Genomic DNA, 72,089 nt, shown 5'->3' with positions numbered 1-72,089 from the left:
AGCACTTGCTTGTGGTGTGGGAGAACCAAGTTCACCTCCCTTGTCTGAATCAGGAAAAGTGAGGATTGGAACCTTGGTTTCCCACCAGCCACATAAGTGCCCTAACCACAAGAGAGCATCCCCATAGTCATCTCCTCAGCTTTGGGAATGATGTTTTCAAATGTCCTTTGCTTTTAATTTAAAAAGTGGTTACAAATGCCCAAAATCAAAATGAAAGTTTCATTTCAGGCCTAACACAATGTTTTGTTCAATCCAAAACAATCCCCCCTCCCCCCCAGTTTTTAGTTTCTTCAAGAAAACAAAAAAACCCTTCATTTTTCAAAGAGTGGCCTAGTATTATTCCCATGCATTTGATTACTATAAACTGTTTTGTGATATTGATGTCAATGGGAGTTCACTTAAAAGTGGCACAATATGGCTTTACATAAGGCCTTTGAGTCAGTGATTTTTTTTCTTTTCTCTTGCTGATGCCAGTCACTGCTTCTACTCTCATTGCAGGTCAAGACAAAAAAGTTGTCTATTCCCCTCTGCTTGATTTGTTACTTCTTGAGGCTGCCTAAGAACACAGTTATCACAGTCTGGCGCCTTATAGCCCAGAGGAGAAAGGACAATTTCAGTGAAAAATACCCTGAACCTCTGCTGCAAAAAAATACCAGACACAACACTCTTCTGCTTTAGACTTGTCTGAAAGGAAATCCTGCTAGGAACTCTGAGCATGTAGAATTCTAAGTCTTTCAGACACCACTTCACAAAAACAACAAGATCTTGGTGGGGAGAGGATCAATCTATCATTTTAATATTTAAGAGCCACCTCAGGCAACAATGTTGTTAGGGCACAAACGCCACCACGAGGACCTGGGCAGTTAAAGACACACACACACAGTGTAGTAGGCCACAGTCTAGGAATATCCCTTTAGACTTCTAAGCAGCACAAGACCAAGAAGACTGTAAAATACTAGTTCTAGCAAAAGGTAACCTGGGTCCTAATCCTACAATAACACCCGGACAGGCCCAAGGGCTGCTGTTGACTTTAATGAGGCTCTGCATGGGTCCAACAGCAGGATTGGGGCAAGAGAAAGGTCATTCTGTTGCAAGGCTACCTCTTCCTCCAAAAAAAATGCAGTCCTCTGCACCAAGGCATTAAACAAATTGAGGAGAGGGGGAAAGAACACCATGGGCCTGATGCTTATTTACCTTAAGGCCACTTTATGTCATCCTGGTTCAAGTTATATTTACAGCTACTTTAAAGCTCCTTTATATAACTAAAACAGCGTAAAGGCGTCTTAGTATACATGAGAATCTGGACCCATAGTATGTTATCGCCTCACTTTCTGTGCTATTCTTGTCCCTATCCTGGATCCATCCCTATCCTCATTTTAGGGGCATGCCAGAGAAAGTCCCTGTGTGAAGGCTCATAAACTGGGGAAGACCAGCTGCTGTCTGAAAATGGGTTCTATTCAAAAACATATCTGTTCCATGTGCCACCTAGCCATCTATTAATATTTTCTGCTAGATTTGGGTCTCTTACTCAGACATAAGGGCCATTCTTTTTCTCTATATATTGTTTTTCAGAGATAAGTAAATTGAGGTGAAATTCAGCATCCACGCAGAACTACTGCTAATTAAGAAGTGCAGTTGTGACTGGGTGGAAACCATCATTTCAGCCACCGAGTAGAATACATTTATTACGAGAGGAAGAAACAAAAATAATCAGAAGTTCTTGTTTTAGATACGGGCAAGAGAAACAATTAGCATTTATGCTAGGAAAGGCATATGTTACTGTAAAAATAACAACAGCTTGACTGCAGTGCTACAGATTAGCTGAGGTTTGCAAAAGAAGTTTGAATAGTCATCATCTAATGTATTCTAATGCACAAATGAAGCAGATGGTGTGGTTTGTGCAGTGTATATTAGTGGTTATACAAGTCAGAAATAGGTACCAGCCATGTACTGGAAAAATCTCTCCTCTCCTGCTATTGACTGCTGCATAGTGCTGTGCAAGACTATAATCCTGACACCAGGAGACATGTAAGCATAATAAAATGGGATCCTCCCTTAGACTATGACTTTTATTACCTCTATGCCTCTCCCTATCCAACATATGACCATTACCCCCAAGAAGCCCACTCTCTCACTCTTTAACCAGTGCTGTTTTATGGGCCAGTTTGAAGGGCTTCCACTCCTTTTCAAATGACTTCAGAGGGTTCCTGGCTGGCCTGCTATCTCTATTCAGATCCTCTGGGAAGGAAGGGACATGAGGGGTTAGGTCCATTCCTTCGTACATCTAATACGTCTTCTTGGGGTATCCAGCCTATATTCCCTGCCCTTTCTTACCATGGCTTGTCCAGGAAATGCTTTTCTGGTACTACAGTTGTTGCTGCTGCTACAGGCCTTTAACTCATTTTAGGGATGAGCCGCCCTGGAGTGCCCCTTGTACAAATACAGTGCTCCATCACATTCCCCTTTAGCATGCGGAACGTTCTGGGACATCCCAACCCTAGAATGAGACCTTAAAGCAGAGAGGAAGTGGTCCTCCAGTCCTATACCTGTGAAACAGAAAGTGACAATGGACTGGTGGGCTGAGGGAATTGTGGGCCACCTTCCCTATCGCTGGAATACTTGGGATGTCAGGAATGGGCCAGGTGCTCACTCCCTTCCCAAGATCTGAGACTGGGCAGAGAGCCAGTTGGCAACCCCTGAAGATTTCAGGTTTGGATGCAGGCAGCTAAGCTGCTTGCTGAAGACAATACCAGATAAGGGAGAATAGAGGAAGTCAGGTTCTATTGGAGTCAAGGATGGAGGGGAACTGAAAAAAACTCTGTTGGTGTTATTCTGACCCCAAGAAAATCCACTTATGTCTGTTGCTTTAGGCAGACATTTTCAAAGGCATAAATGAGAGTTTGGATACCTAACGGCTCTTTGCACTTTGAAACTCCCTACCTTTAATTTTGAGTTTCATCCCTTTCAACCATGAGCACCCCACCACTTTCCCTGCAAATTTCTAGGATACAAATCACAGTATTGGAGTGATCTGTCTTCATTCTACGAGTGCAGCAATAAACACAAATGAAAGAAGAGGAGACACAAGCTGTAACAACATCCACAATAATTACAACTTACAAGACCCTAGGGTTTTACAGCATCGTGCCAGACAGTACTGCTGAATAAGTCAGTCAATAATGAGTCTTCTCATGAAAGGAAAGAGGATATAGATCACAGAAAGAGATGTGCTGGTCAAAGGGCATATACATCTTTTGCAAAATGACTTATGTTGTGTGACCTAATATCAACCATCACAAAACCAGCAGCAAAGTCATAAAAGTAGAAATATAACAGGAGTGAGAGCAAGGATGCTTACTCACATCCTTTTGAACCGTCTCCTCCCTCTTGCTGAAGATGTCCTTCCAGAATCCCAGTGTGGTTTCATACCATCTCGGAGCACCGCCAACAAGAGAAGTGTAGAGAACAGCACCGGTCATTGTTTACGGCCTTTCATTTCATCAGTTGTGAAGTGTTATGGAAAGTTCTGTCTAGGTTTGGTTATCCACTGAATTTCATTTGCACTCTCAGGCTACTTCATGATGAGATGACTGCCACCATCTTCTGTAATGGATTGGAGATGGACCCATTCACCATCCATACTGGTGTTAAGCTGGGCTGTGTTATTGCCCCTAATCCTTTTTTCCATCTATCTTGCCGTGATCTTGATTCTTATTCATGCCTGCTTTTCTTCTGGAATTGTGATTGAGTATCACATTGATGGCCAGCTCTTCAACCTGCAACATCTTCATCTAAAACTTCATTATGCTGACAACTGTGCTATCCTTGTGCTATCCACCCTAGATATTTTCTCAGGCACCTATCATAGCCTGGGAATTTCCCTCAATATTGGGAAAATTAAGATGCTCCACCAGCCTGCCCCAGCACAAGTTGCCCCCCTTGTCCCACAAATTGTCACCAGTGGTGAACTCCTGGAAAATGTTGAGCATTTCCTTTACCTTGGTAGCCACCTCTTCCAGACAGACAATCTTGATGGGGAGATCAAACATAGGATCTGTTGTACCAGAGCATCCTTTGGAAAGTTGCTTCAACGTGTCTTTATTGACAGAGACCTGTGAATGGAAACAAAGATCCTAGTCTACAATACAGTAGTCATCCCTGCTCTTCTTTATGGATGAGAGACAGGGGTGACATACCATAGCCATCTTAAGTGTTTGCAGTGCTACCACCACTGCTGCCTTAGGAAGATTATCTGTATCAGATGGAAGACCATTGCACGAATGCCAGTGTTCTCTCTGCAGCAAACATCACCAGTGTTGAAGTGAAGATTATGAAACATCACCTTTGCTGGGCTGGCCATTGTGTGAAGATGTCTGATAATCGTCTTCCAAAGCAAGTCCTATTTTCTCAACTTAGTCATGGTAAGAGGACTCGTGGGGGACAGAGGAAATGCTACAAGGACACCCTTAAAGTGTGGACATCCCTCTTAAGAATGGAGGCATTGACCACATGAATTGGGAAGAGCTGGCTGGCAATAGACTGCAATGGCATTGCATCGTACATCATGCCTCAGCCAGTTTTGAAGAGAATCGCCTTGCTCAAGAGGCTGAGAAATGGCAGAGGAGGAAGGAAAGTGTACAGCATCCTGGCCAGCAGTTGTTCTCTCTCCAAGCAACTCCCTGTCATATATGTGGAGAAAACCATAGAGCACCGATTAGACTCCTCAGCCACCTTAAGCCTCATCAATGACTTTTTTCCCCCCAGCGGACATCCTCCTCATATCAAGGAATAGTCGCTACCACCACATGGAGTCTTCACCTACACTTGAGGCCATGTATTGGCAGCTTTCATATAATTCTAGACAGTGTGAGGTACCAAACTAGCCCCTAGAACCAAACACACCTCCTGACTTTAGTGTTTTCATTTTTATTTTTTGTCTCAACAATAAATAGATTGTGAAATGAATTAGAATAATCCTTTTCCAAGCTACAATTGGCAGTAGGCTAAAACCCAATAAACACTGCTGAGGGAGATACTTTCTTTACTTTTAACAAAATGTACATCACTTCATTAGCACCAAGCTTCACTCCCTTCTAAAGGATGTTTGCTAAATACATTAACGAGCACATCAGTGACATCAGAAGAGAAGGTGACTTAGAGGACATAAGAAATGTTGGTAAAAGGATCTGTCTGTCAGCCAGTCACTAGCTGCAGAGTGGGTGAGAAGTTCCTACCTACACTATTGCTGTAAATTCCACTGCCACGATTGCTCCAGTTTGGGAGTTAAAATCAGCCTGGGAGAGGTGAAGTGAGTTAAATGGAAGTTACACACTTGCATCAATTCTAAATTTGATCTTGCATATCTAATCCACCTCTCAACTCCATCGGATGACTTTTAGGCTCTGGCTAGTGTCTATAGAGGTGGCAATTTTGTGTTCAGTTGTGGCCTTGCTTCTTATGCTGATGCTTTGCTGATACTTGTTTTGGGTGAGTTTTATCTGCTTGCGAAGAATTCTGGAGATGTTCCTGTGATTGTCCCTCAGGCCATTCTGATGCATCTGTTGTCATATTCTAAATAGGGTGATATATACCCCTTAAGCAAATTACACCCATTGGTCCCAAATTATTCCCTGGTATAATTCCTATGAAATGAATCTTATAGAGTGAACTTGGTTTACTAAGGCTGAAATTGTTCAACCTGGTTGAGCAAAAGGCAACTTTCACTCACAATCAGAAACTAACCAAAAAAAAAAAAATGGATTTGTTTCTTTCCTCCCCCCGCCCCGCCAAGATCATAAAAAAATGAAAAGTTCTGCCCATTTTGCATGTGACTATGTATTTACAAAGCTCCTGGCCTTTTGAAACCAAATTCACTCTAGGCAGTTTATTCATTTCATGCCTTTGTTGTAGATATTTTCATATCTTTGAACCCATAAAACTGTGACTTAAAAGTCTCCTGTGATCTGCTTTTAAGTAGACTCAGTCACTAACACTATAAAAGACACAGTGCTGTGAGGGGTTCAGGAAAAAGATTATATGTCTTAATTCTAAAGGCAACGTTGACCAGAGTCTATTACCTTGAGATTTTATGTCAAAGGAAGAACTAAGAGCTGTTGAACCTAAATATAGATGAAAAGCAGATAGTGAAGGATATTAATTTTGCACAGAAATGTAAGATATACAGCTTTGCTATTCTGTTCCAACTAGCAACAGTATTCTGCTTGTGTATATATTACTTTTACTCTGGTTATGTGATTTCACAGGCTACAGTAAAATGATTTTTTTCTGGTCTCCGACTTCTTTAATGTTACAGGAGCATCCAAAAATGGTGTGTGCTGAATCCACATTCCTAGTCACTCAGTTGACATTTTGTTGAAAAGCCTGGTGAGAACTGAAGTGGTTAAGTGGAAGATTCTCCTGCATGTTTTTTTATCTAGCCTTGTGCTGTATAAACATACTGCACTAGCTTTGAACCTGTCGATTTCTCGCACTGTAAATACAATGATAACAAGATACCATCGGACAACTTAGACCTGGTGAATGGAGACAGATTTTTGGGGGGAGGTGTCAGGGCAGTTCTAACTGCACAATGCATTAATCGCAAAGTACATTTGTGCAGAAATCATGTCTTCTGCTATTTTTGACTTACAGTTCCAGAAGAAAATGAAATTGGAGAGTTTGTGTTCTTAAGGACAGGAATAATAATGGAAATATTGCCAGAAATCTGCAAGATGGTGTGATAATGATAATAATGAGATGTTTGTTTTAAATAAAAGTGGAGATTTGTGTTTGATTTATTGTATATCTTCTGGGAAAGAAATAAGGGGGTGTCAGATCCTTGCCCCAATTCCCTGGCCTGGGTTACTGCATCACCAGTCTGTCTGCTGACAACAAGTAATCTGATGTCTTTGATCAATGGGAGGGGTGGTGAGATAGCTCCTCAAATGGGTTCTGTCATTTTCTGTCCCTGTGTTTCAGCCTGTGTAGTTTTCACAACAGCAGATGCTCACCGGAAGCCAAATCCCAGCTGATTTACTGAGGAATGTAATCCCAATGATTTCAATGGTACATCTTGTGAGAGGAAGAAAAGCAGGATTTGATTACGGATCACATGGAAGAGGAGTTAACAGCTTTTTCATGCCTGTTTGCATATGTAGGTGGGAACCTGCTATTAAAAGAGCTGGAATGATGGAGAGGCTTCAGAATTTCAATGCTGACAATCACAAACAAGCCTAATTTTCTATCTCGCTTTTTCCAAGCAATTCCAAAGACTTTACAAGAACGCATTCCAGACAACTTGATGCAGCCATATTACTTCTATGCTCTGCAGCAGAACACCCTACAGCAACAAGGGGCATTAATTTATCAAGCACAGATGACATGATTCATCTTATCAAGGATATTGAAAATACTTTATCTTTGCTCTGGAGTGTGTTCGCCAGTTCAGTGACATATTATACATTATATATTATATTATATACTACACACACACACACACACACACACACCATACAATCCTTTTGTTTCCCATCAGATGAACTTCCTGTGTGTTGTCAGAGCTGCCTCTTTTGGTAAAGTAAGAGATACACCTGCACTCTGCTCATATTCTCCTGGCTTCTTGAGCTATGCCTGAGCACATCACAGTCAAAATTCTCTTATGGACCCTCTTCTCCTAGTAGCCCCAGTCAGTCATCTGGTCTGTGATAATAAGTGAGGCAGTGGGGGAGGAAAAGCATGAGAGGGAGAGAGAGGCTAAAGGGAACATGGGTGGGTGGGGGGGGGGTTATGATGTCTTCCTTAGGGGGGCTGGGAGCTGCCAGGAGCAGAAGTGTCAGAGGAAGAAGGAAAGGGGGAGCCCCCAAGTTTCCTTTTCTCCTCAGTCCCATGTTATGACTCTTTAAGTATCTAAGAAAATTCAAACACACACTTTGTTCAGGGGAGGTTAAGGCTGCAGGTTCAGGTCAGTGGTCCAAGCACAGAATACCTTTAAAAAATGTGAATTACAAACTCCCTTAGACTTCAGAAAACCCAAAATGTAGCGAGTAGGATATTAACCTCTAACATAGCTTTGTTCGTTGGTATTTAACATTATCCTATTGGTCTACGACATTCACCAGTATAGGCTGCTGCATAACAACAGCATCATATCCAGTACAATAGGGCTACATTTTGCTCTTGCATACCTGGGTGTAAATCTGGAATAATTACATTGACTTCAGTGGAGTGACATGTTTTCAGCCAGTATAAATAAGAAGAAAAGGAACCTTAATTAATGTTGACTTAGCATTTTCAGTCTCAGTGCCGCTTACTGGGTTACACAAGTATAAAATTTGGTCTGGACTCTACCTTGGTAGCTTGGTAAAATCTTATATTATTTTAATAATAATTTCCAAATTGTGTGGGCTGCTTTTATATGAAAGAAAAGAGAAATCTGCTAGTATTTCTACAGGTTTGAGATTATCTGCCCTGTGCTGATTCGCTGTTTGTTCCTACCCCTTGCCTCACAATCTCTTCACCATAGCCTCATTCCACATCTTCCTTTTATACCCTCCTCCATCCTCTCCTGTCCTGTGCCTCATTCCCTTCTCAGTGTCTCCACTCCATTCCCTTGCCCTTCCCTACTAGCCCTGACCCTCCTCCCCACTTCCTGAAAAAAAGTAGTGGCACTCACGTGAGGTTTGCCACTATCACATAATTCACTCTGCTTGTATATTATACCTCTTTCCCCTACTCTAGGTCTGTTCTGTCTATTTAGCTCTTCATGGCAAGGACTTTATACTATAATTGTGTTTCTACAGTACCTAGCCCAATGGAATGCTGGTCTTGGTGGGACACTCGGCAGAACTATAATAAACATGATCGATAATAAGACTTTTTTTATTCTTTTTACTCAAAATGAATTTTGATTTAAGAAAATTATTTGGAGAAAAGATATTTGACCCTAATAATGTCCAAATTCCTTGGCATTAGAATATTTCTTTTATTATTTTATCTCCATTCTCAAGTGATGATGCCGGCTGAAGTATGTGAACGCTTATGAGGAAATGCTTAAGGTATGTTAGTAGAAATAAAGATGCTACAAATAAAAGAGAAATTGGACTCTTTCCAAACAACTCTCACTAGTTTGAAAAATGAAAATGGAGGCACCCGAGTATCATCTGTTGGGAACGCAGTTTTGAAATTAAGTAATACATAAGAGGTCCAAGGTGACCTAGTTGTTACATTAATGCAAGGAAATAAATCACTAAGAGTTAAACTAGATGATTTTGATAATAAAATGTGAGAGCACGAATGATACATGGGTTAGGGGTCTTCCAGAATTGCCAAAACACAGGCTTCACTCTCTAAGGAATTGGAGTCTGAGTGTATTTTCTTGAGATTTTTTCCATGAATCTACTCACTTTGAATTCATTTGCTGCTGTTGGTTTAGGTACTGACAAAAGACATGATATGGAAACTGGAATTAAGCTAACATCTTGTTAACATTAAGGGGAAAGGATCTGATTCAACTACACATATTTATGGGACAGATTCTGTCACCCTTACTCATGCTAAGTAGGATCTTAATCTATGGGTATAGTCCCATTGACATCAATAGTACTACTCATGGAGTGTGGTTCTACTCATATCAATATGAATAAGTGCATCAGAACCTGTGGGTAAGTGGGTAAGGGTAGCAGATTCTTTTATCAGAGTATTCCCATTGAAGCCAAGATCAAACTCGAACATTTTTTTTAAGTGGCAAAAGTATTTTTTCAGGCTGCTTAGAGGCAGGGACACTCTCTGTTTTTCTCAGTCTGTACAGTGCTTAGTACAATGGAGTCTTGGTCAATTATTAGGGCTTCTAGAGACTATGATAATACAAATAGTTAATACAAATAATATTATTCAAATCCAGGGAATGAGCAGACATTGTACTTTACCAGTTTACTCTCTCCTCCTCCAGCACAGCCATGTTCCTTGCCAAACAAGTCCCACTTCTCCTCCTTTATTGAATATAGTGCCCACACAACACCATCATCCATTTGTCAGACTTGACACCCTCATGAGCCCTCCTTGCTGTTCCTTCTTGTCCTCCCCTCTTGCCCAAGTGCTTGGGATTTCTACACCTTGAAAAATCTGATGATTATCTAATTTTGTCAGATATGTATTGTAACAGGATGCAAAACAATTCACTAAATCAAGAGAAACGAGAAGAAACAGGTATGATGGGAGACACTTGGTAGCCGTGGCTGTCTTGTTTGATAATTATTAGCATTATAATGATTTGTGGCTTTCTGGACATAGAGATTAGCAAATAGGGGCCAGTCAGAGAAGGAAACCTCTGTCATCTGTTTTTATTTGGTTGGTTTGGGTTATTTTAACGCTGGTTTTTAAACATTTGATTTTCATGAAATATGAAACCTTTGGCAGAACTGTTTTCAATGTCTGATTGGAAATGCTATCCTAAAGGCATGACCCGGCATGGGTCCTCAGCCTAGACTAGCATGTTGTGCATGCTGTTATGCTCACGCAAATGCTATTTGTTCAGACAGCTGACAGTAAACTCCCGACCAGGTGGCACATTGGTGTACACACCATTGGGCAATCTACACTAGCAATCCCAGGAACACTAGCAATGATGGGAGTACCTGGGAAAACCTGAGAAAGTTTTGATGTAGACAAGGGCAAGGACTTAAAACATCGGGCAACCCTGTGAGGTGTACAGACACATGCAACAGCTCTATTACACTATGGATAACCCCGTATTAGGTGTGGCAAGTGAGTGTGAACATGTTGGGGCCAATTCTCTATTTGGTTACACCACTGTGATCACACATGTACAGCTCAATGGGACACCGTTTAAAACATAGCTCTCAGTTGCTTATTACATATTTTTTCAGGGCTTTGGAGCTGTGTTCCGGCTCTGCTCCAGCTCCAGGCAAAAACCTGCAGCTCCACTGCTCCGGAGCTGCTCCGCGCTCCAGCTCCAGGCTCCGCTCCAAAGCCCTGATTTTTTTTTTCAATATACATAAGCGGAAATAGAGTGCATGCCAAAGAAAGAAAGGGGAAGATGTTATCATAAGAGTGAAAAAAAATTAATGTTAGTGAACATTTTCTACTTGTGAATAATGTAGGTAACATACTGGCCCTTAGACCATCATGCAGATATTTACAGTAACTCACAAGTTGTTTACGGTGTGTTTGCTACCAGATTTTATGATCCCACTTGCTTAATCATGAGTCACAGTGGAGGAGTATAATATTAGGCTATTTTCTAGCTTCTGTTTGAGGAAAGGGAGAGACACAATCTTTTCTGCTATAAATAACTGCAAGGTGGCAGCTGTGTTATTGGCTGGGAAGCTAACGGTTCTTCACTTGGACTTATATAATTCATTTCACAAAATGTTCTTCATAAAATGTGTCTGAGGGCAGGGTTTAAGAGGAGAAAATGTATAGGTACAAGCATTTCATGGAGTATGATCTATAATGATCAATCAACTGCACCATGACCTCCAGTTGGGTGAAGGACATTCAGTGTGCTCATTTAAGGTGCTCCTTCTATGGCCTGATACAGAAGTAGATTTTGCATCAGAGTTCCTTTGTTCCTCTCTTTACCAATGACCCCAGGATTTCTTTTGATAGCCCTGGCACTGATCCAAGGAACCACACAGAATTCTTACTTCTTTTGACGCTTACTCAAAACTTGGTTTGAGAGATCTCACCTCTACCTACAATTTCTACCACAGGAATGTGTCACAAGAAAAATGGACAAACTGCAAAACATCTTATAATTTCACAACATTGTATGCCAGAGCTGGATAACCTAACTCCTGCTGAGTAGTATCATCCTCTGCAAGGAAGCCTATTGAAACCAATGGGGCCGCTTTTGAAGTAAGGTGCTTCTTGGCATTAGTAAAGGGTTCAGGATCTTTCCCTATGTGAGGTGAAATAATGCTGTTTTATCCAGTAGAAGTAAAATGTAAGTTACTGAAACAATTATAATGGAATACCTGAGCTTAGTTGTCTTTTGAAATCTATTTTTAGATCAATACTCAAAAATCAGCCTTCAGTAGCTGGAAACATGACAGACGGGCATCTGTGATGGGGTCGGCTTACCCTGCACTAGCTCAGACAGGGTTAAGCCTCAGGTGTTGACAGCGGAAGTCCCGCCTCCCTGGCAAGACTGGGCATGCTCCAAGTACTCTAGTAGTATAAAGGGAGGGAGACAGGCTCATTCTGGGTGGGAGGCCGCAGGGGAAGGACCTGCCTGGGAAGCTCCTGTGGCGGGCCAGCCACAGCCTCTGACTACGCAGGGAATCGCAGCCGTCCATGGCCCGCCTGCACCCCGGTGACTGGAGGAGACCCTGGAGATGACTGGACCTGCCAAACACAGGGGAGTAGATGTCTCATGGGAAACCCCATCACAGACTCTGGTAGGAAGTGAGCCAGGGAGGGTGTCAGAGTGGTACCTTCCACCCAGGGAAACTCAGCGTGTTTCAGTAGGACCCTCCCACTGAGTCAGTGGTAAGCTGCTACGCCACTGCTAGGGCCACCGGGGCCCGGTGGAGTTGGGTGGGCCCGGGCCCCCCTTCCAGGGCAGCCACACCCCAATGCTATAGACTCTGGCCACTAAGCCATGCTACCCTGTGCCAAGGGTCGCTTTATGGACTCCGGACATTAGGCCCCACTGCCCTGCAGCAAAGGGTGGTGCTATAGACTCTGGTCACTAGGCCACGCTGCCCTACACCAAATGGAGCTCTATAGACTCTGACCGCTGGGCCACGCTGCCCGGTGCTGAAGGGCTGTTTTACGGATTCTGACTGATAGTCCATACTGCCCTGACCCCAGGAGCATGGACCGTCACAGCATCATTTCATCAAATAAGAGCATAATTTTCTCCATCAAGTTATTATTGCGTATGCAGTTGTATTACTCACAAGCTAAGTGTCATTTTTCCTTCAGGAAGCCTGAGCGTTGTGGTGGATTTGGGAGTCATGGTAGACAATCAGCTGAACATGAGCTCCCAATGTGATGTGGCCAAAAGAGAAAATGTGATCCTGGTATGCATAAACAGGGGAATCTTCAATAGGAGTTGAGAGCTTATTTTACCTCTATATTTGGCACTGGTAGAATTGCTGTTGGAATACTGTGTTCAGTTCTGTGTCCATAATTCAAGGAGGATGTTTATAAATTGCAGATGGTTCAGAGAAGAGTCACAATAATGATTAAAGGATTAGAAAATATGGTAAAAGATTCAAGGAGCTCAATCTATTTACTTAAAGGGAAGGCTAAGGGGTGACTTGATTACAGTCTATAATATCTATATGGGGATTATTTAATAATGGGCTCTTCAGTCTAGCAGGAAAAGGTACAATACTATCCAATAGCAGGAAGTTGCAGCTAGACACATTCAGAATGGAAATAAGGTGTCAATTTTTTGGCCATGAGGGTAACTAACCATTGGAACAATTTACCAAGTGTTGTTGTGGAGGCTCCATCACTGACAATTTTAAAATCAGGACAGGATGTTTTTTTCTAAAAGATCTGCTCTAGAAATTATTTTGGGGAAGTTCTATGGCCTGTGTTATACGGGGCTGGGAGCAACATTCAGAACAATATGACAAATCTAATGCTGTACTCAAGCAAAGATCTCATGAGGACAAACTTACTAGCGTTCTACTACATCTGGGTACAATTTTTCCACCAAAACTTTTTTTCTGAAAAAAAAAATATAGTGGCAACACCAAAACCTTTGCAAACTCTGGGTAATTTCACTGAATTGTTCCAGTTAAAAAAAAAAATCCAATTGTTTTATTTCAACTTTTTTAAAATGAAATTTCATTTTTTTCAATTCAAAACAACTTTGTTTTGAAAATTTTATTTTTAAAGTTAAATACAAAACAGTGCTTGAAATTGAATGAAGCATTTCGTTTCAGGTCAAACAAAATGTTTTAGTCAATGTAAATGTTTTTTTTTGGTTAGCCAAAAATTTCATTTTTGGTTTGACCCATACATAATTTTTTTTTAAAAAAGCCAGAAAAAACAAAAAAAATCATTATTCAGCCACCTGTAATCAGGTGTCCTACTGTAGTCAATGGAACTTCTTGCATGAGTTTGGGCAAACAAAATTTGGCAAACTTATTTCAATGGGGATTTTGCCTCCATAAGGACTGGACCTGATCCTGCTAGGTGCTGAGCACCTCTTGCATGGTACCCAATGCTTTCACCGCTCATTGACTTCAATCACAGTGGCACTGAAGTCAATGGCAAAGCTCCTACTGACTTTAATAATACAGGACCAGACCCTCTGTAGCTCTCAAGACGTATATAACACCTTGTCCATGAGTGCTAACAAATTCAAGAGTAAGCAGCTCTGTAATAGAGTATATTGGAGCAAAGGACCTGTCTGGCTTTAAGATTAAGCTAGATAAGTTTATGGAGGGAATGGTTTAATGGGATAACATGATTTTAGTCAAATGAACAGCGTGCCATTGCTGGTAAATAGTATCAATGGCCAATGAGGGTCTGGCTGGAGAATCTTGCCTACATGCTGGGGGCTCTACTGATCGCCATATTTGGGGTTGGGAAGGAATTTTCCTCCAGGGTAGATTGGAGAGGCCCTGGAGGTTTTTTGCCTTCCTCCGCAGCATGGGGTAGGGGTCAGTAGCTGGAGGATTCTCTGCTACTTGAAGTCTCTAAACCACAGGATTTGGGGACTTCAACAGCAGAGTCAAGGGAAAGGGGTTGGGACGGCTTTGTGGCCTGCATCATGCGGGAGGTCAGACTAGATGATCATAATGGTCCCTTCTGACCTTAAAGTCTATGAGTCTATAAGACCCTTTCAGTCTACAGGGGGCCAGAAGACCCCATTCTGGGAGCACTGAACAAAGGCACAGGACATAGTTGAAGCTAGGAGAGAGGAAGCAGTTCCAGAGAATTAGTAACTAAATGGGAAAAACCTGGGACACTGTTCCTTTAAGAGTCATGGATTAGGATCCCTGTAGTGTAGGGTGGGGTATGGCTCCCCTCTCTCCCAATCAGGAGAAGGTCTCCAAAAAAGGACAGTATATATGCTGCCTTCTCCCTTAGAACATGAGAAATGCTGACAGGAGAAGAAGCCTGAGTTCCAGATAGAAATGCATGGGAGAGGTGGCTCTGTGAAGAATAGACTGGGAGAGATGTACACATTTTGAGTATTCTTATGAACTATTTATGGGACTTTGAGAATTATTTTTGAACTGTTTCAGTTGTTAAAATGGTGGTGGTAGGGTTTTGCCACAAGAGAGACTGTGATGGGATTGTAGAGGGCCTTGAAGAAGGGAAACAGAGGCAGGTGTGCTGCATGGCCATGATGAGGTACAGGGAGGTAGTTGCCCTATTTACAAGCAACTGAGTTAAAAAGACTTTAGATTAAAAAATAGATTGGGAAAATGTCCCAGGGTGATTCATGCGATGGGTGGCTATGGGCTTACTGGTGTATTTACCAGAATTACAGGGCGGTGAGTATAATGTCTATATTACTTAATAGGAAGTCATTCCTTTTCTATCCTAGAATGAGATTATCTTTAATTGGATTCTATGTGAAGCTAAAGGAAAATAGCCTCACAGGTATTTCAGTCCTACAAAAGTATATTCTTGCCATATATTTTACATAATCTCCTCTGTAGTGTTAATGAGTTTGTTGTATGGCAGCATCATAAATAGACAAAAATTGGATTCTCTGCAGATTGTTGCAAGTGTTATCCACTGAAATATTAGTAAAAAATTGCTTGAAATGTTATGGCCTTTATATATCTTCGCTTAGAAGGTGTGGATGTATGCACAAATATGCATTGAGAGTAGGCTCTAAATGACAACATATTATACTTTCTCGGCTTACATGACCAGACAGCCTTTGTATGATTCACTACACATTCAAATGGTATGTAAATTTTTTACTTGGCTTTAAACCCAACTGCATACAAAACTAGAAAAAAACATGTTCTGAGGTTTTGCCTGAAGTGGCAAAGCACAGCTACCATTGTAATGAATTGTTTCTTGCGTGTCAGGCAAATGTTCATGGTCAAGCTGCATCAGATATACTCATTTTAAAGGTATCACACCATACACACATCATTAAGGGCCCTATAATATGCACCCAGAGAATGGTGCATATTATAGGGCAACACGACTTGCAAACAATAGGTGAGTAAAAAGTGACAAAGAGTCCGGTGGCACCTTATAGACTAACAGACATATTGCAGCATAAGCTTTCGTAGGTGAATACTCACTTTGTCAGATGCATGTAGTGGAAATTTCCAGAGGCAGGTATAAATATGTAGGCAAGAATCAGTCTAGAGATAACAAGGTTAGTTCAATCAGGGAGGATGAGGCCCTCTTCTAGCAGTTGAGGTGTGAACACCAAGGGAGGAGTGAGTAAAGTACCCAACTCCCATTGACCTTCCTTTGCCCCATGACACCATCATCCCAGTTGCCAATTCTGTGCACACATGCCAAGTTCCCCCACCCCACCTCATTCCTCTCCCAGTGAGCCACTGTTTTCTATTATATTAGATCTGCCTCCCCTGTAGAAGAATCCAACTCAGATTTGCAATTTAGCCACCTAGAACTGAAGGTTGGTTATTGATGGGTGGGTAAAAAACCTGGAGAGATGGGAATCTCAATGGGGCTTTCAATGGGAATTGGTTGCCAGCCAAGTTTGCTGTGTTTGTTTGGGATAATGCTGACTGGAGTTTTGATATGCTTTGGTCAGTGCTTAACTCATAAATATGTCCCTATTAGCATGGCCGAGGGCACACATGCCCCACAGCCTGCACTGTAATGGAGCTAAAAAATGTGTCATTCTAAACTGATCATTATCAGTCATTAGCTCCAATGTTCTGAAGTGATAAGTCTAAAACATTCTGATAGTCAAAGTGGAGTTAAGAACTTGTGTGGCAAACAAATCAGAAATATACCAACACGTTTTTACATCTCAAAGATGTTCAAATCATAGAAACTTGCATTTGAGAGCAAAGTGTCCATTTGTCAGGAACATGGACTAAAACGGTCAAGGATAGGCTGAGGAGGAGAACTTCAGAATGGAAAGTATCAAGTGACAGATGCACTTCTCAACCTCTACCAGGGAGCACTCCAATCTGACAGCCTTTGGTATGAATCACCACAAACTGGGCCAACTTCACTGCTGGTGTAAATGGGCAAAACTCCATGAAAGTCAATGAGGCTTCATCCATTTTCAACACCAGAAAATTTGAACCATTGTGTCACACATCTACTTAAATGAGCATTTCCACAACTCTAAATCCAGTAAGGACAGAATTGAAAACAGGTGAAACCAATCAGGATAGAGAATTTGGCCTGGATAAGTATCCAAAAGTTTGTATGCTTCTTGAACTATCCAAATGTTTGAGTCTGCAGAACAGGGCTGAAAACCTTGAGCTAACAGGCTCTCTTTCAAATTCTGATATGTTTTTGCTTCCAGTGTGGTCAGGAGACTGTAAGAACTAGAGCTGATTTGGGGGCGGGGGGGAGGGACATGGAAAAATTAAGATTTTTCAGCATAAATTGAATACCAAAATATTTTAGTTTCCCAGCGTCCATTTTTCTCTGTGAAAGAAATCATGGCAAGAAGACACTTTTGTAGGAAAAAACTTTTTTTCCCTCAAAACATTTTTGATGGAAAATTTTCAACCAGCCCCCTAATAAGAACAGCCTTTCTCATAGTATTTCATTGATTCTGCTTCCAGCTTGAACCAAGAGGCACAATCTCAAGTGGAAATGGTAAATAGGGAACATTATCCTGATTATTTCCAAACTTTAGGAAACAATTCATTCAGGGAGTTTTAGGGAAATTTCTTGATTGGTTCATATTAACAAGGGCTCATCCCTTCATAGACACTTCAGAGGCCCTCCTCTGTTCCTCAATAGCTCTAGTGGTATAGGAAAAAAAATCCTTCTTTGCAAACGCTACTCCTACAGTTCTCCCAACCCCAGAACATAAGACAGCGTTGACCACTCTCCTTGTTGTAAGCACTGCAGATTCTACTACTGTTGGCCTCCCAGGTTGTCTCAGGAAAAGATCATGTCTAATGAACAAAATTAAATGTAATGCAATGCCCCTGGGGATTGAATCCAGGAGATCTGGATCTAAATGAATGATCTTCTACTATCAGAATGGGAAGACTTGTCTCTGTTTGATAACAGGCTCAGAATTATAAATCTCCATGTGGTCCAGCCACTAGAGGGAGACAGGCAGCCACCATGGGTTAAATCAGCAATAAACCAATATTAATCTGAACTAAAATTTGATATGCAAACATTACATAGGTATTAATATGTAAATCTATCAGCCCATGGATCTATGCCTATTTACAACTGCAGTGTATCTGATCTGTAATGTACAGAATATGCCTTCAATCCTGCAACTGACTGTGTGCAGAACCTCATTGGGGGTGGGGGGAGGGGCACATGTGGACTCAGAAGTCAGCTTGAATGATGTCAGTTGCAAGATCAGGTCCTATATCTGTATCTGGTGGCAGAAAGGTTTCAATGATGAGCTCTTGGACCTGGATTTTGCTTCCCTTATCAGTCCAATCCAACAGCACTTGAGTTTAGTAACCATTAGGCCATGGTACAAAATCAATTAATATTTTATCTAAAAAATGAAGACATGGGGCATATACGTAATTTTTATTGTTGATGCTATTTTAAGAGCTTGTTTCTGGGTTAAGTCTCTCTGTATCTAGTTAATACTATTTTCTATTTTATTTTATATATTTATTTGTTTAACCTTGTGCCCTTTATTTAGCGTCCATCACATGCTGCAAATGTCAGTGTCCTAACAGTTTAGCCTAGACCGGCTGGGGACGATAGAGATTAGAACATTTTAAAAAAAAATTGAGGCAATAAATAATTTCAGTCTTGGCAGGCTGGTGTTCTGTGTTTGCACAGATTATCTACTGAAGTTACTTGCACAGAGAAACCTAGTCAGGAAAGGATCCAAGAGGGAGAATCCAAAACACAATTAAGCCGTGTTTTGTTTCGTTTTGTTGCCCCCTCTCACTCCTGCTTTTATTTGAGTATATTGTAGGTGGGTGTGGGTATATGCGTGTCAGTTGCTGGAGATTTATTTCTTTCCTGTCACAGTGCAGAATGCTAATAAGAAAACACCCTGTTCCAACTGCAGGCAGTGATCTTTTTAGCTGATTCGTTTTGGTACCAAACACTTGACCTATATTTTTTAAGATATCCTGTTTCTGTAATGCTTAAAAAAAAAAAAAAAAAATGCCCACCAGCATTAAAATGAGTCAGGAATTTTAAATCTTCTAATTTCTAGTGAAGTTTAAACAGTTCATGAAGTAGATATCTTTGCATACCTAATACTCATACCAATCCAAAAATTCTCTCCTTTAAAAAAAACAACTTTAAAAAATAAAAATAAATGGAGGGGAAAATACCAAATCTCTGCTATAAAAAGCTTTAAGATGAATGCTGACACTGCTACACTCCAGGTGTGGTGCTTTCTTGTTTTCATAAGGATGCCAAGGAAAGACCATGTGGGATTCAATTTTAAAAAGTTCTGTCTTTTGTTTGGTTGAGTCACAATCGCAGCGTTATTTAAATGCAGCTTCTTCTATATAGGAGCCTAGTGATGCAATTTCTCCTATGAAATCCAGATTGTCGGGGTTCAACAGAATTATGATTCAAATGCTGAACCGGGGCAATCTATAGAAGGGCATTCAGGTGCATTCATCTTCCTGTCAAACAATTCATCAAAACAAGAGGGCACTGGAAAGGCAAATGGTAGCTTTGCCACAAGGATATCTCAGTTATGGAATGGTAATTACCCAATTAAGTATAGGGGAATTTTACTGAGCTACACAAGCTAGGGAAGAAAAGCAAGCCATGGAACACAGAAAGAAAGGGGGCCTTTATTGGGTGCAGATGCCATATGTTGAGGGATTGATGAGGGCATGCAAGTTTTTTCTGTGTATCCTTCCCAATAGATACTAAGAAATGGTTTAAGGCTGGGGATATATGTTTGACATTCAGAATAAGAAGGAGGATCTAAAGGGATCTTGGACCACTGACACAGTAGCAGTGATGAGCAGCTTGTACTGCTGCTTCAGGGAAACTTGTTGCTGCTGGGGTATCAGTAATAGAGGTGTTTGTCTAAAGAGTCACCAAAGAGCCTGTCACCAATGAACCGCCTTACTCTGATTAGTACCTTAGACCAGAGGGGCAACTGATAACTGCTGATGGCGGAGGGCACAATTTAAAGGTTCTGGTGATATGCAGCGGGATTCAGGGCAGGTACTCAAGAGACAAAGGAGTTTTGATTTCTAGAGCTACTTTTGATGTCGTTTTTTATGATACTGTGTAATGGCAGATGGAGACTGTTCTAAATGAGAACTACACATGAAGAAGCTGTGGATTGCGTCGGGGTATTATATCAATTTGAAGGACAGAGATATTTGCAAACCAATCCTTTGATATGCTCTTTTAGAGCCCTTGTGATAATATCAGCACCCCAAAATTGTTAGGAACTAGTTCTAATTTAACCTGATAAAATTATTTCCCCTCTCCATTTGAATCCACTCTCTTCTGGGTTTACAGGGAAACATTGGTGCTCTTGGGCATCACAAGTACCAGAAATCTCATGCTAACCCTCCTGGTGGCTCTCTCTCTCTTCTGGCATCTGATACTTCTGATATCTATACTATCACAGAATGATGAATGTGGGGCATCATTAGCAAACCTGTAAAAACAGATTTCATCATAGGAGGACAGTGGTTTGAAAGTAAATTAAAATAGATTTCCCTACTCTATCTCCTGTGCCCAGCCCATTTAGCAAAGTTACATTTCTGAGCTTGCCTACAATTCAGTTTTCTCTTTACAGTTCACTTTTAACTAGAGATGGACCCAAACTAGGACACGGAATCCAAACCACTCAGAAATCCGAGGAAGATCAGATCTAGGTCCAGATTTCAACTTCACAGTTCAGGTTTATTTTTATGATGTGCCAGTTCAGAACACCAAATCCCAACAACATACACTCAATTATAAACATGTGAATAGTCCCATTGAAATTAACGGAACTGCTCAAGTGCTTGGATTTAAGCACATTTAAATACTCTACTGGATTAGGGCCTTTAGAAAAAAATGAAATCAAATATCATGCTGCCTCCCCCAAGCTGCCCACACTGCCTCCCCCAAGCTGCCCACCCACCTCCTCATCCTCCCGGCACACAATGACTCCCCCGAGCTTCCCACTCCATCCCTGCTGCCTCACCTGGTGCCCCACCCATCCCATTGTCCCCCACTGCCATTGGCCCAAGCTCCCTTCTGTAGCCTTGCACGCACCCCAGGCAGGGTCTACTGTTGAGCTCTGGTAACTGTGGCGGCTACCAGCCTGGTTTCGCTTCCTTGCTCCAGGCGCCACCTAGTGGGGCTCAGTGCTGGTCCCTTTCCCAGCCCACTTCCCATCCTGGCAGAAATCTGGAGGGTGGGCATGTGACCCCACGTGCCTCGCCACACTTCACCTATGTTAGACCACACGTTATCCCCTTGCAGCCGATGGTATCCTCCAGAAGGGATGAGGATGTGCAAGGACTGAAACCAAAGACAAGGTTTGTGTGAACCCCTGAGAAGCAGAACCCTATGTGAGCACAACTCACTTTGCCCTCAGTTACAGTGGCATGCGTCAATATTTGGGAGTTAACACTTTTTAAAATTCTAGTATAGACAAGGCAAGCTGTAATTCAATACTTATTGGGCTCACCTTTACCAGTTAATATAGATTAAAATACAACCTGCCCTACCGACACTAGTGTTTAAAAATGCACTTTTTTTTCTCTAGTGTAAACATGCCCTATGAGGGCAAAATTTTGCCTGAAGGAAAAAAAATACTCTAATATTATGTCCATATGACTTTGCTACTATATGAATGTAACTATTCTAAGACTTTTTTCTTTGATAAATTATTCTAAATGTGATTGTTGCTGACTATAATAAAATGAGACTGTGTTGTTTAGAATATACTAGGGTTATTTCTACCAAACTACCATGTTATTTTATACTGCAAATGGAAAAAAAAACTCCCCTAGCAAAACAGACCAGAGTAAGGATAGTTTTAAAAGGCAATAGGTTCACTATACACCTGATACAAAGCCACCTGAAGTCAATGAGAGCCCATCCATTGACCCAAGCGACCACTGGATCAAACTCTATATGCCAAAATAACAAAAATCTTATTTTTAGCAAATTAAACCAGTGTGTAGAAACAGTTGCACTTATCTCACCAGAATATCAAACAAATGTTGAGAGACAATGACACCACTGGGACGATGTCAACCCGGGACCCATATTTGTAAAGGGCATTTGTAGAAAAGCAGGATCCTTTCATCAACTGAAAATGAACTTTTCTAGCGATAGTCTCTCATGTGGAGTTGTATCTGAAATACCCACTCCAGTTTCTGTTCCTCATAACAGGAATTAAGATAATATCCACTTCTATCAGATTACCCAGTCCGGTACTTAACACCTACATTCTGAGAACAGGAGAAATAAATTACATTTTGTTTCATTATTGTGCACAAAACTTTAAGTCCCTGACATTCATGCAACAAGACAATCTCAAAATGCTGTCCAATTTAAATCACAGAGATTGATAAACCTCTGCCCACTGAAAAATAAAACCTCCACTGAAAGTTAAATAAATTTATATAAAATTCTGGCACTTCGTTAGTAGTATTTGAATTTCTTTTGCTCCTTTCTTCTTGAACTATTGCTCATCACAGGAGCTAGAAACAAGTTAATGGGACTTTCTTGGCCACATAGACCCAGGCAAGTAATTCATTTTGAGTGGTTCCAACTGTCTGTCATTTCAGGTAAGCCCTTTCAGGTAAGAAAGTGATAGTAGTGCGTAGTGCTGCCTGCAACCCAGCCTATTTGCAGCACAGCCGTTGCCTGTGATCCCAGGACCAGCACTTTGAATTTTTGCCATTTAAAAATGTGAATTTCCAATCCCACATTTTATGAACCCTGGCCCTGTAGATAGAAGGACACTGTTTGAGTGACACAATATTATCTACTAATCAGCCCACAGTCCTCCACACACCTGTCATCTATAATATAATATAATATAATATAATATAATATAATATAATATAATAACAGAGGGTCCTGTGGCACCTTTAAGACTAACAGAAGTATTGGGAGCATAAGCTTTCGTGGGTAAGAACCTCACTTCTTCAGATGCAAGTAATGGAAATTTCCAGAGGCAGGTATAAATTAGTATGGAGATAACAAGGTTAGTTCAATCAGGGAGGGTGAGGTGCTCTGCTAGCAGTTGAGGTGTGAACACCAAGGGAGGAGAAACTGCTTCTGTAGTTGGATAGCCATTCACAGTCTTTGTTTAATCCTGATCTGATGGTGTCAAATTTGCAAATGAACTGGAGCTCAGCAATTATAAATAATAATATATGGAGATATACCTATCTCATAGAACTGAAAGGGACATTGAGTCCAGCCCCCTGCCTTCACTAGCAGGACCAAGTACTGATTTTGCCCCAGATCCCTAAGTGGCCCCCTCAAGGATTGAACTCACAACCCTCGGTTTAGCAGGCCAATGCTCAAACCACTGAATGAGTACAAAGGAATCTTCCAAGAAGACGACATCCAACTACAGAGATACTCCTCAAACCTCACTCCAGGAAAGAGCATGGATGGAATGTATTCCAGTGCTGGTGAAGTGCCTGGTGCAGGGATGCGGGGTACTAGTTAGGGTAGACCTGAGGGTTACACTAGCATTGACCCGTGTGCCTAAGGTCCCTATAGCCTTGCTGGAGAATAGCTAAGGTATTGGACCACCCCAGCCATAACTTCTCCCACTCTAGAAATGCCCCCTGCTTTCCCCTCCAAGATGCCTTAGGAAGCTCCCCGTGCTGGAAGCTTCTGTGGGTGTCTTTGGGGTGAGTCAGCATCTCTGCAGTGTGGAGATTGCCCGGGGGTGTGGATGACATCGTTGTTTTGGGGACCTCTTTGCATTGGCTTACCTGGCAGATGGTGGCAGCAGGACAGCTATGAGTATGTGAAGACTCTAGCCCAGGAACTCATGTCTGACTGTCACAGGAATGAAGTTCTTAGCTAAAAAACTGTGCAGTAGCAGAGCAGGTTAAGCAATTCCTGAGCCGGTTTGCTCCTTTGGAATAATTCATAAGTTCCCACTCTTCACCGGGAACAGTCCCAGGTATATCAAAGCCTAGGATTTATTGCCACTTCCCAGTAGGGGATTTTATTGCCATACCAGCCATATCAGCTTCTGTCCTAAATTCTAGTCAAAATTTAATTTAACTTGTATTACTTGTCGATACATCCTAGAAGTACAACCCTGGTTAAGATATACACCTTAGCCCTTACATCAACCACCAAGGAGTAGTTAAAATGAAACTTCAGGCAGAAATCCCATAAAATATACACACAGTTAGCTCAGGAGAATGTCCTTAAACTGAGGACAGAACATAAAGTTCTGATTTATTCTCTCTCAAACTGTGAGTATGTTTGACCATGTGGCTGGAATCTCTCCTCTTATTGAATTTCCCCAGTTTTCTACATGACCACAGAAACTGCCTTCTTCTGCTGATAAGCCTAATGCGTTGTACAGAGCATATATGTTAAATAAGTGCTTCATGAAGTTGTCCTATATCTAACTCCCGAAGAGAGCTCTTCAATTACGTTTACTACTGCTTTTATTACCACTACCTTGTTCCTAAAATTAAATGTGTTCTCATGTGTATGGTTTAGGGCTCAGTGAACTTGTCTTGCTTAATTGCAAATCAAAACCACAAATCACAGTCAATCACAGTTGAGAGTGTTTGACTCCAACTTTATTATCAATGGGTTCGCTCTTTGCTTAGGCAAAATTGAAGAGAAAGAACAGGGAAGGAGGAAAGAGAGAATATGTGTGTTAAAGCAATTAAGAATGGGACAGACTATTGCAAAAGGAGCACTAAGAGGAATAAATATACAAAGATTATTCCATATATAGGGTTGTTGCTTGTGCTAGCCTAGCTTTTGCTGGGGCTCTGGGGTATATACTATCCTTAATATAGAGACCATCCTCCGTGGGTAGGGAGAAGGCACAAAGCATGATTCTGCAAAAGTTTAGAACACTACTAACTTCCAAGGAAACTTCCAAATGGGTTTCCATTTATTCCTCTCCTGTATTTTAGTTCAGAAAAGTTTAGCATATTATTTTACAGCATTTATAGATATACTACAGCAAACATTTTACCATCTTAAATTCACCCTGACTACTTTTGAATAATAGTTTTTTTATGGGACTAGTATATGATATATATTGCACTATAACCTTCCCTCTAAATTCTTCAAAATGCTTTTTTTCTAACCACAACTTAGACTTTCTGTGGAAGGAGTCTCCAATACAAACCACATGTTGAACTTGTTTTATTCTACAATTTCCAAGCAGGGAATTAAACTGAGGTTTTCTGAGTCTAAGGGGAGGCACCCTAACCAATGGGCTATACTGCCTTTCAGAGTAGTACTTCTTTCACATAACTCAAAAGATGGGACGGTGTAAATGTGCTAATTGGGTACAGAAGAGGAGGAGGGAGATGCTGCTGCACTTTCTCCAGCTACCATTTTCCAGAGGAGAATATTAAGGAAACAGTGCACCAAAACTAGTGATATTTGAGTCAATCCTTGCTCTTCTGAGTAGTTTGATAGTCAAGCCAAGGTTTGAGACACATGAAGGGGGAGCAGAACATTGTGAAATCTATAAAAGATCTATAAAAGTCCACTTTTAATAGGTAAGGCTTTAAGAGACTACCTCAAAGTACCTTTGTACGATTCTACCCACCTTTATTAGAAGATCATCTCCATTGAACACCCAGTGTTTTTTGATCCAAGACTGTGCCAGACTCATGATCTGTTCTGTGGGACTTGAGGGGGAGTGTGCCTTAAATACTCTGTTTTTGTTGTGCATTTTCTACTCTAATTCCTCCTCCTTCATGTTCAGTTGCCTCCATTTAGCACAGCTCTCCTCCCAGTCAGCAGTGCAGGGAAATATAGGTTCACTAGAACAGCTGACTGGCTAGTAAAGACACATCATGCCCTCGGTCCACATGAATAACTCCACTGACTTCAATGAAGACACAGTCCGGATCCAAATATGTGAAAAAGTGATAGTTAAAACTCACACTTTTGAGCAGTTTGTTGGACTTGTAATTGGATGAATTTACATCTGGTTCTCCTGTTTGTATATCAGAAAACAAAGCCACACAAGCATCAGAACGAATGCTCCATGCTGATGTCCATACATCAAGACATGCCACTGAACTTCCTCCAAAGAAGGTGCTTTGAGGTGGATCAGATGACTACCCAGGTCAACTAGGCATAGATGTCCCAAATTTCTGACAAGCTAATCCTTTTAGTGTACATCTTCCAGTCATCAATGACCACCATGTTATTTTGGGATAGGAATTATTAGCTAGAATTCATATGGAATAGGAACGTGAAAGGGCATCATTTATGAATATTGTGTAATGTTGACTATAGTTTGTCTTAACAAATTTCCTGTTTTTTTCTTACAAAAATAATCTCAAAATTGTTGTATAGAACAAAAGAAGGACATGTATTGTAGGGGTTGGTGGGACAGGTATATTCTATTAAGGTATTACATTCAAATTCTGTATTGGAGAGAAAGTAATTGCAGAACAACTATTTTGAGGGAAATCTACCTATAGTGTTGTGGGCCTTTTTGTATGGGGACAACTAAGAGGATGTCACAGGAAAGGCATCCATATAGTATATGATTTTGGGGTCTTCACAGCAAGAGAATGAAGAATCCTTCTATTAAAATATTTTTTACCTGCAATACTTAATTTAGCATGTAACAATATTTAAATGAGGTTGGAGGAAGCTCAGGGAGTGATCTGAATCCTCAACTATTTTTTTGGATAACAAGATAGCTGCCATGATGAATATTTTTTCCTTTATTCTGCCTCCCCCCCCCAAAAAAAAATTATTTAAGAAAAAAATTCTTCTAGCTCAATGGTTCTGAAAGGCCTGACAACTGCTTTTGGCAGTAAGCATAATAATCAATATTCCAGTACTGGCAGTGGCCTAGGCATTTTGCTGGGTTGTCAAAATCTCCCCTAACAGTTGTACATCCTGTGATAGCCGCTCCACTCCTCTTCCAGCATTAGTTATAACACCCCTTCCGAGTGCCTACCTCTGCCTCATCCCTCCCTTTCCTCCCCAGCCCCAGTCTTTGTCTAACCCTGTCCCAGTCACTAGCATTGTTATTGGCTAAACAGGTGTCAGATCCCCTACGTGTTCTGCTACTGTAACTTTCTGCAGCAGAGGCCAAACACAGAAGCTGGGGAGTGAGGCAGGCAGTGAGATGGAAGAGCATATATTTGGCAGCTTTCCTTGCTCCTACTACTCTTCTCCCCACTTGCATCCTCTGTGAACCTGTGACCTCTCTTTTGCTGCCTCCTTTCCGCTAGCCAAGCAGAGAGAAAAGAGGGAGGCACTATTTGGTTCCTCAATTTGGCTCAGCTCCTCCTCCAGTAGCAATGGCTACTGGGTTGTGCCCTGTGAGGGGATCTCTTGCTCAGTTGTGTAGTTCCCTAAGCAGCACAGTGAGAGTTGTGTAGTTCCCTTGCCCACACAGTTGAGTAGATTTGAAGCTAGGCCAAATGAGTTTGCCTATCCCTGTTTTGAATACTTTTCCTTTCTGGGAAAACAGGCATGTCGTGCTGCAAGTGAAATTAATCCAGCATTTAGTAAAGCTTTGGCGCATTGAAAATCAGCATATTTTTGCCATTGCAAGCCATCCCTGTAGAAGTCAGAACACAGCCTAAAGAGAAAAAAGCTGGAATACTTTGGGCACTACACACAGATGCTAATTTCCCACAAATAACTAAGAGGTGCACACAACTCCATTCAAAAGCTAATGCTGCCATACAAGTTGGAGTCACTGAACCACAGAAAAACTCTACATAATTTATGTAGATTACAGATTTACAGAGATGTAAAAAGTCCAAAGCTAAGTCAGGCACAAACAAACTGGGAGCAAAAAGGAATGCAAATGGGTGTGAGAAATCTCGAGAAAGTTAAACATGGGGGTCAAATCCGCAACTGGTGTAAACTGGTGTAGCACTATTGAACTCAGAGCCACAAGAATTTACGCCAATTCTTGTACTACTGAGGATCTGACTCTAGTGTGTTTCCTTTCCTATATTTTCTTTCGCTTTTCTCAGCAAGCCTGTTTTCTGTTTGATGCATTGCAACACTAAATCACAAGATGTGACTCATCAAAAATTGAATAAAAGTTTCTGTTCAATGACTTGTTTATAATATGGGTAAGCCGTGATCTGAAATTCTTGCTGAATTATTCTTGTAAGCTTAGCCCTTGGGAGAACTTTTTTGCCTTTGGTAAGACAGACGTGAATTAGAACAATCAAACTAATGTGAATCATTAACATATTAATTTCAAAAAATGCAAACATTTCGAAATTGCATCCATTTGAATTTTTAAAACATTCATTTTCTTTTGTTTCAGACAGATCCAGGGAACATTTTTTACCCAAAAGGTAAATTAAAAGAATGAAACAATAAATAGTCCTAGGGACAACAAATCTATCATTTTAAAATATATTATTCCAGTATATTTATAGTGACCATTGAATAAGATCAACAGACTATATTCAGTTCTATCCCATTCTAAACCATTAGAGACCTACTAATAAGTTTATAAACTGACATTCAAGACACACCTTCTGGTTTCTTTTTGACTTGATTATACTATTCATTTTTGATAGATAGGAGATTTGACTGATATTTAAATTTCACCAACAGTCACAAAAAAAGCAGTAAAATTAGAGACTGACCAAGGGTGGTCTAGAAATCTCTCTACTTAAGAACTCCCACTGAGATTAGCGGGAATTATGCCACCGACTTCAATATCCCAAATTTAAAAATAATGTGTATTTATGGGTCAATTTCTCTTAATCTCACACTTCCATAGACTAATAAAAAGTTAAAACCTGCATCACTTTCAAGCCCAAAGTTTCCAATGAAGTCGTGGTGCACAAGAAAAGCAGGAATGGCTTTGATTCTGCACCCCTTACTCACATGAGTAACCTCACTGAATTTAGAGGGGACTACTCAGGTAAGCTCTACATCTGGATTCATTTTGGTATACTGGGCTACGAATCAAGACATAACTGATAGACATGAGTCATTAATAACAGCACTCTTGGGCATCTGTATTCCAAGTTGGATAGCAAGGTTGGGCAGTTTTCTCTTTCCCTTTCCATATTTTTAGTAAATGTGAAAAAACAACCACCACCACCACCTCTTGTGTGGTGGGGTACACAAAGTATAACAGCATCCCCAACAAAACTTTAAAATCTAAATTATTGTGAACATTGAAGCAGAAAGTAAAGTAACAACTAGGGTAGATTATTTTAAAAAGTTCCATCATCCTGTGAACCCTCTCCAGTCCTTGCAGTAGCACACTACAATGTCACCAATTAAACTGACAAAGTGGCATATGCTTTGTAGAAAACAAAGAACAGAAGGGGTGTGTGTGTGTGTGTTTTCCATTATATTTCCATCCAGGCACATTGAGTACTTATTTCATTTCACTCTTCTTCCAGAAGCTGTATTGACAATAAAACCAGACATATCCCTAGTGAGGTGGCTGAAGAGCTTATGGCATAGAACTGCAGTAGGATGCAGGCAAGCAGTGAGGTCCTCCAGACCAGAAACTTTTAGGATGGAGAGACAGAGTGACTGTGGCTATTCAAATCAAGAGTCAACAAAAATGATCTTATATTTCATCCACCTGGAGTGTCCGGTATGAGAGCTCCACTGTAAGTTCTCTAAGGCAGGGACTGACTTCCTTGTTGCTTTATCATTTATAATTTGTATTATAGTAATGTCTGGATGCCCCAGTTCCGGACACATCATGCTAGGCACTTACAAACGCTGTAGAGACTGAGACAGTCACTGCTCTGAAGAGTTTACATGACAAATAAAACAGGAACCAAGCAAGCAAATTGCCCAAGACCAGTGAAGAAAAGGTCAGCTAGAACTTAGGGTTCCTGACTCCCAAGTTGCTGTTCAATCCACTAGACCAGTGGTTCCCAAACTTCTTCTGCCACTTGTGCAGGGAAACCCCCTGGTGGACTGGGCTGGTTTGTTTACCTGCCGCGTCCGCAGGTTTGGCCGATCGCCGCTCCCACTGGCTGCGGTTCACTGCTCCAGGCCAATGGGAACTGCTGGAAGCCAGTACGTCCCTCGGCCCGCGCCGCTTCCAGCAGCTCCCACTGGCCTGGAGCGGCAATCAGCTGAACCTGCGGACGCGGCAGGTAAACAAACTGGCCCGGCCCTCCAGGGGCTTTCCCTACAGAAGTGGCGGAACAAGTTTGGGAACCACTGCACTAGACCAAGCTTTTTGTTTTCTTAGCACTATATTATCTAGCATCATGGGGTCCTAATCCTCGGTGGGGATTCCAAAGTTCTACCCTAAAATAAACATTTTAAGTATGAATACTAACATTGCCTTCTTCCACAGAAGAAAGAGACTAATTGTTGGCAGAAGTGAAAAGTGCCAAGAAGTAACAAAACAGCACTACTATAAAAATGCACCAACCTGAAATGAATCTTACGAGAGTTACAAAATATCTTTCACTTTCAAACTGTGATTATGTTCTCTTCGGCACTGTGAACAGATTAACCAAACACTGTTTTATGCACCGGCCCATTTAAGTCACAAATGCTTGTGTGACAGAACAAATGATAAAAAATTTAACCAGAAAAAAGATTTTTAGGAATACGGATATCAAAAGCATTTTGTATAGCAGGCAAGATGGCCTGCAAGCACAAAGTCTCTGCTAAATGGTATCAACGGTGCGGAAATGCCAAAGTGAGTTCTTTGAACAGTATGAAGATTGTTTTCAGAATGCTCTCCCATCTACTGTAATGATGCCATGTGATTAATAGCCAGAAAACATTAGGATCACTATTTAACAGGAACCATTCTTTATATATCAGCAATTACATTAGGGTTGATTGAAAAGTTATTAGGAAAAATAACTCTTTGTGGTATTATCTACTCCCTAGATGGAAAGTAATTGTCTTCTATCATAGGATTTTCCCTTATTATATGCCTCAGTAATTCAATCTGCTTTAGATCATTTTCCAAATCTTTGCACTAAGCTATGAAATTCTACCTTCCAGAGACCTCTGTTCATTTTATACCCACACACACCATCTTGTGCATATAGATTACATGGCAGGAGGGGGAGACACCCCAAGAGATATTTTCCCCTTTTCACTTATAAGGTGCAGCAAATAGGTCAAATTCTGTTCTCACTTACACCCAGGCAGTCCCACTGAGTTCAGTGAAATGGAATTAGTGTTAACGGAATGCAGGATTTGACCAATCTATATGTAATAGTGGCCATTAAATAGCATTACTCAAAGATAGGGCAATAGTCAGTCTTCATTTAAACTTGCACATCTCCACAGAGTCCCTCTTAAGATCAGTGGGATTGCACAGGGGTACATGATGATCAGATTTGATTCAGTGTTGGAAGAGATGTGCACACTTGCAAGTAAGTGGCAGATGAAGAGATAGAGGTCAAAACAGATCCCCTGTTCATGACCCTGCCTTTTCAGAGCTGTCTAGTATTCAAACCCACCTATACCCATCTCATATAAAACGTGTCTTCCACAGTCACATCCTAGCCATTCACTCTGCACCTATGCGAGGCACGTGTTTGAACCAGATCTCGATAAAAGTTCATGGATGTACATTTCTTTTAATATGTGCTTCTCACCCCAGATTTAAGTGGAAAATATTGCATAATAAAATGACATCTGAAAGTCTCTCCTATCCTAGCCAAATATTTACATACAGAACGCTCAGTTCCTTCCTATAGGCCCTGTAGCACTGAAACTTCTCAACATGTAATTTTATATTAAAATGTAGGTATGTAAATATCAGAGATATAGGACTGATAGTTAACTACATTAAGGCCGCTTTATATTCTGGCAGTGCAAAGGGTCTTTAAATATTACATTAAAGTCCACTTTAAAGACCCTTTACAATACCAGAGCAGCATCAAGGGGTCTTACTGTACCTGAGAGTTCAACCATAGGTTGTTCTCTCTCTATATATATATATAAATACATTTTCCCTCCATCTCATCTGGGAAGCCTAACACCCTCCAGCTCTCTATGGGCCTCACATCCTTTCTCACACATTTCCATTCCCACCCATCTATTAAATCCAAACTCTCCTTGTAGCCCTTGGCAGACCCATGTTTTGTTTTGTTTATAATTTTTATTTTTAAACATTCCAAATCGGGAGAGAGATCTCGTCCTCTGCTGCCTGCTGGCATGATGTTGAGAGACTCACTGGGACAAAAACATCCACCGTGTATCTCCACTGAAATCAACCCACGTTGAATTGAGTTCAGGTGTGAGCCACTGAGTTCATACCTTGTGTCCATTCAGAGCCATACCACCTTGCCCTGATACTACTACTATTTTTATTAGCTATGGGTCAATGATGGCAATTTCAAATGCAGCCAGAGGATTTGCTTCTCCAACAAATCTTGTTCTAATTCTCCAGTATTTTTGCGTCCATGAAATTAAGCTAGAACAAGCACAGGCAATTTTGCAAGGTTTCAGTATCCTGATTCTGCAATGGAAATATACTGAGAGCAACATTTCTTTAAAGATTTTGGCCCTTCTTCTCTAAGCTAGAATATAATGGATGATATGCAGTTTTGCCACAATTTCAGTGTTCTGAACCAAATGTGTAATGCTTAGGTATGATCTGGATTACTCCAACTCACATCATCCAAGTAGTTTTAACAATGATCTGAACCATTCACATGGCCCCAGATGATATCACTAGTTTCCTCTAAAGCTAATTCACATGAGAGTGTAAGCTTTACTGGGGGAGCAGACACTGAAGCATAGAAGATCAAGTAGAAAAGCCATTCTAGCACTTTTGATGGCCCCCTGTACAGCACTTATTGAAATTACAAAACAAACAATGGAGAATAAACACTTTGAACTCATTAAAAATATTCATTATGCCAAGATCAAGCAGGTTGCACATGCTTATCCCTGACTCAGTTTATTTTTTCTTTTAATATATGCTGATGAACTAACCTCAGGAGATAAGTATGGTGCTTTGAGCTGACAGGTAAGTTAAAGAAAGACTAGCAAACATCTGTAATCCAACTCAACATTTAAATGGAAGTCTAAAGACTAATAAAAATGATGAAACATTAGTAGAGCTTTTTAGAAGCATTTGGAAACTACGGGATTTTTATCCCCTGACAAAAATGTGTTGACTCCTTCAAGCTGATGTTACAATGTGTGTCTTATGCTGCCCAATTTATTGAATTGCTATGTGATGAGTCAGATAGAAAATGTAGAGGTATTAAAAAGGAATACCTTATATTTTCTTTTTCTTTTTTTTTCTTTTCAAGAAACTCTTGAAAAAATTTGTGGCACCTTAGAGACTAACAAATTTATTAGAGCATAAGCTTTCATGGGCTACAACTCACTTCCTGCATCCGAAGAAGTGGGTTGTAGCCCACGAAAGCTTATGCTCTAATACATTTGTTAGTCTCCAAGGTGCCACAAGTACTCCTGTTCTTTTTGAGGATACAGACTAACACGGCTGCTACCCTGAAACTTGAGAAAATTTGTGGGTTCAATTTTTGTTTCCTGAAGTTTTTGATTGGAAATTATCTTCAGACAGCATGGCTTAAATCTTTCCTGTGGCCGAGGATATTGTCCCATTATCAGGGCAGGGTTTGAAAATTCTCACTGTTGGCCACTCCAGAGGAAAAAAAAATCTGTTTTTTAAATGTATTCTCAAGGATTCAACCCAAGGAGTGCCATAAAACGAAGGGAGGGGAGTGATCATGGCTAGTGGTTCATTGTATTATTCCTAAGAAAAAGAATAGAAGAAGCAACATAGGCATAAACTAACCGGGAAAGTAAAATATCTGAGTGACAGGGTACGCCTGCAGTTGGGGCTGTAACTTCCAGTTCAGGTAGATATGCACTCACTGGCTTTGAACGAGCTAGTGTGCTAAAAATAGCAGTGTAGCTGAGGTGAAGTGGGTGGAGGCACCGGGACTGGCCCCTGAGCACAACCCTGCCCAGGATCCTAGATACTCTGGTGGCTAGCCTGTGCTGTCACTCGCACTGCTGCACCTATCCTGCTCTTTTTGCACGTTTATGTACCCGAGCTGGAAATTTGACCTACACTAAGGTTATGTCTGCACGGCAATCCTAGGTGTGATTGCAGCGAGTAGACATACCTTTGCCCACACTAGCACAGCTAAATATAACAATGTAGATGTGGAGGGACTGGCTTCAACACAGACTGTGAAAGCACACTGGTGGTCCCTGGGTACATAGTCATGCTGCTAGCCTATGCTGATTCCCCTGCTATCGCATCTACATGGTTATTTTAGCCATGCTAGAATGGGTAAAATTAGCCTGGGGATGTTTACCTGTGCTCAGATAGCAGCGTAGGCATACCTTATACACGAACCATATTATTTCCAATATGGCCCAGTAAAGGCAATGAAAACTGAGTGCATGTATCTCAGGGCAGAGTTCAGTCAGCAAGAGCAATGTTACCAAGTTAGACAATTTGCTGAAGCGCTGGAGGTTAGTAAAATAACTACAGAGCTGCTCCAGCTGCTTCTTCCATTTATAGGCAAAAACTAACGCTAGTTTGCCCATGCTATGCTTAAACTAGAGTACATGGTTTCTTATTCTGTGCATGATGGGATGGTGTCAATGCCGAGGTAAATAATAGATTAGATGCATGGTTTCTATTATACTTCTCAAGTCAATTTTCTATTTTAATGAACTATATACCACTGATACCCCCACTCACCAGTTAATGTAAGAGAATAAACCTTCCCCAAAACTGCTCAGAGGGTGCCCTGTGATCTTCCCCCATCCCATGCAGGAGAGGACTTAAGCCACCTGCATGGCACAATATCCACTCTTTCTCCAGGCCCCGTGAACATAACTCTGCTGGTGCAGGGATCTGCACTGAGGAGGGGAAGGAAAATACACCCAGCCATCTCCTGGTCTCCTGACTGGCTCTGCAGGGACTCCCAAGCCAAGGAAACAGACACTGGGTTTGTAATATCTTTTCTGCTTGTCCCCTCCAAGGTGTGAAGGGGGTGCCTAAGGATGGGTGGGATCCTGGAGCTCTACTGATGCCCGGAGCCAGAACTGCAGTGGAGGTAAAGAGCCTCTAGTAAACGATCTTGCCTCACATGGGTGCCACTCTGGATCCCTTGGTCTGGTCTTGTGGTCTAGTCCATGACACATCCACTCTCTCTCTGTGCATATGTGTGTGTGTGTGTGTTGCTGCCGTTAGTTCTAGGTGGAACTCAGTAAAGTGATCCTTACAGACATCACCCACTCCTCGAGTCCCTCCCCATGGGTTTTACTGCAAGAGGGGAAAACTCACCCTTATATTTTGAGCCTTCTTTGTTGGGGGGAACCAACCTTTCATAGCAGATTAGGGTTGGAAGAGACCTCAGGAGGTCATCTAGTCCAACCCTCTGCTAAAGGCAGGACCAACACCAACTAAATCATCCCAGCCAGGGCTTTGTCAAGCAGGCCTTAAAAACCTCTAAGGAAGGAGATTCCACCACCTCCCTAGGTAACGCATTCCAGTGCTTCACCACCCTCCTAGTGAAATAGTGTTTCCTAATATCCAACCTAGACCTCCCGCACTGCAACTTGAGACCATTGCTCCTTGTTCTGTCATCTGCCACCACTGAGAACAGCCGAGCGCCATCCTCTCTGGAACCCCCCATCAGGTAGTTGAAGGCTGCTATGAAATCCCCCCTCATTCTTCTCTTCTGCAGACTAAACAAACCCAGTTCAATCAGCATCTCCTCATCTTTCATTCGTTCATACTCAAAATGAATTAGAATATGAAACCACATATGAAATCACAAGGCTGTAACAACACTCATTTATCCCTGCAGCACATGCTTCTACAATCTCCTGTTGGATCCCTGCCTCTAATAAGGGCAGGAGTGCTGTTCCCATTACAAGACTTAGATAGGCTGCTAGGTGTGGCTAATTACCGGCACCCATCCTTTGGTCAGATATTTTCCCTGCCGATGCAACTCAGAAATAAAAGTTCAGAGCAAATGTATTATTTCAGGCAGAATTGTCAATTACCTAACAAGCCTCCTGTCACAAAATGGCTTGCAAATTAATCTTTTCTCAGCTACATCTCTGTGAAACCCAGCGGCTAGTTCCTTTAAATCAAAAGTGTATATTCTATATAATGGTGTAACATCCTCTGACATGCTATGTTGATGTCACATGCTGACATATGTGCACAGATGATGTAAGGCCATGTGAACTGTCACCAAAAATATTTTCACAATGCAGTTGTCTTAAATAATTAAACTGGTTGGAATAGAGCGAATGAAAGGACTAGCACTGTGTATCAAGCCTTCATGGATTATTGCTGGAGAGTGGAATGCTTTTATTGCTTCACAAAGGCCTATTAGAAAAGGACATAATTGCTGAGAGGTTCTATATTTCCTTAAGGAAGGCTTAAGGTAGGTGGACTATTGCAAGTAGAGAAACAGTAAGTGCAACCAGATTCATGGAGGATATTTAGGAATTCTTATAGGAGAAGAATGGGCTAGTGATTGGGGTATTAGCCTCGTATCTGGAATACCTGGTTTGCCACAGGCTTCCTGAGTGGCCCTGGGTAAGTCACTCAAGACTAGATTCACAAAGGTACTTAGGTTTGGGTGCTTTAGGTGACTAGTAAATCACAGGCACGACACTGTGATTCACAAGTTAGATGCCTAGGCTCCCTGTGCAACACATGGGGAGAGACAGGCCACCTTAGACTGCAATTCACAAAAGCCAGCACTACAGGCAGGGAGCTGCCTAAGGTAGCCAGTGTGCTAAGCCAGCTAGGGGGATGTGTGCTAAGCCCAACAGAGATAGTCCAGGCTGCAGAGAGACCCTTATCTGTACTAGCAAACCATGAATGGGAACCCCTCTTCTGGAGTCTGAGGAAGCCAAGGTGTTTCTTGTAGGAATGACTGAGGTACCTGCCTAACTCCACAGAAAACAACAGGAGGTGGAGGTCCACTTTACACCTTTTAGCCGAGTGGTTGGAGCCCTCTGGTGGGATGTAGGAGATGAGATTCAATTCCCCACTCTGCCGGAGGGAAGAAAAGGTTTGGAATCGAGAGCTCCCACTTGTCAGGAGTGTGCTCTAACCACTGAGTTATGGGATATTCTGATGTGAGGCTCCCTCAGTCCCTCCTGTGGAAACTATTCCAAATAATTAGAGTAACCGTACAAGGAGAATGAGTTTAAGGCAGAAACTGAGGCACCAAAGGAAATTGTACCCTGAAAAAGTAGGTGCCAAAAGAGATTTGCTGCCTACAGAGTGTGTCGGGAGTTTTGTGGATCACAGTGGTTCCTAAAACTGGGCTTAGGTGGCAAAGTATCTTTGTAAATCTAGCACTACTCTATCAGTGTCATAGTTTCCCATCTGTCAAATGGGGATAATAGCACTCCCCCAGTTTACAGAGGTGATGTGAGGATAAATGAAAGATTGTGAGGCTCTCAAATATTGAGGTGATGGGGGCCATATAAGTACCTTAGGTGTTAGCATGGTATCTTTCCCAGACTTGAAGAAGAGCTCTGTGTAGCTCAAAAGCTTGTGTCTCTCACCAACAGAAGTTGGTCCAATAAAAGATAAAATGGTAAAGAAGATTTGTAGAATAATTAATAATATTATTTGAACTTTTGAATAGTATCTTCCATCCAACTGTTCCATTTTTACTCACGGTAAGTAGTTTATTACTACCTGAGGAGTTGAAATCAATAGAATGCAGCCCTTTCAACCTGCCAAGGCCGAAATGTGGAACACAAGGTATGACAAAAACCCAAAATCAGGGACATAAAAACCTCTTCCTGCAAGGAAGATTAATTCCTCTAGTACAAATGATTCCTATAGTCAGAGGGATTGAGGAGTACTCTTGTAAAATAACAACAACAACAAAATGTTTCTAAAATGAGATGATAAATACCAAGCTTCAAATTTAATCAAATTATAATTTGGGAAAATAGGAGTTGTAATTAAAAGCAACGAGGACCTTAAATACAGTAACATGAATGGCACTAATATAACTCCACTCTTTAGAAGTACAGAGCAACTGCAACTTCTGTTAAAGTCAATGAGAGAGACAAGGTGGGTGAGGTAATATCTTTTATTGGACCAAATTCTGTTGGTGAGAGACAAGCTTTTGAGCTACACAGAGCTCTTCTTCAAGTCTGGGAAAGATACTTAGAGTGTCATGACTAAATACAAGGTGGAACACATTGTTTAGCATAAGTATTCTAAGGGACTATTCAAGGCGAAGTGGTACATTAACAACCCTGTAGTCATAGGATAAAAAGGGGCATAAGTGGGCTACAGATTATTGTAATAAACCATGAATCCAGCATCTTTATTAATACCATGATTTTTAGTCTCTAGCAAAGTTATGAATTTAAGCTCCCGGACTTGTCTTTGAAGGTGTTATGCAGATTTCTTTTGAGGACGATGACTGAGACATCAGATACGGGGTGATCATTTTGTGAAAAATGTTTTTGTCTTTTATCATTTTTCTGTATGTGTTCATTCAAGAGCATAGTGATTGTTTGGTTTCACCCACAAAGTTGTTATTGGGACATTTAGTGAAAGGATTAGGTACAGCATGTGTTGTGATCGGTCACCTGTCCAGAGGATGAAAATATAATCAATGTATCGTGGGTATCTCATTGTTTTTTTGGTGCCTTTGTCCAGACATTCTTCCTCAAAGTATCCCATGAAGAGGTTGGCATACTGGGGAGCTATCCTAGTGCCCATGGCTGTTCTCAACGTTTGGACAAAGTCAATTTCAGTAAATGATATTTGTGGATGATCGGTGCCCCTCAGGATCAGGCCCTAGAGTGCTATCATTGTTTATAACCTTTGAAGGATCTGCACTGGTTGTATAAAAATGAACCACCCTCAATAGAGTCATTCTTTTATCAAGTATCCACTTACGCAACTCTATCAAGAGGGCCGCGTGCTCTATATACATCTCATGTATACCCTATTTCGAGGACTCAAGCAGGATTTAGTGTTGCAGAAGCCTGGTGCATTTCACTCTGAGGCAGTTCTGTAACAAGGGCGAGGTGAGTGAGGCACTTGCCTTGGGCGCGCAAAGCGGAGGGGTGCAGCTCTACCGCCCAAGCAGGGCGGAGAAGAAAAAGCCGCGATTGGAGGTGCTTCGGCGGCAGCTCTACCGCTGCCGCTTCTTCAGCGGCAATTTGGCGGCGGGTCCCTAATGGAGAGAAGGACCTGCTGCCGAATTGCTGCTGCCGCTGCATTCATTCTTTAGCAGCAATTCGGCGGCAGGTTCTTCCCTCCGGGAGGGACTGAGGGGCCCGCTGCTAAATTGCCGCTGAAGAGCCTGGAGCCGGCCCTTGCCTCGGGGGCAAAAATTCCTTGTTACGGCTCTGCTCTGAGGGTTCAATCCTGCTGCCAATAATCATGAGCAAAACTCACATTGACTTCAATGAGAACATAATTGAGCCTGCGCTAAAGTAAATTGATTTCAATAGTTGTTCCATCAAATTCAACCGGTTTTGGATTAGGGTGCATACTCTCATATTGCATTCCTAGTCAAACTTAAGGCACTATTCCTCTCTTACCCTTTCTTTTCTCCTTCCTTAACCAATATAAACATGTTTATAATTGCATTTTCTTTAGAAACAGTTGCTAACCTTGATAACAATTGTGCATCTCCATTTTTTTTAATGTAATATACTGTGAGTGACCTCTGACACTGTAGCAATTGGGTACCTTGCACACAGTAATAAATATTTATTTAAAGCAAATACAGCTTCATTACACAAAAAGACCCTTTGCAAACAAAGCACCCGGGGAGTCTACGTGTCAATTCCATCCAGGCACCACAAACATTAAAACTTACATTTTAAAGTTAAATGTTAATTGGATTTGTTGCTACAAATGCACCAAAAGTATCCACATTATTTCTTATTTGCTCTGATGCTTGCTCTGAATCCCCAACCCTACCGTCAGTGCCAATGTAGCTTCCCTTGGCCAACAGAGTATGTTTGCTCATCATTCTCTCCTAATAGGAATTTTGCAATGACTCCTGGCTTGCAAATGATCCAGATTAACACTATCTGTCCCCTTGGTATCAGAAGCTGGATTTGTCTGGTGAAAAATTACGCAAGCCTTGAACTCAACTAAATCCTTGGAATACTGCCATTCGCTCCAGTCCCTCTATGCCTGTATTATCCATCTTCAACACAGCCCACCTGGAAATTTGAAAAAGCTACAGCTTTCATCACAAAAATTCAAGGTGAAAATAAGGAAAACCATTTTACCAAACTTGCATACCACAAGATTCAAATCACTGTCTCTAGTGAAGCAGAGAAGAAGTGTCATCTCGTGGTTAGACATGGGGACTAGATGATCAGGAGATCTTTCTAAGCTTTTATGCCATGGCACGCTATCTGAGATATGGGGTCTGTTCCATAGTGCTGGGTGACCTCAGACAAGTCACTTAACATCAATTTCTGGTTCCCCCCCACACACACGCATGAGCCAAGGGAATGAGAGAAAAGGGAGTAGGACGCCATCTGCCACGTGCATGTCTGGGCAAAACACAGACACAATCCTAGAGGTTGCACTTGAAGTAGCTGTACTGTCATAGCACAGTACAGGGTTGCTGTACAAGCTAATAGGGACACAAGACAAGGCCCAGGCCCTGACCCCAATTCAGAGTCAGATGTCTCAGTGGGAGTTTACCGGATAAGTCCAACTGGACACAAAGAATCACATCATGTATTATTCTAAACAATTACCTCTATACAACACCACAGAAAATACCATTTCAGCAATTGCAATTATCAGGGCAATACCCATCAATTCACCATGTGGTTTAGTCCTGTATTGCAGATATCATTAGGGTGGCCTTTCTCATTTGTGACTTATAGTGGCAATTTCTTTTTCTAACCTTGCTGTTATTACAAGGGATGTGGAGTCATACTGGGATAAATCCTGGGATTCTACTACGGCAAACTCCCATTGATTACATTTGTAGTTTGACTGCAGTGGATGCTTGAATAAGGATGGAGTAAGAAACCTCTAGATTTAGATAATACTCCTAATTTAGAATTTGGGGTTCTATTCTATGCATACTGGACTCCTAGTAGCACAAATGGGATTAAGGGATTCCACCAAGACTAGATGTCAGACATAATCATTGAATTGTTTGATTCTCATCAAAATTACTGTAAAACAAAAGTCACTCTGTCTATAGTTAGGAATAGTGATAAAGTGACTAGGCCTGGTCTACACTTAAAATATAGGTCAACATAGCTACGGTGCTCAGGTTCAAGGTGTGAACATCTCTGACCGCTGTAGATATGCTGACCCAATTCCTGGTGTAGATGCAGCTAGGTCAATGGAAGAATGCTTTTGTCAACCTAACTACTGTTTCTTACTTCCACTTCTTAGGGAAGTGGTGTCCCTACACTGACAGTAATACCCTTTACATTGGTATAGGTACATTTACACTGTGGGGTTATGATGGCATTGCTACGGCAACATAGCTAAGCTGGTACAGTTGCAACAGTGTAGACATAACCCAACTGTTCTCCATTTCTATTTCAATGAGTGACTTCTTGTATTTTCATGAATTTTGTTTAACTGATTATCCAAAATGTTTCCTTGGTTAATGGCAGCGTTAAAGACCTTCAGCTTCTTAGCCACTAATGGGATACCAAAATGCTTCATGAAGTTCCTTTTTATCAGCTGAATGACTGCAGAAGGGTAAGCCCTTAGTGTAATTTCACTGGACAGCCTCCAATTGGTATGCTGGAAGGCAGCTGGAAGTTTTCAGAGTTTTTCCAGACTTTATGTGATCCCCCATTGAGGAAGACTGAAAAAAAGTCAGAGCCAAATTTTACCCTGGGATTCAAACATGCAATTTCCATTGAAGTCAATGGGAGCAACATGTCTGCGTAAAAGAACAGAATTTAGGCCATAATCAGAGCTGTTAAAATTCAATGTATATGAGCAGGAGTAAAGTTCAAGCAAGGAAAATGCAGGAGGGGCTATTTCATATTTTCATTGTCCAACATCTCACTATAAGTTAAATTTTTAAAATAGAAATATATTGTAGTCAATGCTTGAAGTGCTTTATGGACCTTGATGGGACCCAAGAGAGTGTCCTGCAGGTAAATGAGACTAAAGTACTATTAGAAATATACACATTGATATTCTGAATCATTTATCATACATTCTGGAAACAGGTTACCTTCTGTCCTCTCCTAGTGCACTGCAGCAACCTCCAGGCCCACAAAATTGCAGTTCCTATCTTCAGTAATTGTATGGCTCCCATCACCATAGTACTTGAGTACGCCACCATCTTTAATATATTTACTCTCACAACAGCCACATGAGGTAGGTAAGTGCTATTAACCCCATTTTACAGAGAGGGAACTGAGGCACAGAGAGATTAAGTAATTTGCCAAGGTCACACAGAAAATCTGTGGTAGCACGGAGAACTGAACCAAGCTCTCTCAGATCTCAGGCCATTACTAGACTATTCTTCCTCTCTGCACCATGATGTTCTTCCACTCCCAAAGCCCAAATAAATTTGTTAGTCTCTAAGGTGCCACAAGGACTCCTCGTTTTTGCTGATACAGACTAACACGGCTGCCGCTCTGAAAGCTAGTACTGTTTCCTTGCTCTCCCCTCCTGGAACTGCTGTTGTCACTGGTAAAATGGATGGGGAGTGGGATGCCCCTCCCAAGAACTGCTGTTGTCGCTAATGAGAGTAGAGGAAGGAGATTACCATCAGTCAATGCAAGATTCTGGGGCTAGTGCCAAAATCTGCAGCCTGCTCCTAATTCTGTTGTGGCTTCTCTAGCCATGAAATTGCCAGCTAAGGTGCTGATTTTTGATACCACATACAATAAATTCTGTTTTTAAAAACAAAATATCCAGTTCACACACATAAGTGTTGCCACCTGGAAACACTTCTTTTTTAAAAAGACATTTTTTTAGTTACTGGCCCAACTGCACAGCTCTTTCTTATGTTGGTGAGCACTTACTCAGACGAGAAGCCCCAATGACTTCTTGCAAAAGTAGGTGCTACAGAATGAAACCCCATAGGAACACAAAAAGCCGTTTGAAAGTAGCTTTCCTTAATATGTCTAAATCAAAAAGCATCAGCTGAACTGGACTTTATTAAAACTAGTAGTAAAAAATAAAAAGAAAAGTGTGAGAGAGAGTGGGGAACCACACCCAAACAAACAACCCTCCACATATTTCCACACTGAGAGTTTGTCGGCCACGTTTTAGCTAGGAGCAAATTTCGCAGACAAGTCATAAACCCTAGAAAATAGAGGACTCTAATCAAAACCTCAACAGACCCTGAAGTGCAGCAGCAGGAACACAGCTGCGATAATATTAAAAAAAGTTTCACATAGCTGCTTTAGAAGCAGAGTAATGGCAAAACAGCATAAAACCGACATCAAACCCGGAGTACAGCAGCATTTTACTAGGAGAGAGCAAATTCATCATCCTGGCAGTCAGTAATTTTATAAGAGCTTCTGTTCTCATTACGCTGTTTAGTGTTTTAACTACAGAAGAAAAACAAACAAATTAGTAATTTCCCAGCAGACTTGAGGAAGTTTAAGGGTGGTTGACCGCATGGAAGACACTTACTTTTGAAGTACTCTGATTTACCTTCCAATACCCTGGCACTCAGAAGAGAGTAAAGCACTTCCAAATTCTACTGTCATGAAGACCATAATATGTGTTTAGCTCAAATTATTTTAAATATACTGTAGTTATCTTCAAGATTGCCACCATAAAAACAATTTGAATGTATTTTATGCACCCCAAGTACTGGCTGTGAAAACAACAGCCTTTAAAGCAGATACACTTTCCCTTTTACCTCCCAAAGTTAATGTATACAGCAAAGACAATTTGCTCTGTAGTGAAATATAAGACACAGGGAAATATTCAGCAATGGTACAGAGGGAACAAAGCTAACCAATACTTCAAGTTCTAGTCATTCAAAATCACGGCTCTGGAGTGGTGAGAAAATACACCAGCTGTTCCCCTGTGCTATGATTTGAGTCAGACCTCACCTCCATGGAGGCCAAGTGTCCACTAACTTGTGTCTCATTTTTTGGGTGCCCACCTTGAGTCACCTCAAAGGGTGATTTTCAGAGGCTTGGTGCTCAGCATTTTCAGGAAATTCAGGCTACTTAATGATATCTCAGCACCCAAATATTCTAAAAATATTGGCCAATGGGAATGAGAGCCAAAGTGATGATTTCTATACCCCACCCCTTGGGTTAAACATTCATGGAAAGATTTATGTGAGCCCAATTCTGATCTCTTACACTGGAGTAAATATTGTGTCTGCTCAGATTCAGACCCAAAGGGGCATATTCATCTCCACTGACTCTGCTGAGATCAATGGAGTTACTCAGCAAGGATGATCTTGGTCAAATCCATGATGATATGTGTATATTTTTATCATTCCTACCAAGCTACTAAAGTTCATAAGATCCTTGCATTCAACTCTCCAAAATTAGCAATAAACAGTAGAAACAGGATTTCCATCCCATCTTTTATTGTGGCTGTGAAATAAAAGTGGGAGGAGGGAGGAATGTGAGCTGTATAATCTTCTTCTTGTCAGATCTCAGTTGCACAGCGTTCTTCCATGATAAAAGAGAGGATGATAGGAAATGGTATTGGTGACTACAGTAAGGGGTACTCTTCTTGCCCTGCTGTATTGTTGGAGGTGCTGCCTTTTGGATGTCCCTTAAACCAATATTCCTGGATACTTACCATAAAACAGTATCCAATGACATTTCTCATAAAGATTGGGGTTTTAGCTAGTTAATTCTCACAACACTCATGTGGTAGGTATCATTTTACTGCTGGGACAACTGAGGGACTAAGGTCCGGTCTGATTTGTAGTATGATGGAACACTACTGGCTGGTCTACACTGGAAACTTACATAGGAATACCTATGTCTCTCAGGGGTGTAAAAAAATCCACATCCCGATAGATCTAGCTATTCCACCTAATCCCCCCATTATAGCCAAGCTAGGTCGATAGAAGAATTCTTCCATCAATCTAGTTATCACCTCTCGGAGTAGTGGATTAACTACAGTGACAGGGGAAGCCCTCCCATCAATGTAGTGAGTGTCTACACTGATGTGTTACCATGGTGGAGCTGCAGTTGCACCACTGTAGTGTTGTAAGTGTAGATATAGCATAGAAATGCAAATGATACCTAGAGATGCTGTTAGACTTGGGATAGCATTGATGGCAGTGTGAATTACACATTAGTTACGGGCTAAGTGGGAAAGTGGAAGAAAGGCGGCCAACAGGAATGTGCAAGATATAAGAAAGTCATGAACCCTTACCTTAAACCAACTTCTTGATTATTTTTCCTGCTACAAATCAGTCCTCACCTGCGATATATGTCACCATTTATGTATCTGCATCTGGATCAGAAACCCAGGAAGGAATTACGTTTTTGAGAATATCAGCGTAAGGCCTGGAGTTCTATTTTTGGATGGTGTATAAAGGTCTGTTGGCTCAGATGCAGAGCTCAGTTGCCTCAACGCAACTAATAATGCTATTCCAATTTTACACCATCAGCTTCCTTGTTTTCAATAGGAGTTAGATTCAGGTATCTAAGGGTAGAGTTGGGCCTTAAGACTCTTTTCTTTTTAACATAAACCGGATTTATTTTATTTATTTTGTGATGAGCTGATTTTTAGAAGTCAATGTCATCTTTGCACAGTTGCCAAAGGCCCCTCAATGGATGCTTTTATGGCAACAACATGAGCATAGCTGCAGCAAATTAAAATATGTCAAAGTCTGCATTGATTCTTCTTGGATGGAGTATTCAAGAGCATTAGCCCAAGGATTTTTCATGACTACTTTCCAAGTTTATTGAAGATGATCTTTAGCGAACTGCAAACTCCAATCCATATGATTGTTATCTGCAGTTCCTTGATATATAAGTTACATAGTTCAAAGCACACTTAATGAGTGGATAGTAGTTTGGCAGTCATAGTTTATCATCTTCATTCCTGTGTTATGGCATCACCATTTTTGATGGAGTCTATAAATAAATGGTTGTCCATGATCTCATTAGAAACCCCATTTTATCCTGTGATTCTTACGTAAATTGTCAGAAATTGACTTTGGGTTAGAAACTGGCAAACTTTCTAGGATAACCAGAGTTGTCATGTAGTATTTTTTATTTGTAAGGAACTTGGCTTAATTGTGTTGCAACATTAGGTAATGTTTGTTTCTTTTACTCAAAAATGTCTTTACATAATCATAATTATCCCAGTATGTTTTCTAAGTAGTACATGGAGATTTAATTTAAAGATTCAACCACTTCTCCCATTAATATCAGTAGGAACCATCAGATTAAATTCTTTCCTAAAGCTTTAACAACGTAGAACTATACAGGATCCCTCAAAGTGCGATGCTGTGCTGGGAATGCAGTTGGGGTCACCAAGAGATACAGAAGACATTGTGCCTGAAGCAGAGATTGTTGGGAAAATTCTGTCCCCTACAGTGCATGGGATGTGTGCAAAATCTATTTGTTCAGGCTCTGGGGTGCTTATGTGTGAGAGATACCAAATCAGAGATAATTTGGCCTATAGGGTCAATCCTGCAAGGAGCTGAGCACCCTGGTTTGGATTCAGCAAAAGCTTCACTATGTGAATAGCCTCACTGAAGTTAATGGGACTAGCATATGTTTTGATATGAGAGCGCTCAATGCTTTCCAGGACCAAGACCAATACAAACTGATCACTTAGTTAAATGGCCACTCAATCCCATACTGAGAAGTACCATTCTGCACAAGTTGTTTCAATGAAATCTATGGGACCACAAGCAGGGAAAGGGTCTATCTAGTCCATGAGGGTAGGGTTGGCAGAACTTGGGCATGTAGGTAATATCAGAACTGGGATTTTCAAAGAAGTCTGAGAGTTCAGTGAATTTCAATGGGAATTGGGCTCCTAACTCTCTTATCTTTTGAAAATCTCAGCCATAAGAAATGAGGATGAAGTGCTTTGTTTATTTACTTTATGTAGAATTTAGCCAAATCCCATAAAACATGGAGAAACTGACAATTGAGATTTACATCCTTCATTTGATACACCACAAAACAGAGAAATTGACAGTCTGGATTGACTTTTCTCATTTCATGTAATTGATTGTGCCTTTTTATTTTAATGATTGACTTTATGTTGACAGTTTATTAGGGAGTATCAAACTGAAATTTTAAACTGGAATTTACGTTCATTTACAACTACTAAGTCACCCTGAATGCTAATTTAACACTTTTGTGGTTTAATAATATTTGTGAATGTATCTATTTCTGAATACCACTCTCGCAGAAAAAAAACATATGGCATAAATAGCAATGGTTGCCATATTATTCCATAGAAATGTAATTAGGTTCTTAAAATCTTAATACAATTTAACAGGGAATGGTAAATTTTCTATTATTTTTAACCCATCCTATACTATTCTTGCTATTAAGTTCTATGGGATGATGAACAGAACATGGCAACTTTGTACAAGTTTTCTAAATTATATTATAAATATTCTATATTTAATTTTTCATGGCAGAGGGAAAAAAACCAAAATGAGGTTTCCAGTAACCTATAAGAAATCTTATTTAAATGCTCTAAGCCATTGCTTATTGTGAAATATAGTAGATTGCCACCCATCACATCTGACTAAAAGAATCCTAAAATACTTATTTCTGTAAAGTTACTTTATAGGTTCTTCAGGCTGCAGCCCTATCTGTCATCAGGGTGCTACGGATAGTGCCCCATCACAGAGAGTAATTAACTATTGCAATAAATTACCAAGGAATGTGGTGGATTCTCCATGTGGAGGCGTTAAAGCAAGACTTGAGGCTTTTCTAAAACCGGTTTCTAAAACCAGCTCAACCACAAGTTGCTGGGGTGGATGCAGGAATCACTGGGCAAAATCTATGGCCTCAGTCAGACAAGATAATAACGATCCCTTATGGCTTTCAGGTCTATTCATCTATGAGTACACATGATATTTGTCTCATAAATCCAATTCAGAAATTAGATCCACATCCCCAGCATCAATAAGGAGTAAATCCACTGAAGTCAATAGTTTTCTGAGTGCAAAATTGGTGTAAAGCAAGCATTAGGCCCAAGGTATCTTGGCTACATAGCTGAGGAAGTGATTGAGCTCGGTGGGGGATGTGCATTATTTTGGAGAACTATACCCAGTACAGTGCTCTGCACAAAGGGTCGTTTCAGGTCTCAGACTAACAGCCAACACACAAAACTAGAGCTTGTTAAGCTCAAAGCCACTGTTGAGGGAAAGATCAAATAAAGCAGGCAAGCAAGGATTCACCTTCCCTTGACCTGCACAGCTCCAGGATCACAGTTTGCCAGGAAGACCCTACTGCTCAGCTGCACGAAGGACATATATAATTGGGTGGCTCTTAGGTCCTAAACAGGGGGAGTTAGATAGCCCCAGCAATGGGGAATCTCTCCTTGTAACCATCCAAATCTCTCCTCCTCTCCTTGCCGTAGTTGAGAGATGGCAAGAGGTTTTATACCATTGTCAACTTACAGCCTGAATCTACGCCCATTGATGTGACAATGGGAGTTTTCCCATTGACTTCAGTGGTCAAGGGATCAGGCCCCTAACCTGGACTGAAGTAAAGCCTGCAACTGAAAGGCTTTGTAACTCTCTAATAATCACTATAGCCATCTAACCCATATACATAACAACATTGTAGAGATATTCTTCTGGCAATGGCAGAAAGAACAACAGACGATTTTACTCATATGCAATAGAGAAAGGGGAGGAAAGGTTAGGCCAGACTATTTACCCTTCATTTATTCCTTCCTGTTCAAATTCCCCTTTTCCCAACAGCATTAAAGCATGGTGAAACCCCTCAAAAGATACCTTCCTAACATAGCAGTGTCAGCCATGTCAAACCAGTATAATTTATTCACAATGTAAATGAGCTGAATAGCAAACTACCAATGACTTAGGAGACTAGACCCCTATGTAAAAAATACTGGGGTGACATCTGTATCCAAACCATTCAGAAGTGACTCAGATGTCTGAACAAAGTTTGATGCCTGTGGTCTCTAAAAAGCTATATAAGGAAAGAAAGCGACCACTATTGAAAAAGGATGCACCGCCTTGGGCTATTATAAAGGTATACATTGCTCTGTGTTTTTCTATATCATTATTATGCCCTCTTGTGGAATTTCTAGTTCACTGCCTACCCTCATACAGCAAAGAAAGAAAAATAACAAATACAGTGGAAATTCACTAATTCACACAAACTCCTGTAAGACCCATTGTGAATGACTACGTTTTGTGATATAATAAGTAAGAGAACACACACACTATAAAAAGCAACCATATGCCTAATTTAGTTGTGCCAACTTAGTTTAGTTCCAATTATTTGATAATGCTATATAGCACACTAGTAAATAAAGTGTAGTACATTTTATTTAAATGACAAAGCAATATTAGTACAATACTTTTATTACAGGTACAGCTATAAAATCTTTGCCAGTCTTCACTTTCACGTGTGAAGCTTTAGCAAAATGTGGATTGCTGCAGATGGATTTCTAAAATACAGACCAATCTCTTATCATTCTCTATTGTCAGAATCTCCAAGTTAATTACAGTGCAGTTTTTTATAGCTTGGTTTTAATAGAAATCTATTTTTCTCTACTCTTATTTCCATATTCATAATCTCTTATGACCTGATTATTGACCATTACTGCATGCAAGAATTAAAAAAAAAAAAAGGATGAGGTCCAACACTGAATGCATAATGCTAGGCTTCAAAATCCATATATCAGAACCTAATATAATTTGCTTGATTTTCAGAGTTGTTGAGCATTCTCATCTCAGCACTTCTAAATGCAATTGGTCTGATTTTTTTTCAGGGGCATACATATGGGATTAGATGCCTAATTTAGGGCACTCAAGTTTAAAAATTAAAAGTTTAACCAAAACAGAAACAAGGGCACAAGTTCACGGAAGTAAAATATTTTTAAAGAAAAATGAACTTTTTATGGTAACTTCTCTCTGATTGTCTATTGATGCTATCGGTCTGTTCTTTAGATCAGTTAGAAATCATTAGTTATTAATGACACTGGACAACTCTCACTTTATGGCATCAATATCTACCCAATAAAATGTATAAATCTACTTCAGTGGTTGGTATAATGGAAATAAAATCACAATAATGGGACACTTGAGGCAATGTTATTTCATCAACATGTTCTGTTTAATAGATTGGTTGCTCCTCAAGTGAGGGGGACTTCTGTATTCGTGAATGTTCATGGACACAGGTCATGAAGTACAGTGCAGGAATTTAGATCAAAAACTCATCAACCACTAATCAAGGCATATCATCATAAGGAAATGTCATGATTGTTTATCTGCCATTTAGTTAATGTGATGACCTATTGATGGTTACTCATGTACTGAGAATAGTTATTAATTTATGAGACACGATGACTAGACTAAGCTAATTGCTTGCTTTAAAATAACATTTGTACAGAGACACACTGTCCTCGCTAGGATGAAATACGAAATCAAAACTATATTATTTGCATTGCATATAACAATCTTTAAAGTCACATTTACCTGGATGGACAGTATAATTAAAATTATATTATGATAACAAACACATGAATTGCAACGGAGAAACAAACTATATAACAGGAGTCACCATCCGGGCTGCTCCAGCGTAAGGTGTGTATGTGCAGCAGATGGTAGGATTTATAAAGTCAATAAGAGCCGGTTACATTATCCACTGCAAATATTCCAGGCAGCAGAATTTAGAGTCTGGGGTTGAGTGGTCCTAAGGGAGCAACCCTGAGAACGGCCATGCCTGAGGAAAAAGCTTTGTCTGGAATTTGTTTTGTCTTCATCTGTTGATAAAGTCAAAGTCCAGGAAGTAAATCAAGTCTGATCCTTCACTGTGTGTTACTGACTGTAGTGAGGTATTGGCACTTAAGGCCAGAAGAGGTAGTTTGAGAGGCCATTTACCCCACTCCAGGCATCCTGAATAACTAAAACAGACACGGGTGTCAGTCTCTAGGAGGGAGAAGGTATAGGAAAAAACCCAGCTGTTGCTCTTTGAGAGTTCTGTTCAGGAGCCTTGCAAAGTGGGTGGGTTGCTTTGGTTAGTCCAGACACTTGGAATGGGGTAAATAGTCTCTCAAAATACCTCTTTGACCAGAAGGGCCAGTTCCATGTTACACTGACCATTTGCAAGCAGGCTGGAGATGCCCACAGCTTATGTACTACTTATTCTGTTTTAATGTACAGTGTGTGTGCTTATATGTTGAGGGTGGAGGAGAGAGAGGAATTGTTCATTCCCTTGACAGCAGATTACTACACTGGTAGCTGTTTCAAGTTTAATCCCAAAGCACAGACAAGCAGAAAGAGAAAGTGCCATTCTATTTCTACACATGCAATGTATTTCCCATTATTCTACCCCCCCCCCCCCCCCCCCCCCGACAACACTGCCACTGCCTCCATTCCATTTTCTGACAAATACTACTGAATGGAAAAGGTGGAATCAACAAGACTTCACTCTGACATAATGAATTCGACAGACTGTGTGGGGTGGAGTGAGCAAAGGGAAAGTGGGAAAGGAGACCAAAGGAAAGGAGGAAAAGAGGGAGGAGGGGGAGAAGGAAGACAGCAAAATAGGAGGAAGAAATAAACAAGGGAAGGGGATGCAAAGAGATGGGGAAGGGGGAGATAAGTGTTTGGAGAGGAGGGGGGAAATAGGTTTGGCACTGGTAAATGTATGAATAGCAAACAGGGAGGGGATGCTGCTCTGAGCTGTAAAAATAAATATAGGGATGAGAATCAGAACAAGTCTTAATTTTTGCAGATTTAAAGGAGCCTGTCATCACAATAGTGCCACCTGCTCCTTCCATCCTGCGGCGGTTTGAGGCAGCCCAGATACAAAACCTGATAAATACCTCCTTTACATCTCCAGATTTTAGACTGCTCTGGGGGCTGGTGCGGCTGTTAATGATATGGAATTGTACTGTTTGGCTTAGGATTTTCCGTTTGCATTTCTATAGCACCCTTGATCCAAAAATCTGAAAGCACTTTACAAACATAAGTGTATGAAACCTCAAGTGCCCATGCAAGATATTATCCTGTAGCCCTTCCCCCAAGATGTGGCTTCAGCCTCCTCCCTGGGACATTTGAGTGCCTTCTCCACTCTGTTGGCATTGGCTGCATCATAGGTTCATTTTAGCGACGCCTGGTACCTCCACCCAAGGGGATGCCTCACCATGCCTGATACGCAAAGGGTGCTGTCTTTTGGGGAAATGAATAATGCTATTGCTGCTGGCAAGGAGTATAAAACTCAATACACAAAACAAAGTACAGCAACACAAACCCCAGCAAAGGAATGACACACTCAAAACCAACAAGATAGGTAGGTTTGAAAGGATTAGATTAAAAAAAAATCGGTAAATGTTGGTCAAGATAGATTTCAATGTACACACATAAACAGATGAAAATATATTTCCATTGAGAATCAAAATTTACAGATAGATTATGTAAGAAATATGCTGCTTGAGAATTTATTAAAGTTTGACTTAAGGATTTTGACATGTGATGTTTCTAATTTGTAATTTATGAGGTTATAAAGCTTTAACTTTGTGCATCTCGATATCTACTGCCATTAAATTATTATTATCTGACCCTTCCACAGAATTTCCTGCAAATCTGAAAATTTAAAATTGATAAAAATTTAAAAAAAAAAACTTTAAAATAAACATTGACATCACCCACTGAAATTATATATAAAAGAATTCTGCCAAGCCTAAAATATAACAAAGGGGGACTTTATTGGGAGCAGGAAAATAAGATCAGGGGAAAGCAAGGGTTAAGGTTAACTAATAAGAATTAAATATTGATAAATAAACCAATCCCTTGCCTCCCAGCACTCACAATTTATCCCACTTCTCAGAACTATCCCTGGCACCTTTCCAGGTAGATAGTATGCTAGGGATAAGTCTGGAGATGAGTGCTGCAGCACTGTGAACACTGACTGGCTTAAACAAACAAAAGAACAACAAAGTTCCCTGTTACAGTGTCTTTATCCGTGGGTGGGGCAGAGTCATCTCTGGACTCCTGGCTCCGGAGTCCCATGGGGGCCTCAATTGGGTCTCGCTACAGGGACAGATCTCTTCCACTTTGGATGCTGTATCTGCAGGCTGGAACTGCCAGACTGTGCACTAGATCTGAAAGCAGTTCAAAGACTCCATTTGTGGGGAGAGGAATTAATCAGAGACTCCCCTGCGCTGTTCTGCTTCTCATTCAGCTCCAAAACTCAAACAGCCCCAAATTGAAACTAAAACTTGTCTGTGTCAGGCTGTCCCTTCCCACTGAAGGGCTGAACAAACTGATTGGTCAGGTCACCTCATGCAGAAGCCCCCCCATTGGCATCAGCAGAAGTCTATTCTGTTCCCACCGCTGACCCAGAGCATGCTGGGAAATGGTGCCAGAGCATGCTGGCAGCCATTATTGTTATAGTGCATAGGGTGAGACAAAGGACACACTAGAAGCTCAGTCCGGAGTTTCAGAGGCTGGGTAATTCCAAGCGGGGTTACATCCCTATTCTACAGATGGGAGAAATCAGGCACTGAGAGGTGAAGTGATTTTCAGGAGACCACGCAGTAAGTCTGGCACAGCTGGGAATAAAATCAAGGAGTTGCTGAATTACAAAGCTGTGCTTCAACCAACAAGCCCATTCATCCTTCCTGCTGCCGGCAGTTGGAGCCTGTAGACTAACATTTACACCTTGTCTACCCCTAAAACACTACAGCAATGCCATTGTAGCACTTCAGCATAGATGCTACTTATGCCAATAGGAGGGGTTCTCCCATCAGCGCAGGTAATCCAACTCCCTGAGAGCGGGTAGCTAGGTCAGCAGAAAAATACTTCTGTTGACCTAGCACTGTCTATATGTGACTTAGGTCAGCTTAATGAAGCCTCTTGGGCATGGATTTTTCACACGTTATGTGACCTAGTTTTCTAGCATAGACCAGGCCTTAATTTCTCTCAGTGTTTTTTCGATGTAACCAGAAGGCAGAAAAAACACAGGTTCAGACCTATTTCTACTGTAGACTCTCAGGGATGCACCTAAATGCAAATTTCTTCTCTGATCTTACAGCAGAACATTTAAAGAAATATAACCTATTATTTTAATCAAGGCTAAATTCTGTTGTGAATTACTCTAGAGCACCTGATCAAAGTCAGTGAGATTACACACATCACTGATAGCAGAATTTGGCCCCATGTTTTAAAGTGACTTGCGACAGGGCCTTACAGCGATCTAGGAGTTTGCCTTTACATATAATGGACATATTTATAGGTATCAGACACAGCCACTGAGTAGCTGAGTGGTACAATATACAGTCTAGAATTTCTTTCACTTTTTCTCCATTTAAAAGTTAGTTCAGTCTAGTTTAGCTTCTAGTGTTTCCCCATGAATTGATTGCACATACCATAAAATCATTTTGTTCTTTCTGAGGCATTTACCACAGATTGTCTTTTACCTGAGATATTCGTCATCTTCTCATAAAACATACGTTTGCATCTGCACTCAGACACATTTTAGCTCTAATTTATATGCTTCAAATTAAATCCAATACTAAAGCTAATGCTCTGTTTTTGGTGTTGGTTGTTTACTTATATCCCAGCTAATGTGAAACCAATTTATCATTTTTGTCAAAAGGCTTTCTGCTAAATCTAAACAAGAATCAACCTTCAAGGAAATTATGAGGTAGTAGAAGTTATTACATTGATAAACCTACTACTGTGGGAAATGACTGCTAAATAGGGTTGAGCAGACATGGGGAATATAAAGCACAAGACAACACAGGACTTAAACATTGCACATGGTCTGGATACTGGCCAATTCAAATGACTTCAACCTGAAAGGAATACAAATCCCTACTTCAATATTTTTATAATCTAAATCAAATCTTGAATGTTGGTAAGTAATTAGCCATATTTATCCTATTGTTTCTGTATTATAATAATAATTATTATAGTACCATCTAGAGATCCCAACCAAGAAAAGAGTCCCATTGGGGTCGGTGTTGGGGGGAAAAAAAGTGAGAGGCAATCTAAACAAAGAAGATAGAAAAAAGTAGAAGGAAAAGTAATTGTTCACACAGCAGCTCCACGCCAGAACCAGGAGTAGAACCCAAGTTTCCTGATGCTCCTGTATGAAGCACACCACACTGCCTCTTAGTGCTAATGCTCTACCGGATGTTAGATAACTGACGCCTGTTTACTTTTACTATGACAACCACAGTAACAGTAGCCACTTGAATCAGTGGGTACTGACCCAGCCATGTAACCAGCACATCATCTTGTAATCCTTACCCAGGCAAGTGAGACCAGGGAATAAAATCATGTGCTAATCAGCATTCCTGGGAAAAAAACAAATGTATTGTCACTATGGAGCATCAGAAGTTTTTTGTATTTAAGCCTCCAGAGTCCAGACTAAGGCCTGTTTTACACCTAAAACTTAAATCGATCTAGTGATATTGCTGAGGGCTGTGAAAAAAATTCAGACCCTGTGCAACATAGTTAGGTCAACCTATCTCCACTCTAGAAGCAGCTAGATTCATAGATTCATAGATTATAGGACTGGAAGGGACCTCGAGAGGTCATCGAGTCCAGTCCCCTGCCCGCATGGCAGGACCAAATACTGTCTAGACCATCCCTGATAGACATTTATCTAACCTACTCTTAAATATCTCCAGAGACGGAGATTCCACAACCTCCCTAGGCAATTTGTTCCAGTGTTTAACCACCCTGACAGTTAGGAACTTTTTCCTAATGTCCAACCTAGACCTCCCTTGCTGCAGTTTAAACCCATTGTTTCTGGTTCTATCCTTAGAGGCTAAGGTGAACAAGTTCTCTCCCTCCTCCTTATGACACCCTTTTAGATACCTGAAAACTGCTATCATGTCCCCTCTCAGTCTTCTCTTTTCCAAACTAAACAAACTAGGTCAATTGAAGAATTCTGTCATTGTAGTAAGTGTCTACACTAGAGCGGCATAACTGCAACACTGCAGCTGTGCCCTGTAGATGTAACCCTAAATCATTAGTATCAAGCATACAGAATACTTGTTGAAAGGACTTGACATGTTGTTGCCTGATCTTCTAATTCTCATCACAGGCATCTAAGTCATCAGACTAAAATATAAATGAAAGATATTTGAACCCTTGCCAGCATAATGCTTTTTGTCTGACATACTTGGCAAATTTAATTCTATTCATTCATTTCGTCTACTTCCTGTTAGTGAATTCTGGGCTTCAGCAAATCTAGCTTTTTCCCCGACCACCCCCACAGACAACAATACTTTTCTTCTAAATAAAGATTTGTGATAGCATCAGCTGAACTATACACGTTTAAACAAGTGAGATAAGACATCATTCTTTTTTGTTTTGCTGTTAATATGTAAATTACATATTAAGGAGATATGTTTGTAAAAGGTGCCATTTTCTTTGCCAACTGAATGAAGCAAAGCCCTGGACAAAAAAAGTCAGCAACAATACTATTAAGCTTTGCATTTTAAGAAAGGAAACTTTTATTACAGAAATGGTGTTTGGGAGCTTTCTGAAGGTTAATAAAATGTGTTCTTGTCTACCTCCCTCCACCATGTTGAAATCAATATCACAGTGTAATCACATTGCTATTGAAGGGAGTTTTTCTGATGTTTGTTTTATGTACCAAATCTTCGGTCTATACCATTCCAGGATGAAGATTATGCCTGTCTCTTTTCAGCCTGTTTTGTTATAAACAGCCCTAATATATATAAAAAAGCTCTCACCTACTTTCCAATCCTCCTTCAACATCTTGAAATGAACTCTGGGAGTTTTTACCGTGGGTGGGGTTTGTTTTTGTTTTTAGTGCATCAGCCTTCATCCTATACATTCTCAGGTGCTGATAGGGATAGAAAGATGCACTACTGAAGAAAGCAGCTCTTACACTTGCATGCCAATTCAAATACAACAGGCTGACAGTAAAGAGTGCTAAGAACTCCGGAGTTTCTCATCTGAGCTCCACCAGCGATTTGCACTGTAGCATCAGGCAAGTCATTTAAGCTCTGTAAAAACTGGAGTCAACTCTGCAAAGGGTTCCATGTTAACTATGGAGCTGATGAGCACCCTCATATCCTATTTTAGAATAGTCAGGTAACAGCTCCCTTTGTGGGCTTGAGACCACTCAGTTCCAACAACCCCGTGGTCTATATAATCTGTCCTCCTGAGGAAAACGCATTTCTCCCTTACTCCGTCCCTTGCTGGGATTTCAGGGTTAAGCATTGCTTCCTACTACACCAACCCCAGCAACAAGATGCCATATATGAGGAGAGGTTTAGTGGCCACAAACCTACCTAGATTCTCCTTAATAACACAAATCGGCTCCACAGCTGCAGAAAATGATAGTGTTATGCATCTCCTGCCAGCTCTGCACCACAAAGCTTGGTAGAACTAGGATTTGACCCTCAAGTCTAATGAGAGGGTGGACAGACTTACAAATTGAAGTCCTTTAACGATAGAAGAATAGCCTATCATTATATCTCAACGTGATCTGGGAAGGACCACTTCTAGGAAGAGACTAGGTTGTCTCCATACTTACTCAAATTTAGGAATCTCAGATTGCTACTTTGGAGGCGTCTGGTGCTAATTATGATAGAGGATTATCAGATGGAAAGCTGTCCACTACAAATTGGAGTAGGTGACCATAAATTCATTCACTAAAGGACATCAAGATGACATATTTTAGTAAACTTATTTACATACCTTACTTACTGGTATACCTTTAGATTTAAGGCCACACTATAGCATCTTTGCAAAAACATGTCTCTCGACACAAAAATGAATTAAACTCAGGATCAATAACTTGAATAATGTCAATGCAAACCTACAGTTCTCCTATTCTAAAATTATGTATCTTGTGATTTAAAGGCAACTTTTAGCGTCCAGAAGACGTGGCAGTTTTCAGTGATATAGCCTGAAATTGAGTCATTTTATATGAAAGCAGAATGTGAGAATTATTCTCCTCAGTACTGATTCTAAATACTGAAGCAATTCCATGGATAATTATAATAAATTGCCATAAGTGTGCTAGCTAATATTATCTCAAGTTAAGCAATCATGTCATGAGCATCAGATCATTTTTAAATTGTGTTTAAACGAAGACTGAACAGAGATGAAAAAAATTAAGAATCGGTAAATGAGGAATCTCAGAACTTTTTTTAGAAAAATGTAACAGATTAAAATTACTGCTTTTTTAAGCATCATAGGACCTAACAACATCAGCCACACCATCAGTGGCTTGTTCACCTGCACATCTACCAATGTGATATATCCCATCATGTGCCAGCAATGCCCCTCTGCCGTGGACAAACCGGACAGTCTCTACGCAAATGAATAAATGGACACAAATCAGGCATCAAGAAATTGTAACATTCAAAAACAAGTAGGAGAGGACTTCAATCTCCCTGGACAGTCAACAACAGACTTAAAAGTGGCAATTCTTCAACAACAAAACTTCAAAAACAGACTTCAACGAGAAACTGCAGAACTGGAATTAATTTGCAAACTTGACACCATAAAATTAGGCCTGAATGAAGACTGGGAGTGGCTGGGTCACTACAAAAAATAATTTCCCCTCTGTTGATACTCACACCTTCTTGTCAACTGTTGAGAATGGACCACATCTACCATGATTGAATTGGCCTTGTTTGCACTACAAAAAGTAATTTTCCCTCTGTTGATATTCACCTCTTCTTGTCCACTGTTGGAAATGGGACACATTCACCCTAATTGAATTTGCCTCGTTAGCACTGACCACCCACTCAGTAAGGCAACTCCCATCTTTTCATGTTCTGTGTATTTTTATACCTGCCTACTGTATTTTCCACTCCATGCATCTGATGAAATGGGTTTTAGCCCACAAAAGCTTATCCCCAAATAAATTTGTTAATCTCTAAGGTGCCACAAGGACTTCTCATTGTTTTTGCTTTTTTAAATAAGTATTTTACAATTGGTTATTTTCCAGTAATTCAGTATAGATTCTTTTAAATAAGTACCATATATGAGTCCACTTTTATTCTTTTGAATCCCAGTAAGCCAAAACTCTCTCCCTCTCTCTCTCTCTATAAATAAAATGGACCATTTAAGACCATTTAAGAATATTAGCTAAATATAAATCAACATACAGTTCATTTGAATATACTGCATGTTGACTGAAAAGACATTCTGACATAAAACACTGAAATATAGCCCTGTCGCCTGATAGGTGCATTAAAAATTAGAACACACTTGGCCTTCTTGTGTGTCAAGCTAATAGATACACATCCCTATTCACGTTTTAAGACTCTGCTGCTATTATCAAGATTAAAAAAGTTACAAACGAACCCTATCACATGAGAAAGAAAACAACTGATTTAAGACTAGGGAGGCTGTGGAGACAGCAGACTGCATTGGTAGGGCACCCAAACCAGATGCCTGACCAAGCTGTTGGACCAACTGAAGGAGAGATATTTGTGTGAATCTAGGTGTCACACTGAGCCCAGTGAATGTTGGAACAGGAGTTTGGGAATGGCAGCCAGTTTAGGGATGTTAATACTATGCAGACAAGAGCAGCTTTTCTCTACACACCAGCAGTCCCCTTCCTAGGGGGTGTCTCTTTTATAGGGGTTTTTGAAAATTGGGTGCAGCAGTCCTGCCTCTTTCCCTTGGAAACTCCTCTCTGCTCTAGCTTCTAACTTCCAGGGCAGATGTTGTCTCCCTTTGTTAAGGAACCTGGAACTTCACAACTTGCTGACTAGGGCTGATCAAATTACATGTTGTGAATTCTATTCTATAGAAGCTTTTATTCTGTGCTTATCACCATAATATCTAAGTGCATTCCACTAGTGCATTAAGTGATGGGACTATCATCAGTCACGTGTTGTTTGTTCTTTCATCCTATCCCCACAGGGGAGAGGCATGTGCAGTAGAGTGCCTTGTTTTGGTAGAATGAAGAGACAAAGTGGCTTCATTATTTAAACAGTCAGACATGAACCCATTCCATTACCTGTGAATAGATTTGCTAAGTAGTTTCTGGGAACACATTTCAGTCACTGCAGTCTTTGTGACTTGTCTGTGTATTAATTATTTGTCATGTCTTTTTTTAAAAATATACCAGAAAAGGCAAAAATTTGAAGTTGAATAGGATCAGGGGAGGAAAATTAGTCTCCATTGATGAAAGTAAGTGGCCAGAATGTCCACGTCTTGGCGGAGATTCCCTTCAATCCTACAGAAATCATTTCCAGTGGACAAGTGAGTGTTACTGGTACTTTACCATGCATGGAAAATCAGCACCACCAGGGAGCTCAAAACTACTTTCTTTTAGGGGTAAGAGGGAAAGAGTGTAACACTCTAAGTAAATTCAGGAGTGCATTGCTGTGCTTGCCTCCTTGTCCACTTGACCATAGTTCCTGAACCAGTTCCACAAGCTCTCTCGCCCAGAACTGCTGCAACAATGCACCAGTTTGGCCTGGTTTCTTTTTTGTGCTATGACTGTGGGGCAGCTTTACAGACAATAACTCATGTGGTAGAAGAGTGCCCAACTCGATATATGGAGAGTGATTTACAACACCTAGTCTTCCCTTGACACTAACACTATGGTACCTGGATACTGAACTCAGACATCTCCTACAAGGAGGAGGGAAGGAAAAACTGAAGGGAATATAGGTTGCTTTTTGAAACCAATGAAACCTTTTTTTCTTCTTCCTTGTTTTGCCAGGGTTTTTCTTCTTCCTTGTTTTGTCATCTTCATGATGACTTAGAAGAGAATAAAACTAGTCTCAAATTATTTTTGAGACTGAGCTAGCAAAATAAACACAGATAATACCACAGCTTTCTATATATCAGTCAGCAACTGTGACTGATTTCACAGAATCACAGAAATGTAAGGTTGGAAGAGACCTCAGGAGGTCATCTAGTCTATCCTCCTGTACTGAGGAAGGACCCACTATACCTAGACCATCCCTGATAGATGTTTGTCTAATCTGTACTTAAAAGCCTCCAGGGACAGGAATTCCACAACCTGTCTTAGTAACCCTCTTTTTCACTTACCTTTTAGTTTGAAAGCTTTTCCTGATATCAAACTTAAGTCTCCCTTGCTGCTGAATAAGTCCATTACTTCTTGTTCTACCATCCCTTTAGCCCTTAACATGTCTGAAGATCATCAAGTTCCCCCTCAATCCTTTTTTCTTTGCTGGGCTTCTAACATGGATGAGGTGGTACAGCTTCCCTTTTATCTCTGATCTGGCAGTAGAAGTATTGGAAAAGAGTACATCTCTTGCAAATGAAGACCTTTTATTGAGACATTTATTCATAAATTTCTCCAGAGATAGGAGGTCTTTAGATACTGTTGCACTGTAGACCTGAGGTCAGGAGTAGCCAAGGGATTCTCCCTGTTTGTAGCACCAATAAATAGATTAATGGCTGCCTAAAGTGATATAGTTTCCATTACATTTTGGCCCAAAGTCCCTCAAAACAGGTCCGTGACAGAGCAGGAGAGGAAGCAAGTTCCACAGCTGGGGACCATCAGCTCCAAATGTCCAAACTCCAGGCATTGAAATCTAGCAACTGATTTTAATTCATCTCAGCTGCTTTATTTAGTTTGGTTTCCAGAGAGAAGCTTGGATTGCAGTGAGGTACAGAGGTAGAATCCAGCCTTCAATCTTTGGGAAGACTACACTACAGTGAAAACAAATCCATTTTCCTAAAGGATCAGAGCTACAAACAATAGATATAATGCCATGATGCAACTCCAAGAAAGGCAGCACAAACTTCTGTTTCTGTCTCCAGGTTCATATCACATACAACGAATGACCCCCAAGTTATGATCAATGGAAGGTATTTGCAGGACCAGCTACCTAACAGCAGAGTCATTCACACAGAATTTCCCATGACAGCTCATACTCAGGCATTAACCCAAAAGTACTGAATTACATCTCTTTAATTCATTATAACTTCACCATGTACTTCTTCCTATTCTCACTTTCCCTTGTGCCCTTGCATCCATTATTGTAGGTCAACATTGTGTTGTTGTTGTTTGTTTATTGCTTATTCACATTGCTAAATTGACACTCTGCACATAAAATGTCATTTCTGGGGGGTGTCTCTTACTAAAAAATAAGGTTGTCTCTGCATTTCTTGTTTGTTTTCACCTGTCAAGCAAGATTTAACTTGCTTTTACTTTATTCTAAATAGAGTTTAATGCCAGAATAGACTACCAGATCATCAAGTCTGACCTCCTGTATATCACAGGCTACCACCACCACCCAGCACCTGCACACTAAACCCAACAACTTAAATTAGACCAGGGGTCGGCAACGTTTGGCACATGGCTCGCCAGGGTAAGCACCCTGGCGGGCCGGGCCAGTTTATTTACCTGCTGATGCAGCAGATTTGGCCAATCGCGGACCCCACTGGCCGCGGTTCGCCGTCCTGGGCCAATGGGGGCGGCAAGAAGCAACGCGGGCGAGCGATGTGCTGGCCGCGGCTTCCCGCTGCCCCCATTGGCCCGGGACAGTGAACCGTGGCCAGTGGGGGCCGTGATCAGCCGAACCTGCTGCGTCAGCTGGTAAATAAACTGGCCCGGCCCGCCAGGATAACAAACGTTGCTGACCCCTGAATTAGACCAAGATATCACAGCTCACAGGAGACTAGACTATTCTGTGCAACAGGGAAAGAACAGGAGAGGGACTAAGTGCACCAGTTCTCGAGACCCCCCCAAATGCAGGGAAATTATTAAGTGAAATATACGCAGCTAATCCTGGCCAGTGACCTCCACCCACACTGCAGAGAATGATGAAAAAAACCCAAGATCACTGCCAATCTGACCTGGGGGAAAACTCCTTCTGAACTCCACATATGGTGAACAGTTAGACCCACAGCACATGAGCAAGAACCAGCGAGCCAAGCACTTGAGCGAGAGAATGCTCAGTGCCACCTCACAGCACTGTCCTGCCCCGTCCAGGGTCCCATCTCCAATCATGGCTATCCCTGATGACTCCAAGGAAGGAGACCAAAACCAAAATCACCAGAATACCAGGGAGTGGTGGTGAAGGAATCCCTTCCCGACCCCAAGCTGCTAGCGTATATCGCTTTACATAGCTTTCATAAAAGGTTGAGATGATTGATTATTTTTCCTTTCTGTGCAGGAAAAAAGCATGAAGAAAAATGACAGCACTCAAGATTATTTTCCTGTTGCTATACTGTATGTCTGCTGGAATCTGGTTTTGTTTCCCCCACCCCACACACACTTAATTTTTCTTTTGAATTTGATGTGGTCGGGACTCAATAAAAACAAACAAACAACCTGCTGACATATGCAACATTTCCAACCTCAGAAGCAAAATTTTAGTGGGGTAATCTGAGGCTACATTTACCTAACTAGAAAACAATTCATTGTTATATTCACCATTGACTGCAGGGGGCAATACATAATAAGAAATGTCTAGTCTCTCTCATTTCCCCCTAACACTATCATAAAAGCTGAGAGCAAATGATGGATTTTACAATGTCAACTAGTCCAGTATGTCAGTTATGCCATCGATTGTGGATCTTTATATGTGAGCCAAGATGCTACCTCTGTTCCTAATCTAAAACAAACTAAATAAATACCCTGATTTTCCCAAATGCTTCAGATTTCCCTTAATGAATGTTCATGTTTTACCCTTTTATCTAAATATATCAGTTTCTGTAATGGCCAGCATATGTAATTATGGACACTGTGTATATTTATATAGATTCCACATACATATAAATAAGATAATGCTATTTGCACACTAGAGGGAGCACATAATGAAGATTGTACAATACATGCATTCCACATTAATTGTCAGAAAATCCTGCACAAGTGATGCATTATGAAGACCTTCTGGTCCCATACCAAGCAGTGCACTTGCCCCGCAGGTATCAATAGTTCCTTTTCTAGTCAGCAGGGATTCCTAAATAACCCTTACAAATTTTCCAGGCTTATCCCTCTTCTCCTCTGTGTTATTCTCATGGCACACACAGTTAGATAAAAGCATAAAATACTGCTATGTAACACTACTTTATTTCTTAGAATTCAGAACCCTAATACACAAGAACTCAGAGACAGAGAAAGCAGGCTGCTCATTAAGGCAAAGAAACAACTTGTCCCTGCTTACTCTAGGCTAGCTCTCTCTCAATGTCTTTTCCTCTACCATGAGGATGGTACATTTGGATTCATAGTAAGGAGCTTGGTTTTACAAGTGAAGAGATGCAAAATAAATAAATAAAGTCCTTACACAAATGTTTTAAAATAAAAAAAAAAATGTTTCTAAGCTAGTGGTTTGGTTTATTTTCTTTTCCTCCTATAAGATACATGGCATTTGCAAAATCCATGAGGGTATGGTATGGGGTTAATTGGCATTAACAATTCATCACTAGCAGTTGTACCACTCAGGAATAATGCAGGCCTCCCAAATAATGCTAATGACACCTTTATGCAAACACTCCACACACACGTTCTCTCTCATGTGTGACTATTTAGAATCACACATTTATTAAATAGATATTCAGTTTCCTGAATGCTCCCACTGATTTCAGCTGGAGCTGCAAGTGCTAGGCGTCCTGAAAATTAAGCACAGTAACCTTTGTTAAAAGCATATGTATGTATATTACTAATATAAACACTCACACACACATAGATATCCATGTCTGACAAATACCCACATACAATGAAGTTTGAAAAGTGCCTTATATTAAACAAAATATATTGTTGTATAGAAGCATTTTGTATTGAAATATCATTTGACACACATTAGCACAGAGTTCCTGTCAGAAATCTGAGCTGTTACATTCCTAACTTTGCTCTTCCGCATGACCCAGGCAGAACCCCCAAAAGTGAATCGTCCTAGATCTTTCTCTAAGTCCTGCTGCATGTAGCCAGGAAGATTTTCTCTTTAATGTTTGTGCCTGACAAATGTATGAATATTAATAGGTGAGAAGAGAAAATGAAATTCAGCACAAGGTTTCTTTATTGGTTTTGATTGTCCCATTTGAAAGTACAAAATGCAAATATGTAACTATTATAAACAACGGCAAGTTAAAAGTCTATTACTGAATTGTAGTAGGGAAAAAGATATGTGCTAGGTCCATGAATTGAAACATCAGAAGTGACTTCAATTCCCACTCATGCACAATGGTGTCCTCTAGCACAGGGAGATTGTGTTGCTAAATTCACAGAGTTGAGAAGAGTTGTGCATAGGTTTCCAAAGAATATATTTTGATTTAGATTGTACTTTGTGTCATGTAGGATCAGATTCCACTGGCTAACATGGGTGGCAACATTTCTCTGTAGAGTTTCTAATGCCAGGATGTGCCTCAGAAAATCATTTACATAATTTCTCGTCTCTCCCTAAATTTAGTATCTGCCTTTGTAAGGAAGCTGCTCTTTCCTCAGGAGAACAAAAATATGTTCTTAAGTAGTCATAGCAATCACTGCATTTTTGTAACCATAAATCCTTATGCCCCATTTGTACTTGACATGATGGGTTACAAAACTCTACACATCTGAGCAAGGTGTCCCAAAAACCTACTCTGTTGCCAAATATTTTTGAAGTGCTGTATTCTGAACTTTAAAAGAAAGAAACTTTATTTAAAGAGGGCTTTTCAAAAAAACCCATTAAGGCCTTTTCTTTTTTCATTCTGGTTCTAATTCTCTTAAGTCACTATAGTCCACTCTTGTGGTGTTTTTTCCCTTTAAATTCTATGATTCTTTGGAAATAAAAATGGTCTTGTGACATGTATATGAAAGGCGCTTACATAGTTTACATGAAAATGGAGGAAGAATCATCCAGTGGTTGCGACTAGATTGGTAATTGGGAGACCTGGATTCATTTCCTGGCACATACTTCCTGTGTGGCTGTGGGCAAGTCATCTAATTACCACCGCTCCCATTTGTAAAATTGGAATAATAATTCCCTATATCACAGGGTGTTGTGAGAATAAAACCTATTAAAGATGCTGAGGTGCTCAGATACTGAGGTGATAAGGGTCATCTAAGTGACTAGATAGACAGAAAATTAAATGAGAAGTAGCCAAGTCAAAAAATAACCCATTTGTTTCATACTATACAGTCATATCAATTGGAAGACTCTTTGGGGTTGTATTTGAAATTTGACTATCCTCTCATAAGTGTGAAACAGAAACCACTGAGGATAACTGATTTTCACCAACCCAAAACCAGGGAAAATAAGAGGAGAATCAAGTCCTATGTTTCACAAGGTATGTGATTGAATCCTTTTAAAATGCCAATGATTACTCAAGGATCAGGATTCTCTTCAACTCTTTATATGTCATGCAACTCAGGAAATGAATGCTTTTTGTACGTATCACGTTTTAAACCTGTATAGATTAAACAATGGGGGTGAGGTAATATCTTTTATTGGACCCATTTCTGTTGTTGAGAGTTGGTCTAATAAAATATATTACATCACCTACCTTGTCTCTCTAATATCCTGAGACCGACACAGCTACAACAATAATATTTCTCGGTTGAAGAATCACAAAGCTTTACAATCAATAATTAAATAAGACCCTCAAATCTCTTGGGATATAGCTAAGGGATATCTATATCTATAGATTTCATTTGGCCACCACTGAAGCACAGCTACCTTCTGGTGGCACATGGCCGCCATTTTGCAACATTCTGGTTCCTCCTTTGAGCGTTCAGATGGTTAAGGCCGAAGAGCCTTGTAATCAGCAAGACTGGAGAAAGGAAGTCACACCATTATCGTTCTACTTTAGATCCGATCTCCCATAGATTGGGATGAGGTGGTTGTCCTGGTGAAAGAGTAGCATTGAAACTAAACCACAGCAGAGACAACAATTTGTGGCCTTGGTCCAGCAAAGCATTTAACAAGTTGACTTCAGTGGGGCTACCCACATGCTTAAAGTTAATTTCAAGCATGTGCCTAAGTACGTTGCTCGATCAGAGCCTATACTACTGTATACAGCATATTTGAGGAACTACAAGATATTCATTACATTTTCTCTATTGTTTAAGCCTGTTGCTTTCCGTACTCTGTCAACAAGCCTCTACTATCTGTTTTTCACTTTCTTAATAGACCAGGAATAAGATTATGATACTGACCAAAGTGTTGGAAACATCAAAACGTATAAATTCTAATATAGATCCTTCTGATTACAGCATAAAAATACATAAAACCACCGGTGATGTTGCACTCCATGCTTTATGGAAATATGCTTATGAATATGACATAACTGGAATATGCTTTACACTAAATGTCCCTTGTATGGTGTCATTAGAAAGCTTGAAATCTACTAAGTGTGTTCATCCTATTTGTTTGCATGTATTATTTCTATATCTGGAGTTAGGAGAATAAGATGTAAACTTGTATCACTGATGTAAACATATTAAGTGGAGGACATTAAGGGTGCTCCAGAAACAATCAGTTGTAAATAGCCTTAGTTCCTTGAAAGCCTTCCTGTACACATGGGGGCCAACCCCTGGGGAATGGAGACTAGGTCTTACAGTGACATGTGACCATGTCACATGATACTGGAATCCATCTTAATCCTTGTACTTTTCCATTGATGAGACAGGGGTGGGGACAAGCACAGACAAAAGATTCCCGCCTTGTGCCCAAGCTATAAAAGGGGGTGGAGCAGGACAAAGGGGGCCACCAGTCATGAGAAAGCCCCTGCTTATCACCCGAGATGTCTGCTGGAACTAACAAGGACCGTACCAGGGGAAAGGATTGGGCCGAAACTAGGAAGGAGTTTAGTCTGTGAAAGAAGCTTATTGGGACATTTGTGAGGGTGAGATATGACCCATAATCAGTTTCTTAATGTATTAGTCTTAGACTTGTGTGTTTTTGATTTCTTTTGCTTGGTGACTTACTTTGTTCTGTCTGTTATTACTTGAAACCATTTAAATCCTACTTGTTATACTTAATAAAATCACTTTTGTTTATTAATGAACCCAAAGTAAGTGATTAATACCTGGGGAGCAAACAGCTGTGCATATCTCTCTATCAGTGTTATATAGGGCTGTCAATTTATGAGTTTACCCTGTATAAACTTTATACAGAATAAAATGGATTTATTTGGGTTTGGATCCCATTGGGAACTGGGTGTCTGAGTGCTGGAGAGGTAACCTGCTGAGCTGTTTTTGGTTAAAGTCTGCAGCTTTGAGGGCATGGCCCAGACCCTGAGTCTGTGTTGCAGCAGGCTAGCATGTCTGGCTCAACAAGGCAGGGTTCTGGAGGCCCACGCTGGCAGGGATAATGGACTCAGTGGTACTTTCAGCACATCAGGTGACAATCCCAAGGGGGTCTCTGTGACCGAACCCGTCACACCGCCAAAACAAAACACACAGGAAAATAACTTTGTTCTGTTCTACTAAAATAATTCAGTATTGGCTAATCAAATCTGGGTATGATTTGTTATTCTAAAACTAACAAACCAAAGGAACTCGGCCCAGTCCATTTTGGACCCATCACATCAATCATTTTGATTTCAGATCAATGGTATACTTTCATTAGTTTAGGTTTGAGGTTTTTGGTGGGCAACATTCTGTTTCCTTTAAGAAACAACAACACACAGTTTCTCATTTGAGTGTGCTCTAGTCTCTTGGGAAAAAAAAGACACCCTAAGGAATGGAGATCAAGAAGCAAAGACAGTACAGAAGGACTACTACATGGAGGAAAGTGACAGTAAGAAATAAATGAACTACTAAATACATCTAACTGGGGAAGACTTGAGACATCTTAAATCCTAATGTAATGGCAGCCTAAAGTTCAGAGGTCTTTGGATCTGGGATTTCAGTTTGGTTAATTGCACAGGCAAGTGTGGCCGCAAAATATAAATATAGGGCTAAATATCTTTAAATTTCAGGTGCAATGAGCTCCAGGGTTTGGTTCAGGACTATATCTACCTAGAAAGAAAGATATATGCCCAAACAAAGGCATAGTAAGAAATTTAGTCCTAAAGGCCTAGAGCCAGAGCCATTGATCTAATTTTAGGAGCCCACTCTGAGAAGTCTGCAGTCAGATATGGGAGTGGGGACAAAGGACCAGATGTTCAAGGAAAAAAACCATCATAAGGATAAACCTAAACTCTGGTCTTTCTATTTAGGTTACTTTAACTAGCCATATTTAAGTTGTTCTTGTTCCAGTCTTGGAACATTTTCTTCAGTTGTATTTATAAAAATAACTATGAGGTTTCTGATGAGTTTTTTTTTTTTAAATAAAAAAAAAAGCAAACATTCTATTCTTTTTTTCCACTGCATGTGCTTCAGTGACAACTTTCTAACAAAACATTTATTCTGTATAATAAGTGTAACCCCAGAGATATGTGTGGATCTTAGCCCTGATAAAATAGAAAAAAAAATCAAGTGATATGCTGTTAGGTTAAGAAAATTGGCACACTTTACATGCTGTACCATGTTGAATCCAGGGCCCGAGCTGCCCATTGTTTGTTTTTCTCAATTTCCCCTCTTGACCGCAATGCTGTGAGGCATCATGTAGTATTTGCTTCTAATAGTGTTCAAGCTTTATGAAATCAAAGGATTACATTGTGTCTAGATTGACTGTGTCAGCCTGCACTTCTCTGTGCAACAAGTATATTGTCAGGGGTATAGAGAAGTACAAACCATTTAACCTAGAGGTGAGATGATGCAGTAAAAGACACATGTAGCTCTGGGAGAACCTTCGTAACATCTTCCTGAAATGTGAACAAAATGGAAAATGAAGAAGCACTAACCATAGACATTTTGAGACCTTGGCCAACTGCAAAGCAGAGGCATCGGACTGAACTGTGTGTTTAAAAAAAAACCTTGAATCTTGTTAGAGAAATACACGTCCACAGCAAAATGTTAATAGTCAATCATAAAATGAATCTCTCTAGTTGTGATATGCCTTGTGGTGATTAACTCATATGCCTTTGATGGTCTTTCACTGAAATGTATGGGTTCTCATTTCCATCAGCTCTATTTAACATGACACCAAAGTCAAAGTTTTAATCAGTGCAGTTGGAACTAGAACTGGACGTTTTCCAGAAAACAGGAGGGAGCGGGGAAATCATGACAACTTGTTTATATTTTTTCATCTACAATTATGTTTAAAATAAATTTCCTGACCCAGCTCCAGTTGGCACATGTGTGCAGAAGGACAGTCACATTATCAACAGCAATTTTTTGGGCAAAGTTGTGGTGCTGGCAGACCAGGTCAGACCAGGGCCACAGGCCAATTCACTTATTAGTACAGAACGAAGTGTTAAATGTGTAAGTGTGTAGTCAGATGTTTAAACTTAATGAAAACTAGAGGAATGTTATTGGTACTGGTTTCATGTATCTGTTCCTGTTACAATGTGATAGCAAACATTTATATTGTGTATACTCATGTAACTAAATAACCCATCAAAGAAATCTTGTGAAATGCTAATGAAGGACTTAACGACTTCAACAGAAAATGGTATGTTCAAAGCAAGTGGCCTTTATGCAAGATGATCAGAAGTCAAAAGACTATGTGCATTCCTCACTCATCGTCAAAGGAAAAGCTTACATGAGTAGAGACACAATCAGCTTGCTTTCTGTGTGAAGATACTATAAATATGGACTTAAAAAAAGATCCTTCATCTCTGAATGTTTGGACTTTTACAGGGATGTGTAACAGATGGAAGGTGGAGATCCCCAGAGACAATCTGGGTACCATGAAAAAAAAAAACTTTGAGAAACAGGCAGTTTATTACGTCACCATCATCATTTGCACAGGAGAATCACAACTTGTAATTTCATATATTTTATCTGTTTCTCAGTAACTCTCATTTCCTTTTCTTAGCTAATAAATCTTTAGTTAGTTTACTAGTGAATTGGCTGCCAGCATTGGCTTTGGTTAAGATCCAGAATACCAATTGATCTGGGGGAAGTGACTGGGCTCTTGGGACTGGGAAAAACCTGATGTGGTGTGACTTTTGATTCAAATAACAACCTTTTATCACAAAGTCCAGTTTGTCAGGATGGCAAGTTAGTCTCAGGGGACTGTCTGTGATGCCGTGGTAAGACTGGTATGGTGATCCAGTTCACATTTGTTACTGGCGTGGCGAGATCTAATTATAGAACATACCACCAGTTTGGGGTGGCTGCCCTTGCTTTCTGACAGTCTGCCCTGAAGTAGGCACCCACAGCATTGAGCCACTCCAGACAGTGTGACAAAAGGGAATTGATTTTTGCTCCAGCAGTGTTTTTCAACTGGTGTGTCATGAGCCCTGGGGGTGGGGCATGAGGCATTGAAAATTTTATCACAGTGTAAAGTAAAGTGAATCTGGCTACCCCACTCCCTGCACAGTTATCCTTCAAGGTCAAGTACTCTGTCAACCTCTCAACCCCCACAAATGACATAGACTTAGCATTGTTATCATCGATACATGTTTATTCTTAAATGGAGGGGGGAGAAGATTCAAGCCCAAAAAACTGACTTTGAATAAAGGGTTGCCATCACCATGCTATGGTATTAATTTCAGTCACTTTAAAAACCAGAATAAAACAGGGGGTTACTATCCTGGTTTCCATGAACGTGGCATAGGCTTCTAGATGCTATCTTGAAAGTGGTTCCAGAGGTCCTCAGTCTCTGAATGATTATCCCTTCCCCATCCCACACCAGCCCGGCACCGCCTTCCAGGTACACAGCTGCAGCTTTGGTGCTGAAGTAGCCTCAGACTGGGGGCACCTCTGTCCCCTGTCTTTGCTGATTGTAAAATCCCTCCCCCCCCCCG

Source organism: Trachemys scripta, chromosome 9 (genome assembly GCF_013100865.1).
Source record: "Trachemys scripta elegans isolate TJP31775 chromosome 9, CAS_Tse_1.0, whole genome shotgun sequence".
In the NCBI taxonomy this organism is placed as follows: Eukaryota; Metazoa; Chordata; order Testudines; family Emydidae; genus Trachemys; species Trachemys scripta.
The sequence above is the reverse complement of the archived record's forward strand: the minus strand, read 5'-3'. Positions refer to the sequence as shown.